Raw genomic sequence first — 66,695 nt, forward strand, 5'->3', positions numbered from 1 at the left:
ACCATACATCATTTCTATGAGGTGTCCAGAACAACATACTAAAAGTGCTAAGAAATCCTAGTTGAGGAAATATGTTTAATTGGCATCAATCCAAGATGTCCACCATTATTGTCAAAAAGCCATATAAAATGATGGTGAGTCAATGTCAATTAAACATATTTCCGCAACTAGGATTTCTTAGGACTTTTAGTATGTTGTTCTGGACACCTCATAGAAATTACAATGACTTTGATGTAAAAGGCTAGTTTTCTAGACTATCTAGTAATAACACCCAGTAGTTCTGTTATATTGGTTCAAAAATGGCTAAAATATTGTTTGATATCTGAATTCCTCTCCTCAACATGTATTTGGAAGTAAATTGAAATCTCCGATGAATACAAATTGGACTCACCATCATTTTATATGGCCTTTTGACCATAATTGGTGTCCATTTTGGATTGATGCTAATTAAACATATTTCCGCAACTCAGATTTCGTAGGACTTTTAGTATGTTGTTCTGGTGACTTCATAGAAATGATCTGTGAAGAAAAAAAATCTGTTACCATCATTTTATGACTTTTTGACAATAATTGGCGGCCATTTTGGATTGATGCCAATTAAACATATTTCCTCAACTAGGATTTCTTAGGACTTTTAGTATGTTGTTCTGGTGACTTAATAGAAATGGTCTGTGAAGAAAAAAATTCTGTTGCAATTACTTCCACTTTGAGCTCCAAAATGAGCTAGTTTGCCTGCACTATTTCACTTATATGACGTTCGTCTTTCTGTATGCCAGGAAATCGAGCACTGTGGCCACATTCACTGATAATCTCCATGATGATAGAAATATCTCTAGACAGTGCTGCAAACTTCATCCCCAGGCCAATATGCTGCTTCGTAGGTTCAGTATGTGTTCAGGTCCTGTCAAGTGTGCACTTTTTAAAGCATTTTGCACTCCATGTATACAGCTTTCTTGTGGTGCACATACAAGAAAGGTAGCATGCGGAGGCTTAAAGTGGCCTACAATGATGCCCTGAGGATTCTACTTAAGGTCCCTAGATGGCATAGTGCCAGTCACTTGTTTGTAAACGTGTGGAATCCACACATGTGAGGCTCTATTAAGGCACTTTATGGATTCATGTCTCGCCTGGATGAGTCCCGGAACAGTATTATTGAGGATATAGTCAATCCTGGGAAGAGCTGTCTCCGGTACTCGTCCAGGCTAGGTACACACTAGAGAGTCAGCCTCTATTTACGATTTTATGTTTTTATTTTTTTAATTTTTGTTTAATGTGTTATGTGTGATGTCTATGGACTCTATGGACCCCCTGTGTGTCTGGAATAAAGTTTGAATTGAATTGAATATGTCGTATGACAAGTTATCAGATCTGTAGTTCTGATATTTCTGAAGATTTTCACAGCTAAGCCCAAAATAGGGATGCCAGGTTTAAAGTTATTAAGATTTGAGAAAGTTTGGCCCAAGGGTGGCGTTAGAGAAAAGGCCATGGCATCATCAATAAGTAGGGGTTATCCTCTGTGGTTCATGAAGGTGCACAGAAAATGTCATGGCAATGCAGTCAGCATTTTTCTTTTCTGTTATAATTCTTTTGCCTTTATTGACAGGTACAGTGTAGACTAGAGGGACAGGAAGCATGGAGATAGAGCAGGGGAGTGACACGCAGCAAATGGCCAGGAATCGAACTGGAGACTCACTGTCAGACATTAGAGCCCATGTGGGATGTGCCCTAACTATTTGGGTAACTATCGGGTCGCCCCGAGGTAGTACTTCAGCAGTAGCTAGATAAGTTATTTGGAACCAAAATGGGGGAAATGACAAAGAGATACATTACCTTATGTAAGCCAATAGTGATCAAAGCCAAAACTGCCAGGCCTAGCAAGGTTTCAACAATAATCAGTGTGATGAGGTCTGTCTCTGTGTACACCTCTACCGTGGACACAATCTGAGGGGCGGTCATGAGAACAATTAAATCACTTTCTTCTAAGTCTTCTAGTGAAAATGAAGAGTGAAATGAAAGTAGAGATGCAATGTTACCTTTCGAACAGGGGGGACCATTCGAACAGCATTATTCTTAGAGTCTGTTGAAAGGAAGATGTATTTGCTTCTGTCATACTCCAAAGTGGCTGTGCTGATCAAAAGGAATTTGGCTGACTGGAGACCAATCTGTGGGTTGGAAACAAAGAGGGAAGAGGATAAGGAGAAGTTTTTGTTTGAGACAATTAAGCCCAGTAGGCCAGTACCCTACTGAGACGACCATTCAGCGAAAATAACAGATCTACAAGCTGTAGATCGGCTATATTCAGCAAAGAGATTTGATGTAGAGGGGAAAAAGGAGGGCCAAAGATAGAGCCCTGGGGAGGCCGGTCAACAAAGTATATAGCCAGGGTTTAAGGGGTTAAGAGACAATCCATTAATGCAAAGGTTTAGAGATCTGTACTGTATATTCTTTTCATTCTAGAATACATGTAGCAGAAAAACCCTTGCAGGCTTGGTTGTTTTCAATGATGCTATTGAAGGAATTTATTGTTGCACTTATGAACATTGTCAGCACCTACTGTAACAAGTGTCAAGACAATGACCTTAAAATGGCAAAAACTTGATTGAACTGTGATTTTACATGTTAATAGAAATGGTATTCACCTGCTCGATCCATTCTGAGCTCAGGTTGGCATAGATGTTGTAAACATCATGCTGATTTTTCACCATGAACACGTTGCATCTGAACACTGTACATCTGGCAACAAAGCAATCCTATGGGCAATTAAGGACAGATTAAACCAAATTCAAAGCAAAATGTTATTATGCAATCATAATAATTTTAGCATACACAAAATTATAACATTTAACTAAATGGCATGAAGGATATATATAACTATAGGCTACATAACTAATAGGTGTTTGTAATTTGTGGATGGTAGCTGTCAATGCGCAGACCATATTTACCACTGTATGTGTTTTATTGATCTTATCCACAAAATCTGAGAGAGTAGGTTCCTCATCCTTATCTCTGTAGCAGCCTGGAATCTGCAAGTTGTGTTAGTCCAATGGAGAATATAACATTAGAGTCACAATAGGTGCAACTCATTGAACTCAATTGAATGTGGCATGAGAAAAAGTTGGTCACGGAGCAGTTTGAATGTTGTTGTGCTTGAGCTCCAACATGCACTCAAGTGTTCATCCATGATGTGAGTCACCTTTATATTATAAGGATCCACCCAGATGTGTTTTTTACCCAGCTTCACCGGCACCTTGATGACCACAGTAACGTTAAAGGCTCTCACAAGGTTTAAAACCTGAGAGGAGATAGAACATGATAGAAAGAAGGGGGGTATATTCATTGATGTCACTTAGCAGTAAACCTAAAAGCTGAATGGAGTTGATAAACATAAAAGATTTACATTCTTTTTTTTTTACCGTAATTGATTGCATAAGTGGTGTCTGCAGATCATTTTTTCCAAAAGGAAAATTGTTGTAGCTGGTTGAACTGAATGGAAATATTAAACATTTTACTTCATTATAAAACCTTGACAAGTTTTGATCTATTCCCAATTATAATGTTTAAATTAATCACACAAATTACTATGTGAATGAAAAGAAACAATGCAAACCTTGGATTGGAAATGGAAAGAAAGATGCTGTACTTCACATCAATCTCTTTCTCTTGGTAAAGTTCACTTTTTTGTGAATGCTTATCATTTCCACTGAAACAGAAGAGAAGTAATTGATAGACAATAGAAAGCACACACAAGCCTTGTGTGTCGTTACTGGGGGATTGTGGAAGAAAAGCTGATATGTAATTATTGTGCCATCACTGAAATCAATAATGTGTTACATTTTGTGTTTCATTGAGTTATGTTATGTTTAAAATGTCAAAGTGTCAAAATGTGGTTAAGTGATGCAGATAGACTTAAATGGCTTTTTGAACACAAGGTATTTGCATTGGCTGATTATGTGGAGAGAAAACAAACAAAAAGAACATAATACATGACATTTTTATTTTGGTTACAAATAATCATTATTTCTTTAGTTTTCTTTGTATAAATTGTGCAGCTTTCATTTATTGAGAAGTGAAACTTTTATAATTATGTTTTTTGAATGTTTTATAAACCTGTAAGGGGTGGGTTTTTATGAATGAATGGATGGATGGATTGATGGATAGATGAACAATATTCATTCATTCATTCACGAGCAACACAGTGCAGGGCCTTCCACTAGTGCCTAGATGACAGTACCTTGTGGCAGTTGCAGTGATCGGTATCTTTCTGTCAAGTTCATTGTTGGTATCTTCTACCCAATAGGAGACAGTGAAAAGTACCTAGAATGGAATGGATCAGAGAAAGTGCTTTAACCAGTCAGTGTATTATTCTACCAAAGCAGTCAAAAATAAATGTTGACGGCAATTTTTATCTGATTGTCCTTGCAGAGGTGTGTGAGAAGAAGCGAAGTTAGAGAAAACGTGAACCTTAGCATTGCTTTTGAAAATAGGCTTGTCAATGGTGCAGTCACTCTTCCCCTGTGATACACCATCCTCACTGTCTATAGAGTTACATTCCACTCTTCCCTGGGTAAAGACAAAGAAAACCACAATGCATGTTAATCACACATCTTCTTTAACCAATGACAACAATTTATGAAAGGTTTCACGACATTCAGTTTTACAACACATTAAAAGTAGTTATCATGGTCCTTCAAACGTGTATTTAAAGTTTTAACTGAAAAATCCGCTCCAGTGATCCATGGCAGGGTTTTTTCTAAAGCCTTTTCAACTGCAATGAAAAAATAAATCTTTGCCTGCGGGTGTCACTGTTGAGGGATTTTGACTGTCAATCATCGCCTCTGTTCCCCCCCCCCCCCCAAAGGAATGAATAGGGGAGGGGAGGAGCGGAGAGGAGAGGAGAGGGGGCGGGATTAATGGACTGTGATATCAACGTCCAGGGGCCAATCACAGATTAATTTTCAGCCTAATTATTCAGAAACCCCAGACCACAGAAAATCCACTGAATGTTCAAAGTTCAGTTTTTTTGGGGTCTAATTGAGGTCATAAGACCCTCCAAGAAACATTTAAAAAATAAAAAAGTGAAAATGAATGTCATAGAATCTTTAAGGCTGAACTTGGGGTTAGTTACGTTGCATTGACGTTACCTTGGCAATACTGCCTTACCTGCTGTATGGTGAACTTCCAGTATGAGATTCCAGGAGGGTATGTGAGAGTGACACAACTGTTAAACGAGTTCTCCTCTCTGTTCTCAACTGACACCATTATGTGGTTCAGTTCATCTATGCCCACTTTAACTTCTGTAAAGCTGATTATGATTATGCAAAAACAGAAAAGAAAAAGTTTAATTATTGTGTCTTCTTGATTGCAGGTGAATTCATTAAGGGAAAGGTAAAATATCATGTTTGCCATTCACTTACTGTAGCTTTCATACTGTCCTTCTAAATTAAAAATATGGTTTACAACATCCTCTGCTGGTCAACCCAAATAATACATATTACTAATACATTGCTTGACAAACGGCATCTAAAGAATCAGGTTGCTAATGAATAGGAATATACGTTTTTTTCAAAGTTCTAGACCAGTTCAGTTTGTACTGTATTTAAACAGTGACGGTGAAACAGCCACAAAAGACAAATGTACGTTCTGGTGAAAGTGGGGATTTTTTTGGTAATGGCTAAATATTAGTCAAATTTCAATCTCAAAGCTCACACAAAATCCCTCCTTCTACCTCCAGGTAGTAGAGAGAGTCCTTTATAGTCTACCTCTGAGGTGTCCATCAGGTCAACTGACTGTCCACCATCCAAATTTAACTTCAGGGGTGACCGTCCCTTTGCTCTCAGCCCCTAGAGGCCTAGACTGTTGAACAGCATTCTCTCCCCTGTAAGACCTCCTCTCTTACACCTCTTGATGTGGCCCTTTTTATTGTTGTTTGTACTTATTGGCTGTCTTGTTTGTTTTGTCTGCGGTTATTGTATTTGTGTTTTTAACTACCTCCCGGTCTGTTAAGCAATTTGGTCAGGGAGAGTAGTTTTTAAATATACTGTATAAATAAATTTGACTCAACTTAACGAACAAGCAAGCCCAGAAAAGTATTGAGTGTTAATAGCGTTAGCAAATGACCTTGTTGTACAGTAGTTTTGATTGAGTTTTGGAAATTTGAAATCAGCTGACAGTAGAAATGCCATGTGCGAGGCAAATTTCTGTATCAATAAAGAAATCAATTGCATAGGGGCGTATTCATAAACAGGCACTCAATAAATCATGTTTTGATAGGTATCATCACCAACAATGTAACCACACTCTTAGATGACATGTGTACATTATGTCTCACCTGCTAAAGTTGAAATCAACTTTGAGGTTGTCAGTACAAAGGTCATCAGGACCACAGTTGAGTTCAAACCCTAACTGTGGTACAAGGGAGGAATCACATTTTCTGTAGTTGTCAAACAGTTATAATGAGATGATGGTCCTGCAAGCTTCAAAAGTCTTTGAATGTGATTTTACTCTGAACTGGTAGCCATAAAGTTCAAGCTTTGCACAAAATATGAGAGAAAGCGGCACACCACAGAGTGCACACACACCATCCAATATTGTAGAGGTGCTGACCACGGTGTAAAATATTTATATCAAAGGATCAGGTCAGACTCGTAGCCACGATACAGAGTATAATTTTATAAAACCAACGTTTCGACCACTGAGGTCTTCTTCAGGGTTTTGAAAAAACTTTGATTTTAAGAGGCATAATGTGACATTGGCAGGGATGATGTATGGCATTGCTGCAAACCAAGATGCATGCATTTAGTTGAATGCATACACTGACTTGCATAGTAAACACTGAGTACAATGAGTGTTGATAATGTGTTGTAGATGAGGTTATAATATTGGAGCGTAAAGCTGTCGTCCTATAGTGGTATGTTTGAGTAGTGGAGTGCAAAGAGTTATAGGGAGGAATAAATGCAAATGTTTGTTGTAGCAAGATTGGATGGCAGAAACTATATTATTACATGTAATGTAACAATGTTACATACTGTAATGTTGTTTTGCACAGCATGATCAAGTACCAGGAGGTATGCCGCAATATTATAATAATATTTACACTGTCTGATGCAGAAATGTCAAACTGTGTCTCGCTTCCTCTCTCTGTCTCTCTGTGCCCGGTGCGTGCACACACATTTCGCAAGTGTCATAGGTGCACAGTGTACTGTATGTTGTCACGTTGGCTTGTTGTCACATTACCTGGGCTTTAACTGAACGCTGTGTCTGTCCTGTGCGTGTGCACATGCATACGCAGCTTAGTTGCTGTGATGTTACTGTGTCTCTCTCTCATTGTGTGTGGGGCATCATGTGACTGTGTCTCTGTATTTGTCTGTGTGGGTTGCACGTATAGGCAGGCATAATAGGTGTTGCGGTATCTCTGTGTTTCTCTCTTTGTCTATGTGCATTGCAAGTGCACTGTAAACTGTAAAAATGGCATATCTGCGACATATCATATGGTTAATCTTTTTGCATCTGTGGCACCCCTTTGGGTTGATTAGATGTTGCATTCATGATATATGGCATTTTCTGTTACAAAATATAATCAAAATGCCCTCCCACTAATTTTGGAAACCAATAATAGGCAAAAAGTATGGAATATCAAACGCAGTTTGATGCTCAATGTCACATGACTCATGAGATCATGCGTACTAGGGCTGTCATTGAATATTCCATATTCAAATATTAAAAATAAACAAATATTTGACTTCACGCATTTAGATACAAAAATTAAAGAAATGTAAAGGTAACTTACACGATGATAAGTGGTTGTCTGAGCTTGCTGTGCAAGGCTTGGACTGAGGTTGTTGGAAGATGGAACGCCTTCAAAAGTGAATCTAAGTTTATTATGCAGTTCATTCAGAGCATCCTCTGGACAAGCCTGCAATGAAAGAGCATTATCATGAAAATAAACACAGTCTACCCTTCATGAATGGGATTTCTCTTAATTTATGATTATATTTAGGTTACCAACATACCTCAATGTCAAATTCATGTGAAAAGCAGTGTGGCTCTTCCATGTCAAGAGTAAAAGAGTTGAACACCTCTTGTTGTTTTGGTGTCATGATGTAAGCACGGTTGTTTGGGGTCTTGCGAGTTGAATCCAGTGTCAATGTATAATTAATCTGTGCTTGAGCTGGAACAGTTAAGACTTTCATTAAAAATGTATTATTATATATTATATATTTTAAAGGCTAAATTGGCTCTGTAGTGCACTTACAAAGTAAAAAACCTGAGTGGCGAGTCATAGTGAAGCAGACTTTAGCTGTGTTATTCAAGGGAGAATTGCAGTCCGAGTCGTTGATGGTGATCCGGGCTGGGCTGAATGTCACCTGTGCCTCTACCATCACGACTGGCTTAGATCTGGAAATGGACAGTGTCATATGGGGAGCATACCGGTGTCAAAATGTACCACTAATTGTACCCTACTACTAGTTCACTTGCCAGTGTGGAGCCCCCACCGAGAGGACATAGTGCCTCCCCCGAACACGGGCAACTGTGTTTGTATAGATGCTCAGAAAGTTGGATGCAACATGGATTGGAATCCCTACTCTGCGGTGGTGTATGGTCATATTAGCCTACGCCATCCGAGTGCCCACATTTTATTATTTTTCTCTTATATTTTCCTTTCTTACTATGTGGTTATTGTTTGCTAATAGTAAATACAAGACAGTCAACAGTGTCCTCTGTTATACCACCATTATTAACAGAATAGCTATGAGACTGGCCGGTAGTAAAGGGGAATGCTGGGTTGGACTATTTCATGCAGCTGCAGGGCAGACTGCGAGAGACTGAACTGACTGAACCGAGAGAACTGACCTGGGAAGCTGTCAGACATGCTCTACAGGGTAACAAGGGAGCCGTAAGGTAGTTCTTCATCGGGACTGGTTGGCACCTTACTGGCCCCTCGCTAGCACAGTGGAGAACTGGGTGGAGGAGAAGAGACTCTCCACACCAGAAGTCCCTCACTCTGAGACACCAGTGTCTTGGGAAAATATGGAGGCATAGCCAGGACTTTGGGTTGGGTGTTAGACCCCTCAGGTGGGGGCTGTGTAGTGTGTGTGGCAATGGACAAGAGGAGGACTTCCCAGCATGCACACATAATCCCTATTATTTGAGTTAGAGCGTGGATATGTCAGGCCAGTTTTCAGATTTGTATTGTGTTAATAGGATGTCATGCTGAATTATGAAACCCCAAATGAAACAAAGAGAAGACTTTATGTAGAAATAAAGTCCTGTTCTAGGCCACATTTTAAAGCTCTGCTGCTGCACCCCTTTACATCATGGTATTACAATAGATGTAAATCAACTGGAAAGAGCAAAAAAATCTGAGATTTATATGTCTTACAAAATACTAGAATTACACCAGTGATAGAATTACATCATTCTTTATAAATACCTGAGTAGGAGGACAGCACCCTTTGAACCCACTGCCAAGTCAGGCAGATTGTCTCCACTGAGGTCAAAAGAAGACTGGCTAATGGACAGACCAAAGAACCGCAGTCCAGGCTGGACATCAGAGCCAGGAATTCTCTAAATAAAAAGTAAAGAGAATGATTTAAATGCCTGGGTCGTACCTGTCCAGCAAATGCAGAACGTTGCATGAATCCATAATTAACCTTTGACTCTCACACACCTGTGAGTACATGGGATTGATTGTTAGTCTTCCATCACCATGGAAAATATAGATGCTTCCTTGACCCTCATTCTCTAGTGGTGCTCCCACAGCCAAATCATTCAATCCATCACTGCTGAGATCAGGCAGTGGAGCAAGAGAGGAACCAAACCTTCCTCTTTCTCCTGCAACACCTTTCAACACTGTTTGTCCATCGGATAGACAATCAGCTCTCTGATGGGAAAACAGAAAAACAGGAATGAGAAATATCATTTGAATTCTCATACCTGATGTCAAATGCAGGGGCGGATTAACCCTTTGTGGTGCCCGGTGCTTGGACCCGGTTCGGTGCCCCCCGGGAGCGTTTTGTCAACGGGGGGGGGGGGGGGGGGGGGTTATGCGCGGAGCCGTTTTTCACGCCGTTTGGTGCCCCCCCAAGGTTGGTGCCCTGTGCTTCAGCACCTCAAGTCCGTTGGATAAGCCACCACTGGTCAAATGTATGCATTTGATGACAGAAAGTTAAACATTCTTTACCTCGTGAGTAAGGCTACAGACGTAAACCCTGCCCTCTCGATCTTTATCCGTGAATGAAGGAGCAGATATGAGGACTATGTCAGTGTATCCACTTCGATCCACATCCATGGTACAAACCTCTGCCCCAAAATATGCCCCAATCTGAAACTGAGAAAGACAAACAAATCTTGATTCAAAGGTGGTAGAATTACATTGTTTTTCCTTCATGAATGAATAATATTTTGAGCACAAACCTGTGGATCTGTCGAGGGGTCGATCTTTTGGGGGGGTTTGCTGTTGGAGAACACCATTACCATCCCCATGTGTTTATATCTTGGAGCACCTACAACGGTGAGAATGCCACTTCTTCTTGTGGCAATTGCCATGGAGTAACCTAGAAGAAAACAGCACAGAGTAAACTATAAGTGCTAGATTTTGAAAATAATTAATTATGCTTAGGGTGCATTTAGATGTTGTTAATGACCTTCTCACCAAGAACAAAAAAGACCGTTTTTAGATATGTGGTGTGTCGGATTACATTGGACTAAACAATGACTCCCAAATGAAAGCTATGGCTAGAAGTCTGATGTAACATTCATCAGACTTATTTAGATAGACATTACTATACTTGGTGCTAACTACATACAATACAGTAATAAGAAGTTCATTTAGTACTTTCTCACCAAGATAACTGTCAGGATCCATATCTGTAAGCTCCTTGAAGTTTCCCCTCTGGCCTTGTGTTGATATTTCTTGGTAGCTCCCCCTCCATTGGAAGAAACCAACAGCTGCCATCTGGAATCCTCCCTAGTATAGGTACAGTAAACTGTTTTTTTAAAGGAACATTTTCTACAACATTTTGTTCCATACTTTTTCTAATGGCTGCCACAAGATCACAGCTTGTGTGGTACCTCCTTTAGAACTATAATAACACATGCTGGAAAATGGAGTGGGGCTTAATATACCTTGTTAAAACTACCCTAAAATGTACCAATAAGAAACACTAATTACAGTATAGATAGCATGTAATTACTAGTATCACAGGCTGCCTGAGGAAGAGTGGAGACACTAAAAACGGTGGTATGTAAATTGTGCTAATCAGGCACGGGGGGGGGGTCTCCCCCTGGCTTCAGATTGGACCCCCCCCCCAAGTCATTTAGAATAATAAAAATAAATGTTAAAATAATTTAAAATACTTATTTAATAGAACCTGAACCCACTTTTGAAACCATGCACTCATAAACACGATGTATTTTAAAGGATTTATTTATCAATCGGGTGCTGCGTTCATAATTTGAGGCATTTTGTTCAAAACGAGCAACTTTAGATGCCAAACTTAGCCAATCAGGATGGAATATGAGAAATTGGACAGATCCGTGTTAATCACATGACTATAGAGATAATGTGTAGCGATTTGGGTGATGTTTGGACAAAATCCAAAAAGTAATAGCCAGTAATATAGTAATAGCCAATTGGACCGATCACACTGATCGGTCCAACGGTGCCGGAGATAAGCTGTTAACAGACAGGTGGACAAACACACACACACAGACACACACACACACACACACACACACACACACACACACACACACACACACACGGACGGACGGACGGACGGGGGCGAAAACAGAGTCTCGGCCACACCTTTGGCCTGGCGGAGACAAATATACAGCCATGAGAGAGTGGCATCCTCGCCTCCCGAAATTTTCAATTTGCCCATCTGCTGTAATAGGGTTCTATCATGTGTAGAGACAACCTTTTTTGTCAAACAGAAATTAACCAAGGAATGAGAATATTAACTTAATTTAGCTGCATAGGTTTGTTATTGCACAGTATTTTTGATTACCCCAGGCACATAAGCAACACTGAATCCCTCTTGAGCCATTTCCAGTTTTTTTTTTCTTTTTTCTTGAGCCAGAGCCAGAGCCAGAGCCAGTTTCCGTGATCCTGTAAAAGGAAAAAAAAGAATATCTCACTACTCAATTATGAAACTTTGAAAAATTATGATTTTCCTGCTGATCCAGATTTTATGTGGAATTGGAACTATACCTTCAACTGAAAAGATACTCTCCTGCAAAGAATCCTTGATTTTAACAAGCCCTTCAAAGTCCACTCGATACACGTGCTTCGATGGATCAGTTGCAATGGTTTCCAACTCTGCTCTCGCTGATACACTTTCAAAAGCACTTCCAATCTAAGGATACCAAGATACAGTGTTTGCAATGTTTTGAATGACAATGTTATTGTAAAAAATTATATAATATATTGGTTAATAATTTTGTTGTCTCATCTCAAAAGTGAACATGTTTTCAAACTACAGTAAATAGTCATGGTAATGCTGGGCAGTGACATCAGCATACTATCTAAACTGCCCACAAAAAGTTTGGAAACTTCGGTCTATTATATCAATTGGCAATTGGTGTGCTTAGGTTGCTCAAAACGAGAGCGACAACAGAAGCATATTGAGGGATTTTGGCAATTTTTTGTCGGGTGCTACCCACACGTTTAGCTGTGTTGCTCATTCCACGAATGCCTGATCCTTACAAGCTGCAAGCTGTTTGTAAAGGTGACTAATCAACGATAAAAATTATATAAAACACATTAACACAATACCAATTGTTATTATTAAAGGGGAGATACAATCGACCGAAGTTAAGTTTCCAAACTTTTTGTCTGCAGTTTAGTTCACCTCTACTGTAGGTTTTTGTGGTCCTGTCCTATTCCCAGTACTAATCCTAGATAGACTGTTAATATTTGCTACAACTAGGACAATTTGATACAAGTACGAATTTGTATTGAGTGTCCACTGTCTGTATAACACTAGAAAAGTGCACTCCTCAGATTTCCACCAGGCTGGGTTGCCTTCCCAGGGCTGTGTGAGTCATGAGGTGCAGCTGTAAGGACACGAGGAAATAGGGGGAAACAGAGTTTGTATCAGACGGTGCAACGTTTCGTGGTGCCCCCTGTTGCCTTAAGTGAAAGCGCTTTTATAGATGCGCTGCATAGAGGCCACTAAACATATGATTCCAATTTGTGGATGATTGGATGTTGCATTCATAATATTCGTTCGGGTGGAAGTGCTGTTTTGGGTGTGTTTGCTACTCCAAGTGGGTAAAATGCATGGAACCAAATGGTCCATTTGGAGCCGTTAAGGTCCATTTGTACCGCGGCAGTAGTGTGTTGGGGCTCCGCTACAATATTATTTATTAATTTCATTGATAAGATAGGCTTACACATCTGCAGGAATCACTGCTTTAATTTCATTTTCTAATGAATATTCATAAAAGGCCTTGTTGGCCTTATATGTATGCTTTTATTTGAAGATATTCTTTATTTCCACTTTGAAATTGCACTGTGAATAAAGTGTGGGGTTGCCAACAAATTTCCACCATAAAATGGGGTCGTGGCACAAAAAAGCCCTGGTATGGGGTATCAAAACTCAGTTTTGGAGAATTAGCAAAAAGCGTATTTTGAAGAAATACACTGTAGTTGCGTCATGATCTAAGGAATCCAAGATTTTGATTGCATGAACTACGGTCCAAAAGTTATAGGTCAAAACTCAAAATATAAAGTGACCTGTTATAGTGCTACCATGTGGCCAATGAAAATGTTGTATGCATGCAAAATGTTTCACACCGATCGGGCCAACGGTGTTCCTAATTCCTATGGTGCAAAACCAACACCAAAGCATCATTTGTATTGAGCAAACACAAAACAGAGGCACCCTGTGGATTTCCTACTTCCTTTGTCGTATTTGAAACTGAAGCACAGTGTGCTATTACATATTCTGGTCATTCTCTACACAAATGTCGGTGTTTAGTGCCGTACTTCATTACTTATTACTACTTATTACCCGTAACCATTATTGCCTACTTTTATTATTCTACCTTGTTTTATTTATTATATATGTTGTACATTGTTATATCAGTCTGGCAGAATATGCCAAACCAACATTTCAGTGCACATACTTTTTTGATTATATGATGAATAGAACATATTGAATCTTGAATGGAACTCTATTTTCTATAAATGTATTTTTGTGGTCCAGACTTTAGTACTATCTGTAGAGACTATTGTCTGTTTTGGGGCAACATCTTTAGTCACAGTTTGTTGTACTGGCCACTGTTGCAGCTGTTTAGTGTCAGGTTGTGTCAGGTTGTGGTAGGCTATCATCCTATATAACCACTTACCCCAATGGCAAATCGAACAATGCCTTGCTTTCTAGCTAGGGAAACAGCATTCGGTAAATCTTTTCTATCGTTAGACGCTCCATCAGTAAGGACTATAAGGAACTTGTTTGCGCTTGATCTCGATCCTCTGTTTCCTGAAAAAACATCTTCGCTGTCGGAATAAAACAAAATAATATATTATATATATATATATATATATATATATATATATATATATATATAAACTCTTGTCATAAAATGTTTGACATGTTTGCTACGTTGTCAATATAAAGTCACTTACACAACTGTTTTAATTGCTGCAGCTGTATTAGTCCCTCCTTGTTGTTGGCTAATACCATTAATTAGATATTCCCAAGATCCTGATGTGGCAAAAGCATCAAAATAATAGTGGATGTGGGTATTGCTTGAGTACTGGACAATTGCAAACTGCAAACACAAGAAGAATAGAAAAACATTGAACTGACATATATGTTGCATTTACAGTCAAGCGATTGAAGTGGTTTTAGAGAATGAAGCTGGTCTCTTTTCACGTTCATGTAGCAAACGTCTGTATGACTGTTGTGTTGAAATGACGCGTTGTAGTCCTTTGTCAGGTTTAGCTCAAACAGCAGCCTTTGGGAGCAGTGCAATGCAATTGTAATTGTAATGGTCAAAATTACTTAATCGGTCATTTCTCTAATGGAGAAACGTAGAACAAAGCATGTTGGTCGGTTTCCACACCACAGGTGTGTTATTATTACATTTTTTTAATTAAATTATGATGTATTTGTCTTTTTCTACAAACACATCCATACAGCTTTTTATTCAAAGTAATGAGAAGACAACTGTGCCTGTGTCTAGAATGAACAAAAGAAAGGCTGAATTTTGATAATAGCTTCAAGAAAACAAATCAAGTGATGTTAATATACTGTATGAGTAATTGCAGGATTAAAAGTGGCTCATTTTGGTTTAGCTAGATGTGGTGAATAGGCTACATGCTAACGTTATGTGTGAATTAATTCTCAGGTAGGCCTAGGCTTAGGAGTGCCAGGACATACAGTATGGAAAGTAAGCAAAGTGCTAGGAGACATTGAATTTCTCTGTCTGTCCACTGAATGCTGCTCGCCATTTCTTCTGTAAAACTTATGCTGCACTATTGTTTTGTTTTCATTACACCCCTTGCGCTCTCGTAAATCAATTCAATTCTCGCGCTCTGTAATGACGTTAGTGACGCTCGGGTCGCGCTGCAATTGACGTTTTGGACAGTTTGATATGCGACTTGGGTGGTTAGAGCAAGTTACTTCGTTCAGACTGAGACGCATCTTTAGAAATCCGAATTGAAACCACCTCTTAATGTGGCTCAAGTCGGAATTGTAAAAATCGGATTCCATGTGACCTGTCTCTGTTCAGACTTCATAAAACAAATCGTATTCCAATCTGGATATGGCATAGATCTGATTTAGGCTGGATTTGGCCGGCAGTCTAAACAGGGCCTTTGATCCTTAAGGCCCTTACACACCGGGGGCGATAAAAAAATAAAAAAACTTATAAAGTCAATGCAAGCTTCCACATCAGTTTCGCGGAGCGAAAAAACGTTTTTTATTTATTCGGACCGAGTCCAAATTTTGCGTATATTCGTATAATCGCCGGTGTGTAATGACCTTTAATGTTCTGCACAGCTGAACATAATTTAGCTGCTCATTATGTGGCTTTCTATATCGATATTGCCTCTAGCAAGTGAAGCTCTACATTGGAAAAAAAAAATCGATTGGAATTTGATCATCTGATCAGCATGTTTTCATTGGCATAGAAAATATGAACCAAGCAGTTTGGAAGAAAACACTTAAAGGGATAGTTCACCCAAAAAATGACATTTTTTCTATCAATTAGTCACCCCATGGAGACTTGATGACTGGCAGCGGTAGGAGAGCGGCAGCGGTAGGAGACACAAAGAGTCTCTTTGTGTCTCCTACCGGAACCGGAATCAAATTATTGGCTTAAGAATGCGACAAAAACAAAAAAATATCCATGAATTCAAGTCTCCATGGGGTGACTAATCGATAGAACAAAAGTCATTTTGGGGGTGATCTATCCCTTTAAAGTTAAAAATGTACTTGACCAATTAGGCTAGTCCCACCTGTGTATCACTTCTCATTAGTGAGCCAATCATGGTTATCACAAAAGCCTTCATTCTGTCGAAATCAGAGGCGGAAACACTGCCTGAACCATCCAGTAAGAATGCAAAATCTGTTCCCGCTGCTCCTGCTCCTGCTCCTGCTCCTGCTCCTGCTCCTGCTCCTGCTCCTGCTCCTGCTCCTGCTCCTGCTCCTGCTCCTGCTCCTGCTCTTGCTCTTGCTTCTGCTGGACACTCTGTTAAAAGATAATAAGAACAAAATAAAAATGATGTTTGGGTTGTTTGGATTACTGGGGGACGGTATTGACTGATGGTGTAATCACCTCTAGTAAAAAAAGAATATCTTGCAGTCAGTACTTCTATTTAAATCAACATACAGTATTACTTACCTTCAAGAGATGACGGCACAAATGCTCCATTTCCAACCTTGTCATTTGCAAGGATCTCTAAGCATACACCATTGTATGTTGTGATAGTTGGACACTCTCTTGGAATGGTTGGACCACATGCCTGAAATGGGAGAAAGAAATATCTGAACTCAAAACAGAAGATTTAGTTTTGTGGGGAAAATACACTATATGTCACAGACAGACAGACAGATTACAAAAAAAACTTACTGTAGATGTTTAGGAATAGTTTTACTTACGGAATAATAATAATTAATATAACTGCTGTTAATTAACTCACAATTGTCTTTCCTGTGATAGGGTCATTTGTCATTGTCAAGCCAAGGGACATGTGGACTGCAAAATCTGGCACTGTATTAAACATAACATAAGAAAGATGAAATTATGAATGCCAGCATGTTAAATTATATTGTGTAATTTTAGTATCAAAGGTTTAAGGTTCGTTACATTATCAGTTAAACCGTGTCTATTTCTGAGTATTTATTTGTGTCAGGAAACTGGTATTGTATATATTGTATTTAAAAAGTAACTTTTAAATCTTAAGTACAGTTGAGACCATTCGTATATTGAATAATGAACATAACGTCATGATGATTACGTTATTTTTCCAAAATGGCATATCATTTTTAATTAACTTTTATGTTGATTTTAATGTTAATGTTGTTGCTTACCAACAATATCCATGGGGCTGCATGATTCTGTAGAACTGTAACACTTATATATTTGTCCGCTCCCATCTTGTGCAAGGGGTGCACTGACCAGTAAGCTAAGGAGAGAAATCGGTGAAAAGAAAAGTGTGAATAAAATATAAAATACACCCAGAAATGAAAAATTCTAAAAAGTATCCACTGGCTAATAATGACTGTTTGTTGTGAGAAAAAAAAATCAGAGTGAGAAAAGAGTATGTGATGGGTTAATCTCTCAAGACAGATTCAAATTCAAAGAAAAAACCTTGATCGAGCGCCTCGGTCTGGATTCCAGGCTACAATTCCATGCTCTCCCTTTATTTACCTTGATTGTCTTTGAACCACCTTGTATCCAAATCCATCACCGACACCAGGTGAACTCAAGGATTTCCAAACCACAGGATCAATGTTAAAACCAAATGCAGCTTGGAACACTGAGAAAAACAAGGAACAACAACTCACCAAGGCAATACAACAAGTAAGACGCGCGAACGCTGGAAGCGAACGCAGCTCGAAAATATTGTGTATTTACGGACTTGTAATCCGTGTTATTTCACCGTGATGGGGAGAGAACATTGACATTGTGTATGTGTGTGTGTGTGTGTGTGTGTGTGTGTGTGTGTGTGTGTGTGTGTTTTTTGCAGGCTGTTGTGCATTGTAATCAGAGCATTGTCTAAATTCCTGCACTCTGGCACACTCTGGCGGCTGCTTACAGGCAGTGCACGCATGTGAGTCACATGGGGGCACGAGCCAATGAGAGCATGAACACAGACACACAGACACACAGACACACACACAACCCAAGCACGGTTACATAGTAAGCTCCACTTGGTCGGAGGCGCGGCTTCGCTGCGCCCCCTTCCGCGTTCGTAATTAAGACATGTTACGTTATGTCCATGCCAGCCACACACACACACACACACACACACACACACACACACACACACACACACACACACACACACACACACACACACACACACACACACACACACACACACACACACACCAGGGTTTCCGCTAGGCATTTTTTGGGCCGGCCACCATGGCCGGCAGGATTATATTTTACCGGCCAAAGAATACATTTACCGGCCATATATTATAATTAACGTCACATGCGCGTTTGCACTGCATACATGCACCCAACTGATCATTACACCTTGTTACTTTAGAGCTGTGCTTCTTTCCACTTTATCACAGATGCAATCTGTGATAAAGTGTTTATAGATAACTAAATTATATGATTTACTATATCATGCAGAGATGTCGCTTGCCAAAAATGAAATGAATAAAGTGGGCATGAGTGAACTGCTGCGCAACGAATACCGCCCGCTCGCCCCAAAACACAGTCGCCCCGGGGAAAATCCGGCTGTATTCGCCTGGTATTCCTAAACATATCAGTAAACTATGCCTAAACCTAACCTTATTCCTAATCTTAACCCCAGTAAAACTATACCTAATCCTAAACCTATTTCTACCCTTATCCTCAGTAAAACAAATACAAGAATACAAGAACCGCTGGTCCGCCTGAAAAATGGGGGCGAGGGTGTTTTGGGGCGAGCTGCGGCAGAGCCTTTCCATGCGCGACACCGTCGCCCGACTTTCACCACTTTATCCATTGCAGACAGACAGTCACTGCGCTTGCATAATATCCACGACCCACACGTGTTCGGGTCCCTTTATCGACAATTGGGTCCGGTTTGGTTCAGATTCTATCACCTCGGAAAATCCCGGTTCTGTTTATCAACACACGCGAGCGAACCACGCTGGCTGATTACAAGGAGACACAGCTGTCTGTGTCTATCAGCTGTTTTGTGGCGTATCAAAAAATAGCAGACATACAAGCTCACAACGCGGCGCGTTGCAACGTGCTGTGAGCTTGTAGCTCTGATATTTTCAATGCGCGACACCATCGTACAACGAATAGGTGAATCTATAACTGCAGCGCGCAGCAGCAGCAGAGCAGGCTGTCGGGAATTAAACCACAGTCAGATCATGATAAAAAACTTTAAATGATTATGATTTTAATGGTTGTTTGTAGCCAACTACTTTATCCAAATAATAATATTAATAATGGGCTTAAATGATAAAATAGCCTAATAATACAATTTTCCCAACCGGCCACGGTGGCCGGTGGTGTTTATAATTACCGGCCAATTAAAACTTTTACCGGTCAATGGCCGGTAAATACCGCCTAACGGAATCCCTCACACACACACACACACACACACACACACACACACACACACACACACACACACACACACACACACACACACACACACACACACACACACACACACACACACACACACACACACACACACACACACACAGGAGGGCCCCTACCCTACAGGATAAGTTGGTACACAGCCATCACATGTACCTAAAACCAACAGTTTTACTGATGTGTTCTCCAATAAGGTATATAAGATTAATAACTTTGCTAACTATAAAACTTATTTTATAGTGTACCGCCTCGAATGTGGTTGTTTTTAGGTGGGAAGAACAAAAAGAAGATTTAAAGTTAGACTTGGTGAGCATACAGACAGTACAGCCTTCCTGTCCATCCCACCCTTATTTCCGGGAGGTCGTGCCTCCCAGACCAGAGGCTGTGGTCACTAGTAGACTGGGCCTTTGTTAAATGACATTCTTGTTTTGAGTTAACAATGGTCTTACCTGACAGGTAAACTGCAAGAGAAAGTGTCCATCCCATTGTAGTGACATAGGTCAGTGAAGTACTTAGAATCAACAGGATGACAATGTGAAACTGCATCTGGCATAGAGAGAGTTTGAAATCAAAATGCAGAAATAGTACTATGACTGCTGTCTTAATGTTGTTACTTGTACTGGCTCAAATGCATCGAGACAAACTGTTGGTTCACGCAATTTACAAATGCTTCCAATATACAGTCTGTGCAGCAGAAGCGCTGGGAAAATGAGTGCAGATGTAAAGCAGACGTACGCCAACCCACACTTCCGATGCGTTTTTGCAGTTCCGTAAATTTGTCCTACTGTATTACGCTAAGCATTTCCAGACGGTTTCACAGCATGTCCCACCACCGAATAATGTGTTATAAACCTCCTAGCCAAATTTTTTTTCTAAAAAAAAGTATATAAAATGGTTAAAAATCATGAACAAACAGTATTTCGTCTACTTACTCTGCTCTGAACCCTGGGGGTGTCCACTGAAGGCACTGAAACCATTAAGGGCTTAAACACCTGCTTAAACGCCTGCGTTCTCACTGAGATCCGCGAGGTCACACTGAGCTTCTCATGTGAAAAGACTCAAAGCTCAACACAAAAACAATCGTGAAAAACTGTTTAAATAATCTAACTCCACAATTCATTACTTGTTCACAGCCTTTTTTTTCACCCTCCCTGCTGGCTTCCCTCTTCAGAACATGCGCTAATTGTGTTCGTATAGACGCTTGACAAAACAGGATGCACCGTAGTGGATCCAAATCAAACATTTCAACGTTTATTGAACGAATAAACGTTTTACATGTATAATTTTTTGAAACAAATTAGTTTAGAACACATTTTTAAAGTCTTAAATATATATAAAACAATTTCTGCTTTTATCCTATTGTTTTCATTCCAAGGAGATGGCTTAACTGTGTTTTTTGTGCATGTTAAGTGGTGGAAAAAGTAGTTTGCTGATGTTTTACTTACAACAGGGGTTGACACTAAGATCTCAGAGGCACTTGCCCGTCGGGCAAGTACAGGTCATGTTCTACTTGCCCAAAGGTCATGCCCACTTGCCCCGAAAAGTAAATCATGATAGGTAAAATTTTAATTACCGCTCATTTTAACACACATTTGTTTTACTTTACTTGCGAATTGCCAAATGTCTCAATAGCTATAAAATAATATGAATTATTTTAAATATCGTATACATCTTGTGTTGTGTTTATAGCGAACTAAAGACAGTTGCTTCCCCACTCAAACGCACTTTGCCCGTCGGGCAACCTGAACGCTAACTCCACCTGCCCGAACGTTTTATTTACTTGCCACGGGCAGTCGGGCAACCGTTAGTGTCAACCCCTGTTACAATGTATAAATACTCTGTTACAAGTAAGCGTCCTGTGTTTAGAATTTTACTTGAGTAAAAGTACAAAAGTATTGGCATCAGAATATACTTAAAAACACAACTTGTAAACAACGCACAAACATAAAAGTACCCAAATTTTTCAAATGTTTTCCAAAATTGCCGTTCTACAAGCTCGCAACACGTTGCATCACAACTTGTTATGAGCTATTTAGCTATATTAAAATAGACAGAAAATAGGGCTTAATTGGTTGATGTATGTTTTGTAATAACAATCTAAATTAATAAAGTAACTAGTAACTAAAGTCTTCAAATAATTGTAGTAGAGTAAAAAGTACAATTTAACCTCTGAGATGTTCTAAAAGTATAAAGTATTGAGATTGTAAATACTCAAATAATGTAAAATTATCTCAAAATGTTACTTACCGTACGCAAGTACAGTACTTGAGTAAATGTGTCTGTGTGTCTATTAGTTTGTAGCAGATCAGCACATGTATGTTACAGTAACAGACAACTGGGAACCAAATTGTGCCGTCTATAAGGACTAGTACTTGTCCATAAAAGGCAACGTATTCTCAGCTTAGATTTTGATTGGTTTAGACATGCTGCATGATGCAGAGATTACCTATGTAGGCTATATCCAAAAATCTGAATGATGAATCTGATGAATCTATGACTCTCATCCTGTGTTAATAAGGCATCTCTCTCTCTCTCTCTCTCTCTCTCTCTCTCTCTCTCTCTCTGAAATCCTGCTTGTGTACGGATGTTTTACTTACAATGTATACATACTCAGTTACAAGTAAGCGTCCTGTGTTTAGAATTTTACTTGAGTAAAAGTACAAAAGTATTAGCATCAGAATATACTTAAAAACACAAAGGTAAACAACGTACAAACATAAAAGTACCCAAATTTTTCAGCTGTTTTCCAAAATTGCCGTTCTACAAGCTCGCAACACGTTGCATCACAACTTGTTATGAGCTTTTAGATAGGCTATATTAAAATAGACAGAAAATAGGGATTAATTGGTTGATGTATGTTTTGTAATAACAATCTAAATAAAGTAACTAGTAACTGAAGTCTTCAAATAATTGTAGTAGAGTAAAGTAACAATAAACAACAGTAAAGTACAATTTAACCTCTGAGATGTAGTGGAGTATGGGGGACTAGTCTAGTACTTGTCCATAAAAGGCAACGTATTCTCAGCTTAGCTTTTTGATTGGTTTAGACATGCTGCATGATGCAGAGATTACCTATGTAGGCTATATCCAAAAATCTGAATGAAGAATCTGATGAATCTTTGACTCTCATCCTGTGTTAATGAGGAATCTCTCTCTCTCTCTCTCTCTCTCTCTCTCTCTCTCTCTCTCTCTCTCTCTCTCTCTCTCTCTGAAAAGAGAAAGAGATCAATTAGTCCATGAGCCAGACAAGATTTCATTATCGAAAGAGTGGGCAAAACCATACCTATATTAAATTGTTTATAGGGTTAATATAAGTAAATAAATATATGATAACCTTTCCACAGGAGTAGCTTTTTCATATTTATCACACATTTTGTTATTTTCCCGATACGTACATGACAGGTGAAATAATTACAACATTTAAAAAATAGTTATCATAATGAAACTTCCCCAGTTGATTACTTACATGAAGACAATGATTTTTGCATAACTTTCCACAATCAACATTGGAACATTGGACAAAGCCAGAGTCAACATTCTTTGTTAAGATGTTGGAGTCAAAGGTTTTTAACGAGGGAATATTCAATATCTGGCTCAATTTTGGGGCTCTGGCTCATGGACTAAATGCCTAATTTGCATATTTAAATATACAATTTCAGAAAACTTGTAATACGATAAATCATTGTCTTCATGTACGTAATCAACTGGGGAAGTTTCATTTTGATAACTATTTTAAAAAATGTGTATTTTTTTCACCTGTCATGTACGTATGGGGAAAATAACAAAATGTGTGATAAATAAGAAAAAGCTACTCCTGTGGAAAGGTTATCATAAATATATTTACTTATATTGACCCTATAAACAATTTAATATAGGTATGGTTTTGCCCACTCTTTCGATAATCATTGCTCAATTTTGGGGCTCTGGCTCATGGACTAAATATAGTGTAGTCTTAGCTGAAAAAGGAAGTGTTTTTTTGTTATTCAGTGATAACAGCTTGTGGTGAAGTAGTCAGGAAACGTCGAGTGCTGTGGTAAGTAGGCTTATTAATGGGGAAAATGCAAACTAGTACATTATTTCTGTTGATCAACCATGATTGTGCTTTCCTATTTCCAACAGTAGAAGTTAGTATGTTATGGTGTTGCGACCGCTGAAGCGACTCGTTCTTAATAGGAGATCAATAACATACATACAAGTTATGGTGAAAGCCAAAGTATAGTACGTGATTATTGAAACACAACATAACTAATATCAACAAATAAGTTTACAAAAATTATAAAATAAGGAAGGGGATCTGTCCAGGCCAACCGTACAACAGGCCATGGAAACTGGAGCACTGTCCACTCCTGAATCTACTGGACCCATCTTCCCCCAAAAAAAGTAAACATAATCAAAGTAACAAGTTATGGCAATTTTTTACCATTTTGTCAAAACAAGATCAGTGCATAACAATGGTTTCCTCTGTAATGCCTTGAATGCAATAGATACTATAAGTGTTTTCTATATATACAATTGGCAAGTGTGGATGTGTGTGTGTTTGTCAGTTTGTTTGTCTGGGTCTCCAAAAAGTTAGGTTTTGTTTTCGGTTTGCATGTTGCAGTTAGGTTTCGCTTTCGGTTTGCGCGTTGCCAAATCATGTGCGATAAACAAGCACCGGTGTTGCAATGAACGTCTATACGCTCTACTGTCTCTGTCTCCGATGTGCAGGCCAGGCTACTAGGCCCGACCCTCTAGTGAAGGTACATTTAAGTTCAACTCAGAGTGACAGCACTACAAAACAACCCCGTCACACATGCACAAGATATAGGTGTTAGCCATAACATCAAAGCTTTCTCACTGCAGCCTGTGACTCTGATGGTAGAGGCCTTGACTGCAATATTGATATTTTACAGAAGTTAGAGCCTGACTGATGCCAGATTTTCCAATCAACAAGTGCAACGATGCCTTGTGAGTTTTTACATTTTGAAAGCTTTTGAAAACTAAACATAGGCTATATTAAAATGGTTACCTATAATGAGGTTGAAAGTTGTTACAAATGGGGACACCCTCTTATCAAACACTGCAAAACTAACTGCAAACTAACTGCAACTAATATCTAACTAAAATAATAACCTGTAGGTACTTGGATTAAAAATACACAGCACTCTGTCTCCACACAACACCATCCATCCTGCTCATTTTGCTAGGATTGGATGGCTTAGGGTTGAGGACAGAGTACAGCAACTTGCTATGGGCCTGGTCTTCAAGATACACCACAACATTGGGATCCCCCTGTATTTGTCAAAATACTTCCAAAATGTTAATGAAATCCATGATCATAACACCAGAGGCAGCTCCACAAATCATGTTCAACCCAGATTTGGCTCAACTAAGGGAATGAACTCGTTCTCATGCTATTCATCAAAAATGTGGAATGCCCTACCAAAAGGAGTAAAGGAGTGTAAAACCCTACTCACTTTCAAAACTGCCCTAAAGATACACCTTCAGGAGGCTGCAATTCGAAAATGGCCCCTGTCTAAGTCTTAACCTACCCCCCCCTACCACCCCCCCCTCCTTCATTTTCCTCTTTTGTATATATATATTTTTTTCTCTCTTCATACCAGTAACCTGAAAGCTGATTGTATGACATTTTGTATAGTAGTGTGTATATCTGTCTGCCTCTTATATGTCATCATGATTTGTGTGCATGGGGTTCTCATCTTAAACAAGCTGCGTGCTTAATGAGAGTTCCAGTTTAGTAGACCTTGTATTGTGAATTTGTACTTCCATGTACTGTTATGTACTGTCATGTACTATTCTCATGTCTTACTAAATAAACTACATCAATCAATCATCCATCCATCTTCAAACGCTTATCCGGAATCGGGTCACAGGGGCAACAGTGCAGATACCGATGTATATCGAAAAAGTTAAATAATGGTAGCTATATCGCCCTGACCAATATTGATTGGTCTCAAAATACATTGATGTTTCACCAAGTCAACATATATTCATGATCTGAGGTACAAAAAGCTATCAAAATATTGACAAGCAATGATTCAATGAAGATTACAAGCAAGATGAATGTAGATGCATCTTTGGATTTGCAGCCCTAGTACCCAACACATATATACCACTGCCCGCTATTTCATTTGAATCAACCAATAGGTTCCTAATGGACAAACTTCACCATAGTGACTTTGAAGATTGAGGTGATGACACCATAGAGTTGACAAAGACTAAAAGCACCACCTAGTGGCTCCAAAATAGAATGGGGAGCCCAGAACAATAATGCCAGTCTGAAACAGAGGCTGTCTCTAATGTCATGTCTCATGTCGCACATATCATAGATATAGAAACCTAGATACCTCATTGGCCTCTGCAGTTCGTTGGAGCAGCTGGTATCCTGGCCGTCATTTTAGTGTAGGCAAACTGAGACTCAAAGTGACTACTGGCCAATCACAGCGCTCACAGCGCGTTTACTACTGGCCAATCACAGTGCGTCTTTTCCGGGACTTGTCAGTGCAATGGTTCTCAACCAGTGGTCCGGGGACCACCAATGGTCCTTGAGGGGGTTCCAGGTGGTCCCCAGCTAAATGATGGAGAGTTGATAACCAAATGGACCCTTATAGATCTTTAAATCTTGAGTATAACATTTCACACTCTCAAGAGTCAAATTGTTAAACATCTGCATTACTTACTTTACAGGTACACAATTAGAGAACGTAAAGAATTGTTATTTTGACAGCATCTTATCGAACGATAACAACATATTCTAAGTTTTGGGTGTGAGAGGCTAAAGCTCATCAAACGGTGTTCCGTGGCTCAAATGGCGAATAAATAATGGACCTTGATATGAAAAAGGTTGAAAACCACTGTTCTAATGCATTTATGTCCATTGAAGCTGACGGTCTCTCCACAATTAAAATCATCACAACTCCCTGAATTTTCAACCTATTTTCAAGCGGTTAAGAGTTATGGATAGATCCAGTAGACGTAGGCCTATATTTGGTTAAAATCTAAATTGCATATTTTCATACCAAAATACTTTCAAGTAACAGTAATAGTCACAAAATATTTTTGTCTCCATTCACTGACAGACTACATGAAATATGCTGGCCACATTGCAGAATTGCCTTTATCCAACATCCTTATGTTAGCTATTCAGGTCAGAACAGAGCTATCAACTTTGAAAGACTGAAATAATTGTTCATTTGAGAATTTTCTCAAATGACAAAAACAGCAACTACAAATGAAATGTCTGTGTTCCATATTTTAATGGCACTGAAAGCATAACATATAACACAAATACTCCAAGACAGCCAAAAGCATAGGAACATAGGAACCTGTTTAAACTGTTAAACAGTAAAAGACGATTTATTATTGCACAAAACAGAGTGTGGAGTTTGCCAAGTTCACACGCGGAAGCTTGCCTACAGCTTTCCTACACTAAAATGACGCCCGAGATACCAATGCCTCAGAGCCGAAGGAGGCGTCTACTAGTGATGAGCGGGCCGACCCGTAACCCGCGGGTCCCACGGGTCAACCCGCGGCGCGGGTGGTCGAGTCAGGATTTCAGAGGCAATTATGCGGGCTGCGGGTGAGCGGGTTAGCCGCTCTCACACGAAAAAAAAAAAAAAAAAAAAACTATTTTGAACAACATGCTCAGGGGTGAGCTCTAGGGGGTGCTCAGGGGGTCGGCGACCCCTTAGTTCTGACACTATGGGGGCTGGGGGCTCGCACGTGCTCCACATGCACGAGCAGCTCCACATCCACGCGCGAGCACACACCGTCAGCCGCCCGCGAGCCGTCAATCATTAACACAACAACGCACCGTCAGGGGCGAGCCGTCTTTAACAACACTTAAACAATGGCCTCAACCTGGCTGCTTTGCATAACATTAGGCTACTCGAGAAAAGCCATGGAGTGCGAAAGGGTTAATCGCTTAGCAGAGGACACAAGAGCTAGTAGCCTACCAGACACTCACGAAGTTACCCCTGTCTAGCGCTGGTCCATAGCGTTAGAAGGAGTTCTCCTTAACGTTATGGTACTTTCCATTCTTTCCCCTCGCACCGCGGTAGCGCAGCCTCTCGTCTGTAGTCAACACTCTGAGCCCCCACCTCACGTCTAAAATACACTTCTTGGCCAGAAAAGAAAATATTTCACCGGAAGGAAGAATCTGGTCAATAGGAAAATTCCATTGACCAGATCTGTAGAGGGCACTGTGGAGTAACCAAAAACAGGTTTTAATTCCGGAGAAATATTTTATTTTCTGGCCAAAAAGTGTAATTTAGTAAAGTAGGCTTTCAACTCCATAACCCCGTCTTTGTTTTGGTGAGTGTTTTAAAAACCACTGTTTTGAAAGCAATGTAAGTCTTAAAAAAAAGTTATTCAAGTAAAGACAAGTTGACTATGTGTGGGTGAATCTATGTAAAGGGCTTTTATATAAAACTAAAAGGAAACTAAAATAATTAATTAATTGAAACAAAAATAAAAACAACAAATTAACAATGTAACAAAATAATGAGAAATATAAATACATTAATAATCACATGTTGAATACAGTATTTCAACTAGCACTGAGCTGAGTGGCTATGTGCACATGCCTGCGCATGCACGTGCCCGCGCGCGCGCACGTGCCCCCGCACGTGACGTCATAAAATAGAGCCCCCATAGTTCAAAAATCCACAGCTCACCACTGAACATGCTTGTTTATTTAGCCCATGACAATGTTGTGCTACGAAATGTAGTTACGAAATGTAGTTACTAAATTGATCAGAAATGCCAAAAAGAATTTCTTAAATGAGAACATAGAGGCAAACAAAAGCCACCCACAAAAACTGTGGGAGGCACTAAAACAATTAGGCTGCAACGGAAAAAATCAGACAAAATCTACAAACATTTGCATTATTTCAAGTGGCTCGCTCACTACCGACAAGCAATTGGTAGCGGACTGTTTTAACAGTTTCTTCACCACAGTTGCAACCCAGTTGGTAAGCAAACTCCCTCAGCATTCAGGTCTGTTTGGCCCCGACCACATTCAAGCTCACTATGAGAAACTAGGGGCTAAAAAATATTCCTTCTTTTTCAAACCTGTATTGACTGTTGATGTGCAAAACAAACTCCTCGCCCTAAAGCCAAACAAGGCCACCGGCCTTGACAACATCCCCACCAGATTCCTCAGAGACGCAGCGGTCTCCATTGCTCCCATAGTAGCCCACATTACAAACTTATCCATCAGTCAGTGTCACGTCCCACAAGAATTCAAGTTGGCAAGAGTAATCCCTCTATTTAAAAAAGGAAGCAAACTAGATCCTGGCAACTATAGGCCTGTTTCCATCCTTTGTTCCATCTCAAAGGTTATAGAGCGATCAATCCAAGAACAAATCAACAGCTACCTCAGTGAGCGCAAACTGTTGTTTGAATTCCAATCGGGCTTCAGAACATCCCACTCCACTGACACATGCCTACTGTATCTGTTCTCCTACTTCTTGACTTAACCGCTGCTTTTGATACGATTGATCACACAATTCTACTACAACGTTTGGAGTACTGGATTGGTTTGTCAGGCACAGCCTTGTCTTGGTTTCACTCTTACCTAACAGGCAGAAGCTATTTTGTCAGTCTAGCTAACTTTGACTCAGACAAACACAACATCTGTTCTGGTATTCCACAGGGCTCAATTCTGGGTCCCTTATTGTTCTCCCTGTATATACTACCGCTGGGAGAACTCATCGCCAATCACGGAGTGAACTTCCATTTCTATGCTGATGATACCCAGCTGTATCTTTCAGTAGCTCCAGACGACCCCTGCGCTCTAGACCCATTGTTGACCTGTCTGTCCAGTATAAAATGCTGGATGAGTGAGAACTTTCTTAAGCTAAATGAGGATAAAACAGAAGTTCTCATAATTGGCTCCAGTGAGCAGAGAGAATCAATAACAAGTAGACTTGGTAACCTGGCTGTAGAAAGTAACACCACAGTAAAGAACCTGGGGGTGATTATCGATTCTGAATTGAATTTCAATACACACATTAATCATGTCACCAAGATTGCTTTCTTTCATCTTAGAAATATTGCGCGAATTAGAGACTATCTGTCGTTAGACGATGCAAAGACGCTGATCCACGCTTTTGTTTTCTCTCGGCTTGATTACTGCAACGCACTCTACTCTGGCCTGCCAAAGAAAACAACTGACAGATTACAACTTGTTCAAAATGCGGCAGCCAGAATTTTAACTAAAACCAGGATGAGAGAACATATCACTCCAGTTCTTGCTTCACTACACTGGCTCCCGGTTGTTTTTAGGATTGATTTTAAAATTCTTTTAATAGTTTATAAAGCTCTAAATGGTCTGGCACCTACCTACCTCTCTGACTGCCTAGAGAGATATGTTCCAAACCGGGCCCTCAGGTCTTCAAGTGCTGACCTGCTCGAGGTGCCTACAATGACATATAAAAAATACGGTGAAGCAGCATTCTGCTTTTACGGACCGACAGTGTGGAATAAACTCCCATTACACCTAAGACAGGCAGCCTCTGTCGATAGCTTTAAAGCACAGCTCAAGACCTATTACTTCACTCTTGCTTTTAGCTGATTCTTTGGTTGATTTTTAATTCCTCACTGTATTCCCTATTTTAATGTTGTTTTATGCCTTTGCTTTTGCCTTTGCTTTTATTTTATTTTATTTTATTTTTGTTTGCTTTATTGTTAAATTGGTTCTAACTGTAATTGTATTCTTGCTCTGTAAAGCACTTTGAGCTGCATTTCATGTCATGAAAGGTGCTATACAAATAAAGTTTATTATTATTATTATTATTACTATATTTGACCGACTACATCAAACGTGAGGTAGACTCGGGCAAATACTGTGGCATGGTCATGCTGGACCTCCAAAAGGCGTTTGACACTGTAAACCACGCAATTCTACTTGATAAGCTGAGGGCGATTGGTTTTGATTGCACATCACTAAATTGGATGAGATCTTACTTGGAGGGTAGAGAACAAGTGGTTGACATCAACGGAACCATGTCCTCATCCCTCCCGGTGAGCTGCGGGGTTCCTCAAGGCAGCATTCTAGGGCCGTTACTGTTCCTTCTATACATTAACGACATGAATGCTGCCTGTAACTGCAAACTGTTCCTGTTCGCTGATGACTCGGCACTCCTGATCTCGGGTGAGGACAAGTTGCAAGTTGAGGAAGCTCTCAGCTCTGAACTCTCAAAAATCCGTACCTGGCTTACCGATAACAAACTGTCACTACACCTTGGGAAAACTGAATCCATCCTATTTGGGACCAAACATTCCCTCAGTAAAATGAAGGTAGATGACTTCAAGGTCATAGTCGATGACACAATCATCACTAGCAAAGAAGAGATTACCTATTTGGGATGTATTCTTGACAAATACCTGTCAGGTGAAAGCATGGCAACAAAGGTGGTCAAAGGAGTAAACCAGAGAACCAGATTTATGGGCAGAGTTTCCTCTTTTGTCAACCCTCAGGCCCTCAGGACCCTCTCGGGGGCCCTGATTCAGCCCCTTTTTGACTATGCTAGCTCCTCTTGGTACTCTAACACCTCAGTGTCACTGCAGACTAAGCTTCAAACCTCCCAAAACAAACTGATCCGACTACTTCTCGGACTGGGGCCCATGACCCACCTCTCTCCCACTCACTTTGCCAGCCTAGGCTGGCTCAGGGTGGAAGACAGGGTTAAACAACTAAAAATGGGTCTGGTCTTCAAAATTGTAAATGCAGATTTGCCCGAAATGCCCCCTATACCCGCATATCTGTATAAATACCTCGAAAAAGTTAGTGACACCCACAGCCACGAAACTAGAGGGAGCGTAAACAACAATCTGGTACCACCCACCCATAAAACAAACATGGGCAAATTCTCCTTCTATAGCACAGCCACCAAGGAATGGAATAGTCTAACCCCATCCCTCAAAAAATGCAGTTCGCTGGGCTCATTCAAAACAGCCCTAAAAACTAATCTTTCTGGAGGCCGAAAGAGGAGATAGTACCAGTTTCCCTGTAGTCAGACGACCCCCCCCCCCCTCCTCTTTTTTGTACATTTTTTGTATTTCCTCATGCATTTTTTGTATATAATCGTTATTTTTCCATGCTTCACCCCCCCCCCCCTTTTTTTTTTTTGTACATTTATTTTTTATTTTAATTTTTTTCATGCTCCTTTTTTTTGGTACATAGTTGTATTTTTTCTGTATTATCTGTATTTTCATGTTGATTTTTGAACTGTTTGGTTGCTACTATATATGTCTATGACATTAATTCAAGGACCCCAACGGAAACAAGTCCGCAAGGACTTTTTTGGCCGGACCTTTTAGTCAAAAGCATTATAAATGTAACTGTGTTGTTTTACATTCTTTTGCCTAATAAAAATTTCAATCAATCAATCAAGTGCTACTGTAGACATTTAAAGCGACTTTGGGTACTTAAAAGAGCGCTATATAAATCTGAGCTATTATGATGATGATTATTACCCGCGGGGCGGGTTGAGCCATAGTTTTATGTATGGGTTCGCGGGCGGGTTGAGGCGGGTTGAGGCGGGTTGGATTCCGTGGCGGGGCGGGGCGGGTCATGGTAAGCGGAGGAGATCAGAATTTCTTTTTTTTAATTTTTTTATTTTTACCATATACCTTGCTTGATCAGCAAAAAAAAAACTCCATGTCCAAGAAGTAAAAATGCAGTTGCAGTCTCAACTCTCTGACTGTTTAATATAGTAATATACTGTACAAAGCCCAGATAGAGGCGGGCCCAGGGTATATCCACAATCATTGGTTTGGACATATTTGATCACTCCGATCAAATAGGTCCAAACCAATGATGCATGATGGATGTTAGTCAGCCAGACTTCTGTGGTGCAGGTTCTTATCCACAGGGACCCTTTCCCTCTCATTGGTGACAGCTGCTTTATCACTGCACCACCCGAGCGCAATTAAACATGTTCAGTGACTGTTTCTGGCTCTGAAAACTAAAGGTCATTACACACAGCGAATATGCAAATATACGCAAAATTCGGACACGTTCCGAATAATTAAAAGGCGCTTTTTCGCTTCGCTTTTTCACTCTGTGGAAGCTTGCATTGACTTTATAAGGTTTTTTAAAAAAAAGTATTATTCGCATGAAAAAATCGCCCCCGGTGTTTAACGGAGCTGATGTGAATCTATAGTATGTTGTTTTGTGACTGCCGTTGAAGTTATTGATATGATCCTCTGTGTGAGTTTGCTATTTCCTTTTAAGTTCAAGCTAGAGGTTTTGGGCTTTGACATAACAGTGTCTGGGCTTGTGGCTGTATACTGTCTACTGTATGTACTGTAGGCCTATCCATCATGACCAATATGCATCCATTCTTTCTTTCTTTCTTACCGTATATGATTGGAAATGTTATTATACAAATTATACAAAGAAATCTTTTTAAAAAATGATTAAATTAACTCATCACAATAAAACAGAAATGAATGATGCAATGCAATGCAAAATACACAGTACAGTCCACACTGTACATGGTTAAGTCCCTGATGTCAACAGTTAACATAAAGAAAGCTGTTCTTCCTCTGGTGGCTGTTCTCCACCATCTTCTGGACCTTGTATTCCATACTTATCAGCAATCATCTGCTTCAACTGACTCTTGAAAAACCCAGCCTGAGAGTAGGATACACCAAGATACACATGAAGAGAAAAAACTATTATAAATAAACCAGCACATTAAGAACCCATAATAAAATAATGGCAAAATACAATATATACATACAATGGAATAAAAATGGCCTGGAATGTCTGTGGTAATGCTGCACAAAACACCTTCCTAATCAAGGTGTTCCACATCTCCAAATGTGTGGTTCCACTTCCATGTCAGAGAAATGTATTTTGGTTTTGTTGAAAGTAAGAGCACCTTTTCAGACATCATTGCCTTCAGTATTGACAGCATATTCTTCATTCCTATTTTAGTGTATATCTCATTTGCAACATTGAGAGAAACAAGACCAAGAGTAAAAACCCATTTGCAGCTCTTAGATTCCATGCTGCAAACGGAACTGGAAATTGTCTGAAGGGTGGCACAGAGGAAAATCCATAGGGTCGTTCTGGAAACTGCTAGATTGTGAGATATCTTGTGTGAAAAGTTGATATTTTGGCCTGAGGGTGGCGCTAAAGGATAGGTGACTCAAATAGTTGAGGCTCATCACATCTCATCTGCCCATTAATAACTACCCTGTTATCCGCACCAGGAGGCCGGAACGGCCGAAGGTGGACGATTATGTTTTCGCCCTGTGAGTCTGTCCGTCCGTCTGTGTGTGTGTCTGTGAACAGCTAATCTCCGGCGTCGTTGGACCGATCCACTCAGTAGGCGAAGGAAGAACCTCTGCCCCAAATGTTTCAAATCGGCCTCATGGTGGCACTTTAAAAGGCCAATTTGCATTTTGGTCTATAACTCTTGAACCGTTTTTTCGGCCATTTTCCGTTTTATTCCAAAACACTTTGTGATACTACTCCTACAGATTTTGTCCAAAACTCGGCAAATCGGTATCATTGCTGTGGTCACATGATCATGATATATCTGTCAGTTTGTTCAGATGCCCTTCTGATTGGCTATGATTGGCTTTAAAAAAATAGGGATGCCAGGTTGAAAGTGGTGACAACTAAGCTGGAGAAAGTTTGGCCTGGTAGCATTGGCAATAGAGAAAAGGCCATGGCATCATCACATTGAGTAGGGGTTATCCTCTGTGGTTATTGATGGTGCACAGAAAATGTCAAGGCAATCCAGCTTGCATGCAGTTTTCTTTTTGTTATTTTGTTTAGCCTTTATTGACAGGAAACATGGAGAAAGAGCAGGGGAGTGACATGATGCAGCAAATGGCTGGGAATCTAACCGGGGGCTGATGGTCATGAATTAGAGCCCCTGTGGCATGCGCCCTAACCATTCGGCTATCAAGTCGGCCCAAGCTAGAACGTCAATAGTAGCTAGATATGTTGTTTGGGACCAAAGTAGTGGACGGATAGACTGACATACTGACCAACCGACAGAGAGACAGCCTATATTGCCTTGAAATGAACTTACAGTATGCAGACTATGCACAGTACATTACCTTATATAAGCCAGTAGTGATCAAAGCCAAAACAGCCAGGCCTCGCAGGGTTTCAACAATAATCAGTGTGTTGAGGTCCGTCTCTGTCTCTTTCTCAGTGCACACCTCTACCACAGACTCAATCTGAGGGGCGGTCATGAGAACAATTAAATCACTTTTTTCTAAGTCTCCTAAATAGTGAAAATGAAGAGTGAAATTAAAGTAGAGATGCAATGTTACCTTTCGAATTGGGGGATTATTCTCAGAGTCTGTTGAAAGGAAGATGTATTGGTTTCTGTCATACTCCAAAGTGGCTGTGCTGATCAAAAGGAATTTGGCTGACTGGAGACCAATCTGTGGGTCGGAAACAAAGAGGGAAGAGGATGAGGAGTATTGTTTGTTAGAGGGTCTGTTTTCAGATACATTATTCTGCCCACTGCCCACTACCCACATGGGCGGTAGTGGCTCAGGGGTAGAGTGGCCGGTTAGAGTGAACTGGAAACCGCAAGGGTCCCAGTTCAATCCCGGGCTCGGGCGCTCCCCCAGAGTTGAAGTGTGAACCCCTAATTGCTCCCGATGAGCAGGTGCATCCCTTGCATGGTTTCCTCCGCCATCTATGTAAAGCGCTTTGGATAAAAACGCTATATAAATGCACCATTTACCCACTGTTTGTGAGTATTATGGTCACCTAGTGGTGGTTTTGTATAATATGTTTTGTTTTGCACCATGTGATGTTTTTTGATCCTTAGATCTTGCCATAGTTTCTCAGTATGTGTTCAGTGTTTGCAAGACAGCAGAGGAAAGAGCATGCTAGAACCTATTCTTTTGACAAGCCTTGGAAAACATATGACTGTAAGCACTTGTAGTCGGTTAGTCTATTTTGTGATGTTTATCCAAATACTATTGAACCTACTTGAAGCTAAATTTGATGTTTTATGCTTGAAGCTGGCTGAAGCCAATTAAGCTAATCAACCTCACTGCTGGCTACAGCTGCATGTCATTTAAGTGCATTACAGCATGTTTGGTGACAGCAGTTTGATTGTATGTGTTTTCATGTCTATTGCATGTTGCATTTATGTTTTGACCATATAATACAGAATGCATATTTTTCTGTATTATCTGTATTGCAGTTTTACAACTTCTCCAGTGGCAATAAACAGCCTAAACTGCAAACCTTTTGTGCTCATTGGAAAGACTGTTCGCTATCTGCCAAACTAGCCTGTCAGTTCACCTAGGAAGGGCAGAATATACATATTGTAAAGTACTGTTTAAGTTTAAAACAAGCTATTTGAATTTCATTGGCCCTCAATTAGCTGACACTTTGACAATAGGGTCCCTTAACAGAAGCGATACCGCTAACCTTGATGTATAATAGTTAATCCTTGTTTTTTATTTTATTTTTTCTATTGTTGTTGTGGTTATTAACACTGTTATTGTTTTGTTCTTGGTGTAGTTATTCACCCATCTACAGATTGTCAAGCCCCAAACAATGTGGTTATATTATAATATGGTCCGATGTAGGTATGTGGAGTCTATATTTGTATCTGTGTGCTTTGTTTTGTAACGTGTCTGAGCTGAGCTGTTTTGTTGGGAATCAAACAAATGAATGAAATCAAGATTCATATTTATTCATAAGGGTCTGTCTATGAAAATGGCAAAAATGTAGATCTAAACTGTAATTTTAAGTGTTAACAGAACAGCACAGATTTTGGAAATAATCACCTGATTGATCCATTCTGAGCTCAGGATGGCAGAGATGATGTAAACGTCATGCTGATCTTTCACCATGGACACGTTGCATCTGAACACTGTACATCTGGCAACAGTGCAATCCTATGGGCAATTAAAGGACAGATTAAACCAAATTCAAAGCAAGATGAATAAATGCAATCATAATCATTTCAGCATACACTAAATTATAAATCTTACTAAATGCCATAAGTGATATTTCTAACTATACATAACTGATATTTCTTTTGTAATTTGTGGATAGTAGCTGCCAAAGCATGGGCCACTTTACCACTGTATGTGTTTTCTTGATGTTATCCACAAAATATGCGAGAGTAGGTTCCTCATCCTTATCTCTGTAGCAGCCTGGAATCTGTAAATGATGTTAGTCCAATGGAGAATATAACATTAGAGTCACATCAATAGGTGCAACTCATTGAACTCAATTGAATGTGGCATGAGAAAAAGTTGGTCACGGAGCAGTTTGAAGGTTGGTGTGGTTGAGCTCCAACATGCACTCAAGTGTTCATCCATGATGTGAGTCACCTTTATATAACAAGGATCCACCCAGATGTGTTTTTTACCCAGCTTCACCGGCACCTTGATGACCACAGTAACGTTAAAGGCTCTCACATGGTTTAAAACCTGAGAGCAGATAGAACATGATAGAAAGAAGGGGGGTATATTCCTTGATATCACTTAGCAGTAAACCTAAAAGCTGAATGGAATTGATAAACATAAAAGATTTACATAACATGTTTTACCGTAATTGATTGTGTAAGTGGTGTGTGCAGATCATCTTTTCCAAAAGTAAAATTGGTGTAGCTGAGTGAACTGAATGGAAATAGTAAGCATTTAATCTATGAATTGAGTTTTACTTCATTATAAAACCAAATCAAAGTTTTGATCTGATCTCAATCGATAATTGTTAATGTAATCACTATGTAATTACTATGTGAATGAAAAGAAACAATGCAAACCTTGGATTGGAAATGGAAAGAAAAATGCTGTACTTCACATCAATCTCCTTCTGTTGATAAAGTTCACTTTCTTGGGAATGCTCAGCATTTCCACTGAAAGAGAAGAGAAATAATTCCTAGTAATGTAATAATAGAAAGCACACAATCACAAGGTTTTCCACCAGACAACAGTACCTTGTTGCATTTGCAGTGATCAGCATCTTTCTGTCATGTTTACTGTTGATATCTATCCCATAGGAGACAGTGAAAAAAGCCTAGAATGGAATGGATCAGACAAAGCACTTTAAAACACTTAAAGGATGACTTCACCGATTTTCAACCTATCTTCATATAATTGGTCCTCACTAATACTCATGATAAAATGGTACAATTTTTTTCTACTTGGTCTGTGTCTCATAGGAGGGCTGTGGACAGTCCAGAAACCCGTCTACCAGTGACATCATCGTTAGGCATTGTTTTTCCAACAAGATTTCACTTTTTTGATTTAGATTTTTATTAACACGAGAACAATGGCTTATTTTATTGCATTGCAACTTTCCAGGAATAGAAAGCCTGCAGTTTCTATTAGCTTGGATTCCCCATTGATGATGTCACTGGTAGACGGGACTCTGAACTGTCCACAGCCCTCCTCTGAGACACAGACCGAGTAGAAAAAAATTGTACCATTTTATCATGAGTATTAGTGAGGACCAATTATATGAAGATAGGTTGAAAATCGGTGAAGTCGTCCTTTAAGCCTATTCATCTACCAAAACAGTAAAAAACAAAAAAAACTTTTGACAATTGTTTTATCTGTCCTTGCAGATACTGTATGTGAGAGGAGAAGATATGTGAAAAATCTAAAAGTTGAACCTTGGCATTGCTTTTGAAAATAGGCTTGTCAATGGTGCAGTCACTCTTCCCACGTGATAAACCATCCTCACTGTCTAAAGAGTTACATTCCACTCTTCCCTTGGTAAAGACAAAGAAAACGACAAAGCATGTTGATCACACATCTTCTTTGATCAATGAGAACAATTTATTAAGGCTGAACTTGGGGTTAGTTACGTTGCATTGACGTTACCTTGGCAATACTGCCTTACCTGCTGTATGGTGAACTTCCTGTATGAGAGCCCAGGAGGGTATGTGAGAGTGACACGACTGTTATACGAGTTCTGCTCTCTATTCTCAACTGACACCATTATGTTCAACAGTTCATCTATGCTCACTTTAACTTCTGTAGAGCTGATGCAAAAACAGAAAAGAAAAGAGTTTTTACATTATGTCTTCTTAAGTGTATGAGGAATCATTAGGAGAAAGGGGAAAGATCATGTTTGCCATTCACTTTTCTTTTATATGAGACATGTAAGAAATGTTAAATACATCCTCTGTTGGTCAACCCAAGAACTAGACCAGTTCAGGTTGCATGTAAACATTGACCTCCCAGCAGTCACAACAGACAAATACATTACTTTCTGGTGAAATTGGTGAATTTTTGTTAATAGACATTATACACTATTAGTACTCTATATCACATTTCAATCTAAAGGTGTCTCTCCACCAAATAGACTACTACTTCAGACTACTACATACTGATACTCGAATGAAGTCGGGACGACTCTGGAGATCAGTCGGTTGGAAGGTGTGGAAAAAAAGTTTCTTTCTGTGCACCTGAGAGCCAACACTGACAGGCGGCTACTATGGTGCTAAAAATATCCCATGGCTTGATGTCTTTTTCCACAGCAAACACATGAACACGTAGATGTTAAATCATTTGAGAAAGATAACGACTGCGGTGCAGGGTGCTTAGGGCATGGGCACAAGGTTATCTGTATTTATTAGACTATTTTGGTGTAGCCTATATCTTTTGTATTTAAAGGGATTACACCATGAATTTGAACTTTTCCTTATTTTTTTGTGGGTTTTTGGTCTCCCCTGCCTCTCTTCTATCCCAAAAAATACCCCAGTTTGAGCACTCAGGCTTTCACAGCATATCTGGGGTTTTATGTAAATTGGTCTCAAAACAGGCCCCCGCACGTGACGTCACAAGCGATACAATCCCTCCCGTTTTTCAGTTCCAACATAAAAAAAATACTGCCTTTTTCTTTTCACTTTTTCCACACAGAACCAGGAGATAACATGCATACACACTGGCTCAATAGCGCCACATGCCAAATCAGGACAGTGTGGTATTGCAGGTGAAAGTGCTTTATATAGACCCTCCAGAAAAATGCGATTATGCGATCGCATTTTTTACCGCATAATCAGCAAAATGGCACATAATTATGCATAATATCGCATAATATGCGCATTGTATCGCATAATATGCGCTTCGCATCGCATATTTCGGCATATTTTGCAACTTTTCACATATTTTGCAACTTATCGCATATATCGCAACAAATAGGCTTCAAGGCTCAATAACTCATTATTATTTGCTAGCATTTTAATCCCCCTGATGTTTTTTTTTATTATTATTATTGTTGTGTGTTTGTGACTTTGAGCTGTGTCTTCATGTTTATGTCTGTGTTTTTTAAATTCATGATTTTAAATCCCTTGTGGTCTAGCATTGTGGCAAAGGAGAGTTATTTTTAAATGTCCTTTATAACGAAATGTGACATGACTTGACAGACAAGCAAGCTCCCAAAATACGTTTTGCCTTGTTAAGGGCCACAACAGGCTGTAGATTTGATTTTACATATTTATTCAAACTTTTTATAGGGTAAGAAATGGCACTGGTTCATCAACAAAGTAACCACACTCTTAGAGGACATGTGTACATTATGTCTCACCTGGTAAAGTTGAAATCAACTTTGAGGTTGTCAGTACAGCGGTTATCAGTGCCACAGTTGATTTCAAACCCTAACTGTTGTACAAGGGAGTCAGTCAACCGTGTTAATCACATTTTCTTTCAAACAGTAATAATGACATGATGGTCTTACAAGCTGTTTGAACATGAATTTACTCTGAACTGGAAAGCCATAAAGCTAGCTACAGTATATGCCGATTATCCCAATGGCCAATCATTCTGGCAATCTGCAAGCTCTAATGTCAAGCTCTCTTGGAAAGAGTAGTCTGTCCTCTCTCAAACTCAAAATAAAAATAATTACCATTGCATTCTACAGTAAATGTGGACCTATGAAACGATAGGCAGGCAGGCAGGCAGGCAGGCAGGCAGACAGACTTACAGGATGATATGTGGTTGGCTGAGCTTTCGGTTCAAGGCTTGGACTGAGCTTTTCTGAAGATGGAACACCTTCAAAGGTGAATCTAAGTTCATTAGACAGTTCATTCAGAGCATCTTCTGGACAAGCCTGTAATGAGAGGGCATTATTATGAAAAGATTCGTAGTCCAATCTTCAATAAAAAAAGAATGATCTAATGTACACTTATTTAGATTACCAACCTACCGTAATGTCAAATTTATGTGAAAAGCAGTGTGGCTTTGTCATGTTAAGGGTAAACGAGTTGAACAGCTCTCGTTGTTTTGGTGTCTTGATGTAAGCACGGTTGTTTGGAGTTTTGCGGGTTGAATCCAGTGTCAATGTATAATTAATCCGCGCTTGAGCTGGAACAGTTTAGACTTTCATTAAAAAGTTACTCCCAACATAAAAGTATTTTAAATGCTAAAATGGCTCTGTGGTGTATATGTCACAGTACGTTTGGAGAACCAGTACGATTGAAGACAGAGCGCTCGTTTTTAGGCACGGGGCTTCGGGGCGATGCGGGGCTTTTCGAGACAGGGTTTATTAGCGAGGCTCGCGAGGAGGAGGAGCTCCTCCTCCTTCTCCTTCTCCTCCTCCGTGTGTGTGTGTGTGTGTGTGTGTGTGTGTGTGTGTGTGTGTGTGTCAGGGAGAAACTAAAACAAAAGCCAGCAGAACACAATAAAAGTATCTTAACAGTCCACCTGATTCGAATGCTATCTGCATTGAATGGGGAAATAGGCGAGTTTATTAGACCTTTGAATGGGCGAAATAGGCGACCTACTTACCTACCCACGATTTATCAGACCATTCATTGGGTGTTATCAAGACATACTAACCTACCAACTGACATGACTTAATAGTTCAGTTTAGGTTTCGCTTTTGGTTTTGGACCCTGACGGAGGCGCGCAGTCACAGGCGAACTGTCACCCCGTGAAGGACCACAGAGGGAGCTAAGGCGACCGAGTTGCCGTCCTGAACGGTGTGACGTTCGCCTGTGCCTACTCAGCGCCGTTTGAGTTATGTACCGATAGGCACAGAATCGTAAATATTGTTGTGCGGACTGCTCCGCCTCCAAGTAGGTCAGTAGCTCCTGAATGAATGGTCTGATAAATCGCGGGTAGGTAGTAGCCTATTTCGCCCATTGAAAGGTCTAATAAACTCGCCTATTTCCCCATTCAATGCATTGATAGCACTCGAAGCCGGTCACACACGCGCGCACGTGTGTGTGTGGTCGCGGCAATATATGCTTGTGCACAAGCCTGGCTTGTGGCTCCCTCTAGTGTTGCTTCTACAGAATTGCTGGGTGGGTGGTAAAAACGAGCGAGCCTTCTTCAATCGTACTGGTTCTCCAATCATACTGTAACATATAGACAAGAATTGCAAAAACCTGAGTGGCGAGTCATAGTGAAGCAGACTTCAGCTGTGTTGTTCAATGGAGAATTGCAGTCTGGGTTGTTGGTGGGGATCTGGTCTGGGCTGAATGTCACCTGTGCTTCCACCATTACTATTGGCTTAGATCTGGAAACGGACAGAATCACTGGAATTCCTTTACTCTTATTTACTTAGTAAGGGAAAGGGCAATAGTACAGAATTCACTTGATTTACCGTAAGAGTACCATGGTGCAATAATCTAAAATGTATTTACAGTGATGAAAAGTAACTTTACTTGAGTACTGTACTTAAGTACAGATTTTGAGTATATGTTCTTGAGTATTAGATTTTTTTTTACTTTCACTCAAGTACATTTCCAAGACAAATATTTTACTTTTACTCAAGTACATTTCTAGGAAGGCTGTGAATTACTAGTTAATTTTAGCTTGGCTGTTCTTTTTCCCCTTCTTCCCTAAAATGCAATTGGCCATTCTTCGTTCTTCAAAGAAGGAAACCTATCCCTAGGTTGTCCTCTGAGTCACTGCAGGGGGGCCACCCATTTTCTTCTTTTCTGATACCTTTTTTGTTTTGTTTAATATGTCTGAAAATATGCATGAATCCAACATACTATTAGCAAATATAAATTGTAAGAAAGACTACCCAACTATACCCCCAACCCCCACTGTGTGGAGGACAGTAGCAATTTAGGCAACAGATGAGTTAAACAATATAGACCCAGTATAGTAAAAGTGCACATACTTCAAATAATGAAAAATATAAATGATAATGAGTCATAGATAAGCCCTAATACAAAGTCAGACCAAAAAAATCCCTCATAATATGGGGTTGTGGTACAAAAACGTTTGAGAACCCCTGCTCTATAACAAAAAAATCTGCATTTACTCCTAAATGTACTCAAATATGCACTATTGGGCCCTAAATTTACTGTAATTAAGGGGGGGAGTATTATATGTATTTAGCCCCTCATTTGTAAAGGTAATGTGCATGCTGTTAAAAGATCAGCCGGCCAGGGTGACGGGTTGTTTTGGTAACCGGAATACTAGCCCCATAACACGCTCGCCCCCATTTTTTTCGCCGACCAGCGGTTCTTGTATTCTTGTATTCATTTTACTGAGGATAAGGTTAGAAATAAGTTTAGGGTTAGCCATAGTTTAACTAAGGTTAAGTTTAGGAATAATAGGTGAATACGGCCGGATTTGCCCCGGGGTGACAGTGTTTTTGGGTGAGCGTTTTGGTATGCCTAGTGCCGACAAAGACAAAGTTGAGGTGCGCATAGCAGAGCCGCGCACACGCACGCCAATTACACCATTCTTTATATTTACCTGAGTAGGAGGACAGCACCCTTTGAACCCACTGCTAAGTCAGGCAGGCTGTCTCCGCTGAGGTCAAAAGAAGACTGGCTAATAGACAGACCAAAGAACCGCAGTCCAGACTGAACATCAGAGCCAGGGATCCTCTAGATGAGGAAAAAAGGTTTTAAGAGATCAAGTTATAATACCTGGCCAGCAAATATAAAACGTTGCTTGAATCCATTGCCACTAGATTAGCCTTTGACTCTCACACACCTGTGAGTAAATGGGATTGATTGTTTTTCTTCCATCACCATGGAAAATATAGATGCTTCCTTGACCATCATTCTCTAGTGGTGCTCCCACAGCCAAATCATTGAATCTATCACTGTTGAGATCAGGCAGTGGAGCAAGAGAGGAACCAAACCTTCCTCTTTCTCCTGCAACACCTTTCAACACTGATTGTCTATCGAATTGACATTCAGCTCTCTGGTGGGAATATAAATAACAGGAATGAGAATTGTAATTTGAATTCTCATACCAGAGGTCAAATTTATGCATTTTATGACAGAAAGTTACACATTCTTTACCCCGTGAGTAAGGCTACAGACGTAAACCCTGCCCTCTCCATCTTTCTCCGTGAATGAAGGAGCAGATATGAGGATTATGTCAGTGTATCCACTTCGATCCACATCCATGGTACAAACTTCTGCCCCAAAATATGCTCCAATCTGAAACTGAGCAAGCCAAAAATCCTCACTCAAAGGATGATTCATCACATTTATTATAAAATAACTAGACCATACCCGGTGAGGTGCGCAGGCAAACGTAGTTGCAAACGTGGGGTTATTGCACGTCCTGTTGCGCGTCCCGTCCCGTAGCCCCCCCCCCCCTCCTCTCGCGTGTCCCGTTACGGCCCCCCCACCGGAGCCGTCCCCCGTCGCCAACACACACACGCGCAACCCGTCGTGAGCACACACACACACACACACACACACACACACACACACACGCACACGCACACGCACACACACACACCCTCATGCGGCCAGAGCTGTCCCCCGTCGCGAACACACATACACGGCCGTCGCGCGAACACAAATAATGTACATTTTGACACGTGCCTCCCCAACGTGCATGCGCACGTGCGTGTCCGGGCAATACACGGCCGCGGAGGCGAGTGTTCTGTGTGTGCAACAGTGTAACGCTGTGGGGCTGTAGATGCGACGCATGCGCAGTTTGATTGGCCAGCGTAAGCATGGCGACATTCTTTGACATAAAAATGCGAATAAACAGCAGAGATTTAGTGATATTGAAAAACGGGCTTCGCAGTCACATGCACATGGTAATGGTCAATGGCTGTGCGCAATTTGAGATCAATAGCTCCAGGCACTGAGGAGAACCGGGCAGAAACATTTTTGGGCTCACAGGTTTGGGCTCCACAAACAGGTGACGTGCATCACCGTTCCAATGACCAAAACTCGGGATTCGGGATTACTCACACCCGGCATGGCAGACCCGTGAGCAGTGTGCACTGGTGTACACTCTGTAATAGAATGAAAATGTAAAAAGATAGACCAAATCGCAGGAGATGAAGTTAGAAGTTTATTTGAATAAAAGGAAGGTAAGAATTAAATGGTGTGAAAGACAGTGGCAACGTCGTCAGGTCCACAGATTGTCATGGCAGGGCCCGCGGAACGGGAGAAAAGGAGAAGGCAGGAGTCAAGCACACAATGTGCCATATATGTTAAATATGTGTTACGTACTGTAATACAGCATATAATATTATGATATAATAATGTATTATTATATGTAATAATATATAATAATATGATATATAACATCATTAATACAACATTTATCATAGTATAAGATATAATATACATAATAATACATATTATTGTAATGTCTAATATTATGATATCTAACAGTTTATTGAAATAATAATTGTAATATGTAATTTATTTATATATAATAACATATATGGAATATATATATAAATAGCCATATAATAGCCATATTCATATGTATATTATTTATATAGATCCACCGTCTTTCTCTCGTGTAATACTATATAACATGTATATATGGAATATATGTAAATATCCATATAATATCCATATTCATATGTATATTATTTATGTAGATCCACCGTCTCTCTCCCTGTCGTTTTTTCATAAACCTGGTTGCTTGTTTCTCGCGCACAATCTGGCAACACAGAAAGCAGTCGGTCGCGTCGCGAACCTCCCCCCCACACGCGCACACACGCGCGCACACACGCGCGCACACACGCACACACACGCGCGAGCGCGCACACACACACACACACACACACCCCATTTAATGGCATTTCTATCCCTTGGACCCCAGTTTATATCGTAAAATGTATGTTAATTTAACTCTGAGAGTGTACAAATGGAACCAAATGGACCCGTTAGAGTCCATTTGGTTCCATTTGTACACTCTCAGACTGAGTTACAGACCCATAAGGGTCCATTTGGTGCCTAATCTATCATTTAGCTGGGGACCCCCTGGAACTCCCTCAAGGACCCCTGGGGGTCCCCGGACCCCACTTTGAGAACCAATGGTGTAGTGTGTACACACACACGCACATCCCGTCGTGGAGGAACAGAACACACACAAACACCCGCGCATATAAAGATCTAACAGGCGGAGCCGTTCCCCGTCGGCCGTCGCCTAAGCGGTTTAGGGGCCATATTGGTGGTAGTGTGTTTTGGCGTTGGTTGTGAAAGTGCAGGTGGGTGTGGGGACGCGTTGTGAGCTTGTAGATCGGCTGTTTTCCAAGAGGCAAGGTACATGTGTGAAGGCGCTTCGTTTGGCCTTCTTTTCATAGACCTTGTTGCTTGTAGGGTTCGTTTCGTTTGGCCTTGTTTTCATAGACTTTGCTGCTTGTTTCTCGCGCGAAACCTGGCAACGACACCAAAACACCAAGACACCAAGACACCACCGGTTAGTCAAATTATAGGAGGATGTATGTACTGTGAATATTATTTTGAGCACACACCTGTGGATCTGTTGAAGGGTCAATCTTTTGGGGGGTTTTGCAGGAGGAGAACACCATTACCATCCCCATGTGTTTATATCTTGGAGCACCTACAATGGTGAGTTTGCCACTTGTTCCTATGGCAATTGCCATGGAGTAACCTAGGAGAAAACAGCACTAAGTAAAAACATTAAGTACTTGATTTTTGAAAGAATTAACTATGCTTAGGGTGCATTTAGATGCTGTCAAATGTTGCTAATGTTGATTATCACCTTCCCACCAAGAAAACAAGAAAGAAATGACAAGTCATATTCTACCAGGTGGTGTGTGTGTGTGTGTGTGTGTGTGTGTGTGTGTGTGTGTGTGTGTGTGTGTGTGTGTGTGTGTGTGTGTGTGTGTGTGTGTGTGTGTGTGTGTGTGTGTGTGTGTGTGTGTGTGTGTGTGTGTGTGTGTGTGTGTTTGTGTGTAATTCTGTCTGTGTACAGCATATTAAGTTGTGTTAGCGAGGAACTGCATGAGTAACACGCACACATAATCTTCAGCCTGGCAGAGATAACAAATGGGACAAATGTTTCAAAGCGTGTGTGTGTGTGTGCGTCCCGACTCCTAGTATTTTTTTTTTCATAGACCTGATTGCTTGTTTTTCGGATTGCTTGTTTTTCTCACCAAACCTGGCAACATTGAATATGCGACACTAAACGCTAATTTATATGTGGTGGCAAAATTTTTAGACACCACACGGGTCTTCCCAACAATAGAGAAGATTAAAGTCAGGGTGAACATGGCCAAATAATAACTTAATAGCCAAACTAGGTCTAATGAAGCACGCTAGCATTTAGGCTAACTCTGTTGCCTGAGGCCAGCACTGTCTGCAACTGTTGCGGTGTTGAAGGAGGGGAGCGGAGGGCGGTTACTGCGGAGGACGGGCCGTATCCATTGGCTTAAAGGACAGGCAAAACGGGGAAGTGTCCCCATTGGCTTTAAAGGAGTGAAGGACAGCCAGGATAGCCAATTTTTTGGATGACGATTAGACGATTAGACGACTGTTTATAGACTCAGGTGCTCTTCGAGCACCTGGTAAAAACTGCAGGTTTTAGATATGTGGTGTGTCGGATTACATTGGACTAAACAATGACTCCCAAATGAAAGCTATGTGTCTAGAAGTCTGATGTAACCTTCAGAAGATTAAGGTCTTTCATTATTTGGTGGTAACGGCATACAATACAGTAATATAATAAGAAGTTAATTTACTTTCTCACCAAAATAACTGTCAGGAACCATAATATGGTTACCGATGTTATCGGTAAGCTCCTTGAAGTTTGGCTTCTGGTGGCGCATTGATATTTCCTGGTAGCTCCCCCTCCATTGGAAGGCACCAACAGCTGCCATCTGGAATCCTACCTAGTATAGGTGCAGTAAACTGATGTTTTTATGGAACATTTTCTGCAACATTTTGTTCCATATTTTCACAGGTTGTGTCTCATCTCCTTTGGAATTGTAATATCATAGGCTGCAAAATGGAATGGGCCTAATTTATGTTTTTAAAACTATATAAATAATAATACAATAATAAACACTAATTATGGTGTGTGTCTGTCTGTCCATCCAACTAATTATGGTGTGTGTCTGTCTGTCCATCCATCCATCCAATCTACAGTAATAGCATGTAATTATCTCTGCCAGACCGGGAGGCGAAGATTATGTTTTAGCCAGTATCCCAAGAAAGACACTCCACCTCATGGTGGTGCTACATCAGGCCACTTTATGGTTTGGCCTATGACTCTTGAAGCGTAGGTTGTATAATAAAATAAAGATAAGTATGTACTCCATACTTTTGCTTTCAAATCTCAGTGGGCAGGGCCCATTTCTTACAATCTTAGGCCCAGTATTCCAACATCGCAGAAGTCTGAAAAATGTTTTTAGTGTGAGTTTAAGGTTAGGGTTACAGTAGGGTTAGGCTTAGTTTTAATGCCTGCCGTCTGACCAGTGGAAAAATTTGATGTCGGACTAATGACATGACCATATAATGAACGCAACATCCATCCATTCATACCCAAATTGGCATCACATGTTATACACCTTCAAATTTTTACTTCTGCCACAAACATCAATTGCACCATCTGTTTCCCCCTCTGCAGCTTCATCATGTCCTGATGGCTGCACCCAACAACTGACACAGCCTTGAAAGAGCACACATTTCTAGTTTTACTCTACTTTTAGCTTGCTGAAGAATAGCAGCGTTTTTTTTTATCAACTTCTAGATTTAAGGTTTAACAACAATAAAAACATGCCACTTCACCTACAATTTGCGCATCTGCTGAATGCCTCACACCAATTCACAGAATCCAAAATAGGGTTGTAGAGACAAAAATATGTGTAGAGACAACAAAACGAATGTTTGTGTCAAAAAACATAAGCCAAGGAATGAGAATGTTTGCATTGTTATGCATTTAGCTGCATATGTTTCTGAGACTATATTGCACAGTGTTTTGATTACCCCAGGTACATAAGCAGCACTGAATCCCTCTTGAGCCATTTCCAGTTTCAATGTGCCACCGCTTGTCTGAGATCCTGTAAAGACAAAATAAATCAACAACAAATATCTGGCTACTCAATTGTGAATATGAAAATGTGATGATTTCCCTGCTAAGCCAGATTTTATTTTGACATTGGAACTATACCTTCAATTGAAAAGATGCTGTTCTGCAAAGCACCCTTGATTTCATCAAGAGCTTCAAAGCCAGTCACTCGAAACACGTGCTTGGATGGATTGGTTGCAATGGTGCTCAACTCTGCTTTTGCATCATCATCATAAAAAGCATCTCCAACCTACAGAAGATAGGGGGCGCTATTAAGGACGTCTTAGTTAAGACCTGGTCTTATTACTTAATTTAAAGACGTGGAGGCGTGACCAATGGCATTTTGCTATTATGGGTGCGGTAATCTGCGCACTGCACCAAGGCGCTATCCGGTAAAGCGGCCCTGAATTAGTCATGGGTGTGTTTGGGCGTTACTTTAATCAATCCAATCAGAGTACCCGCTGCGGTAAAGCGGCCCTGAATTAGTCATGGGTGTGTTTGGGCGTTACTTTAATCAATCCAATCAGAGTACCCTCTGCCATTCACTTTATTGCAGCGCAAGACGCAGTGCTATTTTCCGTGCATTAAGCGGAAGCGGAGCTACTGCTGCCCAAAATATCTGATCTCCAAGCAGTGGCGTAATTTGCCTAGGCTTGCTGGGTGATGAGAACCCATACACAAGACTTCCACGCAAGGGGGCCCTCCAGGAGGGGATTAATTAATTAATTAAAGTTTATTAATTTATGTTTTTAATAAATAAAAATAATAATAAGTCATACTTCTAATTTCACAGTCACCTTCTTTGCTGGGGGACCCGATAATGCAAATTGCTATGGATACCATAAACAACACATATTCATATTGTGCAATAGCAGCATATTCGTATCAAGCAAACACAGCACAGAGGCCCCTTATGGATCGAATAACTGTTGCTATTATATGCTTGTGTAATGTCATTCTCTCTATATGCCAATGCTGCGGTTATTTTTTGCACATGCACGTTTTCAACAATTTAATTCATTTCTGGTATTAATCATCATGATATTTCCTTTAAGTGTACATTTTAAAATGATGAGTGAGGCTAGTAACTTACGCCAATGGCAAACCGTACAATGCCTTTCGCTGCAGCTAAGGAAGCAGCAGAAGATAAGTCATATCTGTCATTAGATGTTCCATCAGTAATGACTATCAGGAACTTGTTCACATTTGGTCTGGATCCTCCATTTCCTGAAAAAACACTGTTGCTGTCGGAATAAAAATAAAATGAAATGAGAGAGTACAAAATTCTTGTCATAAAATGTTTGAGATTTGTAGTATGTTGTCAATATAAAGGCACTTACACAACATGTTTAATTGCTTTAGCTGTATACGTCCATTGTTTTTTTTGAGAAATATGATCAATTTGAGATCCCCAATATCCTGAGGTGGCAAAAGTGTTGAAATAATAGTGGATGGTGGGGGTTGAAGCGTACTGGGCAACTGCAAACTGCAAACACATACAATAGAAAAAATGTAACTCACTGTTTTGTTAATTCTTTTCTGTAACACTTTAGAATAACTATTTGTTATAAGTAGTTAATAGATCATTCATAGACTGTTAGTTGATGAGTTATTAATGACTTGTTCAGCATTTGTTAATAGTTAGTTAAGGACTAATAACAATGCCTTATAACAGTTAATAGATCATTTATAAACCATTAGTTACTGAGTTATTAATGTCTATAAATAGCTTTGTTAACAGTTAGTTAAGGAGTTATAACTATGCCTTATAGATACTTAATAGACTACTCACAAACTATTAGTTAACTGACTTGTTAACTGTATGCTAATGATTTATAACTATGCTTATAAATAATGGATTATGAACAAGCTGTTAGTAAATCACTTACTAATGGCTAGTTAAGTATTTGTTAATAGTTTATATATGATATTGGGACGTTATTCTAAAATTGCAACTATTCCTCATTTACTTACTTACCTTAACAATCTGTTAACAAATATTTAACAAGACATTAATAACTCATTACCTTATGGTTTATAAATTATCTATTAACCAGTTAAGGCCTCGTCATTAATCCTTTACTAACTATTAACAAATGCTTAACAAGTCATTAATAACTCATTAACTAACAGTTTATGAATGATCTATTAACTACTTATACAAATAGTTATTCTAAAGTATTACCAGGATTCTTATGTCACATCTATGGGACGCACTTCTTATCTGCAGCTGCGAATTACACTCTGACATGACCAAACCAGATCTAGGCCTGTATGGTGCAAGATGCTTATTAGCCTGCCCACAGCAATGCATGGCATGTCATTGTTATCGCTCCTGTCTATGAACAAAATAATAAATTGTAAAAGTCGTTCTGGATAAGAGCATCTGCTAAATGCTTCAATTGTAAATGTAATCTATTTTAAAAAAATACTTTTTTTAAAGGAAGGTGGTAGAAATGATCAGTAGTCTGCCCCGAAAACATGACTGTTTAAAAAAGGTAAAAGTTCAAGGTCACAATCAAGATCATGGTCAAAATGGCATAGGTCATATCTGAGAGATGAGGTTTCCTCATGGGAAATTAATTGAAATTGGAAAGAATTGGAAAGTTAAATGATGTAATCCTTTGCCATATGTAACATCACAATGTGCCATCTAATTCTCTATGTCTGTGGACTGGGCAAACTTTCATGACACTTGGAAGGAATGATCAGTAGGTCCCAATTAAAGGGATATTTCACTTTCAAAAAAACTTTTGGTCATTTTATCGTCTACTCAGGCTTTTGTGAGCCCCCCAGACCGTTTTTAAGTTGCTTGATTTAGTATTTAGATATTTGATATTCATTTTATCAGACACGCCCCCTTCCTATACAAACCCATTATAACTTCAAACTCCATTTTTAACATGTTAGATTCGTCAAAAACACCCGTCCTTGGTTCTGGTGACTCACCCTGCCCTCCTAATATGCGAGGGGGCCGTGTTTTTTCGATAACTTTTTTCATTTATTTTTTATATATTTTTTTGAAAATGAAAAACATTAAATACATTAAAAAAATAAAATAAAATAAATGAAAAAAGTTATCGAAAAAACACGGCCACCTCACGTATTAGGAGGGCAGGGTGAGTCAGCAGAACCAAGGACGGGTGTTTTTGATGAATCTAACAGGTAAAAAATTGAGTTTGAAGTTATAATGGGTTTGTATAGGAAGGGGGCGTGTCTGATAAAATGATTATCAAATATCTAAATACTAAATCAAGCAACTTAAAAACGGTCTGGGGGGCTCACAAAAGCCTGAGTAGATGATAAAATGACCAAAAGTTTTTTTGAAAGTGAAATATCCCTTTAAGGTCATGGTCAAATTTACATAATCGGTCATATCTCAGGAATGGATAAACGTAGAACAGTAGACATTTTTAGAGGGTTTTCACACCCCATGTGTGTTCTTTTTCTTTATAATATTCGTTTTTTTCTACTAATACATCCATACTGCTTTTTATTCAAAGTATAAGACAACTGTACCTGTATCTAGAATTAAATAAAACTAGAAAATGTTCTCCTCGGAGCACAGGTCTCCGCTATGTCAGGTAGGTTATTGTGGGCCAGCAATTTTCGGAATTTGCCTATCAGGATTTAATATGAATAATCGGACGGATCCGTCTTGATCACTTGACTATAGAATTAATGTGTATCGATGTGCGTGATATTTGGACAAAAGTAATATAAAAAATTATGATTTAAAAAAATCTGCCTCCTGATGGTGCAGATCCATCTTGATCACATGACTAGTATGTGTACCGATTTGCATGAAATATGGAGTAATATTTAAAAAAAATGTTTAACATAAGTCGGCATCCTGGTGGCGCTATAAAAGGCAGATGTGAAAAATGCAGGGTAAAGGTTTTTCCTTGGCCTCGAGGGAGTGCGCATACAAAGTTTTACACAGATCGCTGCAGTTATAGGTAAAAACACGAATCGGCCAGTTGTAGCACCACCATGAGGCTGATTTGAACATTTTCAAGTGGCATTTCTTCCTCGGCCTAGTGGGAATGGGCTTTCACAGAAATTGCATGCTGTGTTCATGATTTGAGGCATTTTGTTCAAAACAGAGCAAACGTTGGAAGCCAATCTTTGCCAATCAGGATGTAATATGAAAATCTGAAAGACCCGTTTGGTTTAATGACTATAGAGATACTGTGTACTGATTTGCATGATGTTTGGACAAAATCTGTAGGAGTATTGTCTAAAATTGTTTTTTGCAAAAAGCGGCCTCCTGGTGGCGCTATAACAAGCCCATGTGAAAAATGTGGGGCAGAGGTTCTGCTCTGACATCCAGGGAGTGTGTGTGCACAGTTTCGCTGCCATCAAGCCAACGCTGCCGGATATTAGCTGATCACAGACAGACGGACACACATCTCGGTCATGGTGAAGACAATAAAGGTGGAATTTTAAAAATGGTTCCAAGAGAACAAATCATGCTTCAAGACATTGATTTGCTAGTGGTAATTTTAACTGGTTAATAAAATGTTTGTAGTTGTGATTGACCCATTATGTAAAAATCTAAACAAAAACGTGGAAAGTAAAGCCACCCTTCCTAGTATCTTTGGCCCTTTAGCTGAACATCATGCTCCAGCTCATTATGTGGTGGATGGTTATCCCATCATTGATGACATAATGTCACATATAATTATTTATATCTATGGTGCCTCCACTATGTGAAGCTCTACGGTGCAAAAAAGCAATGTATTTCTTATTTATCCGATCAACATGTTTTCAGCAGTATAGAAAATAGGCCCAAGTGGTTTTGAAGAAAATGAACGTATCTGTGAAGTTAGAATTTGACTTGACCAATTATACTAGTCCTACCTGTGTATCTCTTCTCATTAATGAGCTAATCACACTTTTCACAAAACTTTTCATTCGTAGGAAATCATCATCGGAAACACTGCCTGAACCATCCAGTAAGAATGCAATATCTGCTGGCACCCCAGGACACCCTGTTAAAAGATAAGAAGAAAAGAATAATACCTAATCTTCATTACTTTATAATGTAATTAAATCAAAACATTATTTTTAAACATATCAAAGTTGGTTGATTTATACATTATATACTATACAACATACTGTATACACAATGTGATAACTGTGTTATCCACTGTGTCTTGTTTTAATCTATATTTGTGTGTGTGTGTGTGTGTGTGTGTGTGTGTGTGTGTGTGTGTGTGTGTGTGTGTGTGTGTGTGTGTGTGTGTGTGTGTGTGTGTGTGTGTGTGTGTGTGTGTCTGAAATGTTGAAATGTATGCATCCTTTACAAACAAACTGCCAGAGGCGAAATTTTAGCATCTGTACTGAAAATTGGTATCCAAACCTTTGCTAAAGAACTAGAGAGACAGGGAGACCCCTGTTACTGAACAAACACTCTGCACCTTAAGGTACAGTACTCTAGTTAAAAAGATATATATATATATATATATTGCAGTTAGTACTTCTATCAATATACAGTATTTACCTTCAAGAGATGACGGCACAGATGCTCCAACCTTGTCGTTTGCACTAATCTCTAAGCATGCACCATTGTATGTTGTGATAGTTGGGCACTCTCTTGGAATGGTTGGACCACATGCCTGAAATGGGAAAACAGAATGTCTGAACTCATAATAGAAGATTTTGTTTTGTGGAGAAGTTACACTGTCACAGATGCGCAGAGAGAGAGAGAGAGAGAGAGAGAGAGAGAGAGAGAGAGAGAGAGAGAGAGAGAGAGAGAGAGAGAGAGAGAGAGAATTACGTTTCTGGATAAATTACACATATTACTGTTTAGGAATACCTTTACTTAGGAATAATATCCCTGAATGTTTTATTGACAAACGACTTTCGAAACATAAACCAAGTAATTAAGACTCTTTGGTATTTACAAATAACATAACTGCATGCAGTTAATGAACTCACAACTGTCTTTCCTGTGGTAGGGTCATTTGTCATTGTCAAGCCAAGGGACATGTTGACAGCAAAATCTGGCACTGTATTTAACATAACCCAAGGAAGATGGAAAGATGAATGTGAACATATTAAATTATATTGTGATATTGTAATTTTAGTATCATAGGTTTAAACAACCACACTATTAATATATGCAGAATTAAACAGATTACAATACGTCACAAATAAAATCCCTTCCCTGTTTCATCGTAAGTCAAACATTCAGTATCTATTTCTGAGTAGTCTGCGATCATCTTATGTCAGGATTACTCTAAATACTTTTCACCTTACAGTTCATTAATACATATCCAGTATTATTATTACAGATGTTTTGTTCTAAAATCATGTAGTCACCACTTGAACAAAGTGATACCGTCCTTATAAATGAGTGAATGCAAACAATTTTTAATTAACTTTTTATGTTGATGTTAATGTTGTTGTCTACCTTCAATAGACATGGGGCTGCATTCCTCTGTAGAACATTTATATATTTGTCCGCTCCTGTCTTGTGAAAGGGGTGCACTGACAAGTAAGCTGGGAGCAATCTGTGTCCTGAAATGTGTTAACAAAATATTGAATACATCCAGAAATGTAATTTGTAGAAACGTATCCAGTGGCAATTAATGACTGTTGTGAAAAACTTTTATCATGGGGAGAAATTAGGTCAGTGTTTTAGACGTGTGTTCAGTCACACAAATCCATGCTCTGTCTTTATTTACCGTACCTTGATTGTCTTTGAACCACCTTGTATCCAAATCCATCACCAGGTGCACTCAAGGATTTCCAAACCGCAGGATCAATGTTAAAACCAAATGCAGCTTGGAACACTGAGCAAAAACAAGGAACAACAGCTCATCAATATAATTAAGAAATGTTACTGTACTACTGTATATTCATACATTTGTCAAGTTTGCAACTCCCTGCGTGAAGGGGATAGAAGGAGATAGAAGGCTATAATTTTTTGTCATTTATACCAAATCTCACAGCAGACAAATTTGAGCAAACTGGTTAACAACTTTCCTTAGCTAAATGTTGTTGTAAAAAGCTCAACTACAAGTGAAAGTTGCTCAGTCAGATTTGTACTTGAGTTAAAGTTCTGGAGTATTCAAAAGTACATGCTTTAGACATTTTCCAAAACAAATGAACAAATGACAAACGATTTTCCAGAGGTTTTCAAAAAATATCAATAATTGTGAAAATAGCAGATCTAAAGCTCACAATGTGTCGCGATGCAATGCGTTGTGAGGTTGTAGATATGCTATTTTCACTATATTTGAAATAGGGCTTAAGTGGTTAATTCATAATGTACTTTTTGCCTTCCTAGAAATGTAGTAGAGTCAAAAGTATTTTGAAATGTATCCAAAAATACAAATAATCAAGTAAAGTACATATACTCAAATATTTACTTAAGTACTAGCCTACTCAAGTAAATCATCCTCTACGTTACTGTCCACCACTGGTTATAGCAACAGTGGTTTATGTTTGCTATTGGATTATTATTATTATTTTAAAGTTTGCATATAGGACTGTCAGTTGTTGAAAAGACTTTTTTTTAAATACTATTAGTTTATGATGTCTTACGTTCTTAAGTATGCCACATGCCTGGTTATCATACAAGCATGTTGATTTCAAGCTGTGTTCGGAAATACAGTACAACACCGCCTACATGTATGTGCTGCCAGACTATCAATCTGACTGCTTAATTCATTAACATTATTGTATTCATTATGACTTAGGTACAGTTCATATTCATAATAATAATAATTAAAGGTAGATAAGTGATTAGCAATTATTCAAATACTTGCAAAATGGGTCTATATTCTGATAGTACTCATTGCTATAGTGTTTGTTCAGTAAAAGGAGTCTCCCATCATGTCTCTCCAGCTCTTTATTAAACAGAAAACGCCTTTTCAGTGCTCTCTCCTGATTGGCTTAAACGTTGTCACCTATACCTGAAAATTTACTATATTCTCTATACTTAAGAGCTGGAGAGACCCCTGTGACCGAACAAATGCTCTGTAGCAATGGTTACTATCAGAATATAGTGCTTTAACCTTTTTAACAAAAAAAATAAAGAATCCAAAACATTTCACTTACCCTACCTTTAATAATAATTAAGTGTACAATTGAATTTGATATTTCTTAATGTTGGTATCAAAGCATTTATTTGTATCTCCCTAACATATTGTTTGGAATCATTACACCCTTACCGAAAATGTTGTATGTTGAATGTTACTGAGAGCAATTTTTAGATTGTGGTAAATTGTTTGGCCTGTTCCTGCAAGTGATATGAACCATTACGCACGCACGCACGCACGCACGCACGCACGCACGCACGCACGCACGCACGCACGCACGCACGCACAAACATCAGAGCACCAAGTGATTGAATTCTGTTTTCACTCTCCTTACAAGGTAGCAACAAGGCATTTACAGGAAATGCAATTTTAACAATATGACAACATCCTGTTGTTGGTAAAGGTGAGAAATACAGACATTCAAAGATGTGAGTATCTCCATTCCAGGCCGACCAGGCCGGCCGGTTAAAAAAAACGGCCGAAATTAAGTAAAAAACGGCCGAAATTAAGTAAAAAAATCGGTGCGTCACAGTTGGCCGCACACCTTACGGGCCTCTCTATCTGAGATTCCCAGGCTGAATTAGGAGCCCAGCACGTCCCTGGTTAGCGAGGAACTGCATGAGTAACACGCACACATAATCTTCAGCCTGGCAGAGATAACAAATGGGTCAAATGTTTGTGTGTGTGTGTGTGTGTGTGTGTGTGTGTGTGTGTGTGTGTGTGTGTGTGTGTGTGTGTGTGTGTGTGTGTGTGTGTGTGTGTGTGAGACAGTCAGAGAGCTAGCCAGAGCCTCGCTTATTCTCGACCTGGAGCGACGCAAGGTCCCAAAAACGACCCCCCCAGCTTCCTTGGGTTTAAAAAGAAGCCCAGTGGTAAATTGGACACCAACGCAGCCGGTTTTGGCGTAAACTCTGACTGGCCCGATCTGAACGATCTGTGTAATTGGACTGATGTTACTCTGGAGTGGAAAGGAGCGGACGACGAGACGGTGAGCGTCTCTGAGTCTGTGATCACAGGCCAAACAATTGACCACAATCTAAAAATTGCTCTCAGTAACATTCAACATACAACATTTTCGGTAAGACCTGTCAATCAACGCGCGCGCAACAGTAAGCCGCGACGGAACATCAACCGCGCTCCCCACCATCGGCGCGCGCGCACCTTCTAGCGCTGAGAGCGCAGCAGAGGAAACAGCGATGGACAGGACTGCGGCTGCAAGGGAAGCTCGCTTGCCTGCAGTCAGCTGATCACTCCGTGTCCCACTCAATTCTTAAAAACGCAACGATTGATAAGGATATTCTCATCTTCACGGTAAAGGCACGCCTCCAAGTGCTGCCAACCAAACTGAATCTGTCCATCTGGTATCCCAATAAACATGACTCTTACTGCCTACACCATGGATGGACAGTATCAGACCATAGAGTCCATGTCCCATATATTAAACGGTTGTAATGTTTATAAAGGACTGTACATAGCCAGGCATGACAGAATTGTTGACATTATTACCAAAGATGTGTCACCCACGTTTGATTCCTCTGTTGTGTTTTACAAAAATTCTTGTGTGAAACCAGAAATGTTTCAATGCAATGACCCCCATGTATTTGCAAATATAACTGCAAACACACCGGATGTCATTGTGATTGACGAGAACAGCAGAGAGGTTTTCCTATTGGAAGTTGGCTGTACTTTTGATCCAAGTTTAGAGGAAGCTTTCCTTACTAAGCAAGTAAAATACCAGCCATTATACATCTAGGCTACAAGTGTCATTGTTTTTATATTTGGCAGCTTGGGCCATGTCCACAGGCTGGTGGTCAGGGGCATGGGGATTATGGGGTTGTCGTTGCCCAAGTGTAAGACAAAGCAGCTTGCAAAATATTGCTCAATCTCCTCCATTATAGGCAGTCGATCTATTTGGAGGAGAAGGTCCTTCTTGTACCCATAATTTTTCTCCGGTGTTGGTAATATGGCATACTGAAGTGTATTATCAATGTTAACTGTGAATAAGTTCATGTGCATTTGCTGAACTTGTTTGGATTGAAGCACTGGGACACATGTTGTTTCGAGTGTGCGGGACATCAAAAGCAAGCAACTGAAAAATATTTGTGCCCCTGTAATGTATTTTATAAATGTGTGCCTTGCGTGCGTGCCTTGCGTGCGTGCGTGCGTCCCGACTCCTAGGATTTTATTTTTCAATCTGCACCAAACTGTCAACACACTATCTCTAGGGAACAATATCAAAAATCCCAGTTGATGAAAAGCTGGTACATCTCCATGAGCAAATTAATATTATAGAGGGCATATTCATAAAGATGCAAATACTGTAACTCACAAATGTTTTGACGTAACACCACAAAACTGTGTATTGCTTATCAGCAGACAAGCAGAAGTCGGCCCTCCATTATTGGCCCATGAAAACAAAAAGGTGTTGCTAGATAGCTTATTATTTCCAGTTTAGGCCAAACAATGACCATGCCGATTTTTCCAAAAGGAAAATGGAGCATTTACCCCATGCTGTCACTATGGCGTATTGTGCTCACCTGTTTTGTTGTTATCGTTAAAATAAAATATTGTAAATTAAAATGCTGAAATTATACATTTCCAGCCAGGCAAAAGCATCCGACATCCAGCATAAAATCAACTATAACACTGATTCTATTGACATGCTTTTACTGTGAGCTATACAAACTCAGCAGCTTAACTTGAACACGTTGTTTTTTAAGTACAGCCACTTAATATACTAGTTCAATAGACTTATTAATGATATTGATATACTCACAGAGGATCACACAAGGCAAAGCGTGACCCATCCTCTCCTGTGATGAACGACTCTGATAAACCTTTTTGCTTCCTATATTCACAGTGAATTAATAGCCACTGCTGTGTGAAATAGAGAAATGAGAGAGAGAAACACACATCCACAGAGGGCATCTGCCCATACGTGTCCGCCCATCAGTTCTTGATCTTGATATTGATTGTCACTTTGACCACTTTCGCTTCTTCTAGACAGCCTACTGGTGTGTGTCAAACCACAGTGACTAACATAAACCTCCATCACTAGTATTTCCAAGTAATACTATTTTGCACGTACAAGTGTGTGTGTGTATACACACGAACACGCTCGAGTGTGCATGCATGCATTTGTGTGGATGTCTTCATTGCGAACGCAGCGGAAGGAGGCACGCCTCCGCGCAAGTGGAGCTTACTATGAAACCGTGCTTGGCTTGTGTGTCTGTCTGTGTGTCTGTGTGTCTGCGTGTCTGTGTGTCTGTGTGCACTGCCTATGTGCAGCTGTGTGCAGCCAAGTAAATGTCCAATATCAAATACATCAAATGAAAGGTCTTTGAAAACTGAACACACCTGTCAAGGTTGCGTTTAAGCCCGCCCCTTCCCCCGGAAGCCACGCCCCGGAGAAGGCTCCTAAAAACTCCCCATTGAAACCCCATGTTAAATGAAAAGTGCCCGAATCGCTCCGAAACTTTTTCTACCCCCCCTAAGTCGGGGTCTACGAACAAATACTTCGGCCTCGGATTTTGGCTCCGCCCCCCGGAAGTGGGTGAAACAGGCACTTCAAACACTTTGTTGAATTGTTCAAAAACATTCAAAATGTTGTTGGGGTGAATTTTTATTTTTCTAAGATGCTCCTTTTAACGCAGAATTTTTTGGTATTTTTTTTTTTTTAAACGCCTTAGTTTTTGAGCTGCGTTCGCTTACCGCGTTCGCGCGTCTTACTTGTGTATAATACAAAATGGTACTATATATACTATATATATATGCTATACTGACAACCCCTTTCAGCCAATCAGCAGTTCGTTCCCCTTCAGACAATCAGCAGCTCATTTTCCAAACCACCAGTCAATATGACGCAAGGGGACTTTTGAAGGGGCTATGCCGAAAATAGGTTGCTTTATTCGGATACATACGTGTCACTGCCCGCCCCTGCCGGTTCTCTGATAATTTTTTTAAAAATAGGCTCTGTCATGATTAATTGACCACATATATGAAGTTAAACAACTAAATTCTATCCAAACGATATCTTAAAAGTAAATTCCGTGCCTCAAAAAAGAAGTTTGAGAGCGTTTGAAAGTTTTAAAACCGAAAAACACCACACAGAAACAATGGCCGCCTGTCCCATTTTTGTCGGCTGCACTCTGTTCCATTCGGTTTCACTCGAACTTGCCACCTGATTGGCCAACCTTCGCTGTCAATCACAGAACAGTGAGCGAGGACGCTGATAGGAGAGTTCATGTTATGAACTCCGGAGAAACGCCCAGACAGGCCTGTAGGCCAGACTCACTGCTGAAATCAAATACAAATGAGATTTCCGGAGGGAGGGGTTTACCAGGCTACTCTATCCCTAGCATATTCTACTGTAAACTTCAAATTGGGGTATTTTTTATTGAGAAGTGTTACAAACTCATTCAATTCGTCTGTGTCCCCCACAGAAGATGTCATCAATATATCGGTACCATTTAGTGATTTTATCAGAATGGATTCTCTGTGGGATTATAGATACATCAAAGAGACCAACATATAAATTGGCATAGCGCTCGGAGCAACCGTGCTGCCCATTGAACATAGCCTGGTAAATCCTCCCTCCGAAAATCTCATTTCCATTTGATTTCAGGAGTGAGTCTGGCCTGATCGCCCATTCTGCAATATTGGCTGTGGGCTGGAGTTGGGCGGGAGTAATACCGTTGACTGACAACCCCTTCAGCCAATGATCGTTGTTCCCCTTCAGCCAATCAGCAGTTAATTTTTACCACCTCCAGACTAATGTGACGCAACAGGACTTTTGAGACGGCCATGCCCAAAATAGGTTGCCTTATTCGGATACATGCGTGTCACTTCCCGCCCCTGCCGGTTCTCTAAAATTTTATTTTTAAATAGGCTCTGTCATGATTAATTGACCACATATATGAAGTTAAACAACTAAATTCTATCCAAACGATATCTTAAAAGATAGGCTCGTCCATTTGGTGAACGGGCTAGAAACGCCCAGACAAGCCTTCAGGCCAGACTCCTTCCTGAAATCAAATGGATTTTCTGGAGGGAGGGGCTTTACCAGGCTACATTGAACAACCATTGACCTGGAGATAATAGTCTTCTTCAAATTTGAAATACTGTAGTTATTTCTTAATACAAATTCTGCTATATATATCATGGCATATATCATGGCATATCATGGCATGTCATTTGTTAGGCGATATTTACTAAGGTAGTATGCTAAAGATGTTAGCCCCTTTGGTGGGGGATGCAGGTATATAGACTTTCAACATCAAAAGTCAACAGTAGGCAACTTCGATTACCGAACGCAAATCGGTTCACAGTATCTCTATAGTCATGTGATCAACACGGATCTGTCTTTTTATTTATTTTTTATTTTATTCCATCCTGATTGGCTAATCTTGGCTTCCAAAGTTTGCAGGATTGGGACGTTTTGAACAAAATGCCTCAAATAGAGGCCAAGGAAAAACCTTTGCCCTTCATTTTTCACATTTGCCTTTTAGAGCACCACCAGGAGGCTGACTTTTGTAAAACAAATTGTTTGCTATTACTCCTTCAGATTCTGTCCAAAAATCACGTAAATCGGTACACAGTATCTCTATAGTTATGTGATCAAGACGAATGTATCCGACATTTCATATTCCATCCTAATTGGCTAACATTGACTTCCAAAGTTAGCAGGATAGGTGGATAGGACAGCGTGCAATTTCCGTGAAGTTTTGTACGCACATTCCCACTAGGCAGAGGAAGAAATGCCACCCTTTTCACATTGGCCTGTTATAGCGCCACCAGCAGGTCTAATTTAGCAAAACACATTTTCGGAACAAAATGCCTCAAATCATGAATGCAGTGTCCGATTGCCGTGAAAGGCCTAAGAATAAATGGCACCCTTTTCACATTGGCCTATTATAGCGCCACCAGGAGGCCGCTGCGAAACTGTGCACACACACTCCCTGGATGCCAATTCAGAACCTCTGGCCCAGATTTTTCAGATTGGCCACCAGGATTTATTGATACTACTCCTACAGATTTTGTCCAAACATCACACAAATCGGTACACAGTGGCCCTCATTTATCAACGCAGCGTATAAACCGGCGTATATTTTTCCATATATTCGGCCGTACACCAACGTCGAAGTCACATTTATCAAAGGATCCTATACAGCCGATCCTAGCGTATATCAGGTCGGAGCTTTGATAAATCTCACGTCTGAAAACGAGCGTCATTTAAATAACACGCCCTTAAATATTCTGGAAACACCCCGATTTTACGACATGAAGAACCGAAAAGAAAGAGTTTCGCCGCTCGCCTCGCCTCGCTGCCTGTCAAGTCACACACACAGACACACGCACACGCCTCTCTCTCTCTCTCTCACTCACACACACACACACACACACACACACACACACACACACACACACACACTCACACACACACACGCCCAACTGTGTCTTTCATGTAATCCGTAGCGGTACAATCTTTGTCACGTACTGTAGGCTTGTAGCCTACATGAATGACATATTATGATACCAATCACATCGCCATGAATGGAATACGTTTGTATATTAATTTATTTAACCGAGCAGTGCACAAGCAGTCATGTAGGATATTCCCCGTGAGACTCGGACGGGCGGCAGTGATTCCGTGCCGCCACGTTAATAAGAGATTGGAGCGTCAGGTTTATATCCTTAACCCAGCCAGGTTGTAGTCTTCAAAACTCTCTATGAAATAACTCCATAACATAGGACAAGCTACTGTAAGTTTGTACACCTCACTGTCCATGAAAAGATCGTCGGGAGTCCCGAAAATGCGCTTGCAGAAGCGCTGTATATTTTGAAAATAGCAGATCTACAAGCTCACAACGCGTCGCGATGTGACCCGTTTTTGAGCTTGCAGATCTGCTATTTTGAAATAGCCAATTGGTCTTTTTGTGCGTACAAAGTTTTGTACGCACATTCCCACTAGGCAGAGGAAGAAATGCCACCCTTTTCAAATTGGCCTGTTATAGCACCACCAGCAGGTCTAATTTTGCAAAACAAATTTTTGGAACAAAATGCCTCAAATCATGAATGCAGTGTCCGATTGCAGTGAAAAGCCCTTGAGCAAATGGCACCCTTTTCACATTGGCCTATTATAGCGCCACCAGGAGGCCACAATAACGTACCTGACCTGGTGGAGACCTGTGCTCCGAGGAGCACTTTTTCTAGTTTTATTTGAAAGGGAAATATCCCTTTAATTATAATTCAAGCCTCAAGGCTTTTGGCTAAACCTAATGTGAGGGAGAGCGAGTGCATTCTCCGGCAGCGGCAGCAGCCGCGGCGTCGCTGGTAACTGCCGACAACAGCCGCGGCAGTGTCTCCTCTGCCGCAGCCAGGCGTGCTGGAAGTCATTTATTCCAAGGGGGGCTGGGGCTTTTTTTTAATTTTTTCGCGTTTTTTCCACCTTTTCCACCTTTTTTTCACCTTTTTCAGCAAATATTTTATTCTCCAAAGTTAAATACATCATTGTTTTAATATATATGTGTGTGTATAGACTTTAAAAATTATATGAATTTTTTTAATTTACAAAAAAAAAAAACACCAACACCAGGGGGGCTGCAGCCCCCATAGCCCCCCCTTCCCGCGCGACTGGCCGCAGCAGTGTCTCCTATTCCGCGGGACCTCCGCACGGGCCGGCCCCGGCCGGCATTTTAACTCTATGCCGGCATTGGACCAGCACATGTCCGCCCTGCCCATACCCCCCCCCCCCCCCCAACGGCTCCGCGACCGGCAGAGGACCCCCCCCCCACCCATCCGCCCCTCCCACGCCACCCACCAGGAAACACTGCCGCGGCTGTTGTCGGCAGTTACCAGCGACGCCGCGGCTGCTGCGCTGCCGGAGAATGCACTCACTCCTTCTGGCTAATGTAGCAGGTGCAGGTCATTACAATCAAGCTGGTTGACAGTCAATGGCAAGTACATTTAAGTTCAACACAGACAGCACTAAAAAACAACCCCATCACACATGCACAAGATAGAGGTGTTAGCCATAACCTCAAAGATTTCTCGCCGCAGCCTGTTTTTTAAGAGAGAGCTTCTGGGAAGTCAGAGATTGCCTGATACCAGACTTCACACCTCTCACACCCACCCACGTCATAGAAACACAGAATTTTCCACTGTACTTCATAGGCCGTCTGGTGAACCAAGAAAAAGTGCCAGAAAATGCTTCAGTTACATTTGTTCTGATCTACTCATGAGACATGCCGTGACATTAACACATTGTTATATTGTAATAAACATTGTATAAAATACCATATTATGTACTCATTCTGAGCTGTAATGCATCTATTATAGTATTGTAAACTTTTTGCATTATTAGAAATTTTGGGGGCAGGGCAATATTTTAATTGATTTCTGCCATTTGGGGTCAAAGTGTTTTTTTTGTTTTTTTCTTCCTCTCATTACACAGTAGGTTCTGACATTTTTAATGTATGAAACATGTGTGTTGAGCAAAATGTACCATGTGTAATGTTTAATTTTGTTTGGTGACAATCAATAAAGTTGAAGCATTTTTTAATTTCTATTTAAAGCTTTGCTTTATTTCAAGGTCTAAATTTAGATTTGAGTATACAAATGCATCAATACTCGTCTCATATGTTAGGTACTGTACATGTATACATTTGAGATCTTATGTTGTCAAAATGAATATTAATGCATTTATAAGCAAAATAGTCAAAAATACATTTTCGTGTTTTTTTTATTCACATTTATACACATTTAAATACAATAAAGGCAATAGGCTAAAATGTACAGGCAATTGGAGACGGCACTTAATAATAATTCAAGCCTCAAGGCTTTTGGCTAAACTTAATCTAGCAGGTGCAGGTCATTGCAATCAAGCTGGTTGACAGTCAATGGCAAGTACATTTAAGTTCGACTCAGAAAGACAGCACTAGTACAAAACAAACCTGTCACACATGCACAACTTAAGATAGAGGTGTTAGCCATAAACTCAAAGCTTTCTCGCTGCAGCCTGTGACTCTGATGGTAGATAAGGCCTTGACTGCAATAGATATTCATATTTTACAGAATTTAGAGCCTGACTGATGCCAGATTTTGGGCCGATCAACAAGCGCAACGTGATGCCTTGTGAGTCTGTAGATCTGCTATTTTTTAAAGCTTTTGTACCTATAATGAGGTTGAAAGTTGATACAAATGGGGACACCCTCTTATCAAACACTGCAAAACTAACTGCAAACTAACTGCAACTAACTAATAACTAACTGCAAAAAAGAAATAAGAAAATGCACAGCACTTTGTCTCCACACAACACCATCCATCCATCTTCAAACGCTTATCCTGAATCGGGTTGCGGAGGCAACAGTGCAGATACCGATGTCATCGAAAAAGTTAAATAATGGTAGATATATCGCCCAGACCAATATTGGTTGGTCTCAAAATACATTGATGTTTCACCAAGTCAACAAATATTCATGATCTGAGGTGCAAAAAGCTATATTAACAAAATATTGACTTACAAGCAATGATTCAATGAAGATTACAAGCAAGATGAATGTAGATGCATCTTTGAAGATTTGCAGCCCTGGTACCCAACACATACAGTATATACCACTGCCCGCTATTTCATTTGAA

The 66,695-nt window shown here is 40.1% G+C and overlaps 2 protein-coding genes across 2 annotated transcripts in view; both read right to left on the minus strand.

Moving 5' to 3' along the window:
- Nucleotides 1-10,320, minus strand: part of LOC308104988 (integrin alpha-M-like) — a gene marked incomplete at its 3' end in the record, with an annotated part of 11,423 nt that extends 1,103 nt beyond the window's left edge. The window contains exons 1-14 of the mRNA XM_080455624.1: nt 10,181-10,320; nt 9,668-9,880; nt 9,431-9,564; nt 8,252-8,394; nt 8,010-8,167; nt 7,787-7,912; nt 6,329-6,402; nt 5,161-5,302; nt 4,462-4,560; nt 3,194-3,292; nt 2,943-3,023; nt 2,640-2,750; nt 2,034-2,162; nt 1,831-1,941 (exon numbers count right to left, since the gene is read on the minus strand). Coding sequence (XP_080311750.1) covers nt 1,831-1,941; nt 2,034-2,162; nt 2,640-2,750; nt 2,943-3,023; nt 3,194-3,292; nt 4,462-4,560; nt 5,161-5,302; nt 6,329-6,402; nt 7,787-7,912; nt 8,010-8,167; nt 8,252-8,394; nt 9,431-9,564; nt 9,668-9,880; nt 10,181-10,288 — 1,728 coding nt within the window. The 5' untranslated portion in view covers nt 10,289-10,320. The remainder of the gene's footprint in view (nt 1-1,830; nt 1,942-2,033; nt 2,163-2,639; nt 2,751-2,942; nt 3,024-3,193; nt 3,293-4,461; nt 4,561-5,160; nt 5,303-6,328; nt 6,403-7,786; nt 7,913-8,009; nt 8,168-8,251; nt 8,395-9,430; nt 9,565-9,667; nt 9,881-10,180) is intronic.
- A 22,625-nt stretch (nt 10,321-32,945) lies between these two features.
- LOC308104989 (integrin alpha-M-like) lies at nt 32,946-59,970 on the minus strand. Its single transcript, XM_080455625.1, has 29 exons — nt 59,836-59,970; nt 55,706-55,808; nt 55,427-55,515; nt 54,952-55,022; nt 54,515-54,629; nt 53,872-54,002; nt 50,987-50,995; nt 49,111-49,258; nt 48,927-49,000; nt 47,689-47,830; nt 46,451-46,590; nt 44,016-44,162; nt 43,702-43,914; nt 43,459-43,592; nt 42,117-42,262; nt 40,949-41,106; nt 40,727-40,852; nt 40,331-40,404; nt 38,642-38,783; nt 38,412-38,510; nt 37,734-37,813; nt 37,560-37,652; nt 37,344-37,413; nt 37,126-37,224; nt 36,872-36,952; nt 36,574-36,684; nt 35,092-35,205; nt 34,873-34,995; nt 32,946-33,430 (listed from the first exon to the last, which is right to left on the minus strand). Exons 1-29 carry the CDS (start codon nt 59,864-59,866, stop codon nt 33,317-33,319), a joined length of 3,177 nt encoding a protein of 1,058 aa, XP_080311751.1. The 5' UTR covers nt 59,867-59,970; the 3' UTR covers nt 32,946-33,316.
- Nucleotides 59,971-66,695: the final 6,725 nt, after the last annotated feature.

This window comes from Gymnoscopelus braueri (assembly GCF_963280865.1).
Source record: "Gymnoscopelus braueri genome assembly, chromosome: 17".
NCBI classification, from domain to species: Eukaryota; Metazoa; Chordata; class Actinopteri; order Myctophiformes; family Myctophidae; genus Gymnoscopelus; species Gymnoscopelus braueri.

Excerpts from the sequence above, each read along its gene's own strand:
- LOC308104989 (XM_080455625.1), bottom strand. The coding sequence starts at position 59,866 with ATGGGTCACGCTTTGCCTTGTGTGATCCTCT. Across the intron at positions 42,263-43,458 it reads GGTGCTGTCCTCCTACTCAG|ATCTAAGCCAATAGTAATGG; the intron begins GTAAATATAAAG and ends GTCCGTTTCCAG. Across the intron at positions 35,206-36,573 it reads GCTCAGAATGGATCAATCAG|ATTGGTCTCCAGTCAGCCAA; the intron begins GTGATTATTTCC and ends TCCGACCCACAG.